At 36.5% G+C, this 66,894-nt stretch overlaps 1 protein-coding gene across 2 annotated transcripts; it reads right to left on the minus strand.

Moving 5' to 3' along the window:
- Positions 1–11,365: 11,365 nt before the first annotated feature.
- Positions 11,366–47,351, minus strand: NUP35 (nucleoporin 35). 2 transcript variants are annotated; one of them, XM_047869699.1, is made up of 9 exons: positions 47,255–47,351; positions 43,647–43,817; positions 40,008–40,135; positions 36,612–36,678; positions 18,059–18,200; positions 15,223–15,292; positions 14,296–14,424; positions 13,071–13,235; positions 11,366–12,015 (listed from the first exon to the last, which is right to left on the minus strand). In XM_047869699.1, the coding sequence occupies exons 1-9, from the start codon at positions 47,292–47,294 to the stop codon at positions 11,938–11,940; spliced, it is 990 nt and encodes a 329-aa protein (XP_047725655.1). In that variant the 5' UTR covers positions 47,295–47,351; the 3' UTR covers positions 11,366–11,937. The 2 variants fall into 2 exon arrangements, with proteins under 2 accessions (XP_047725655.1, XP_047725656.1); XM_047869700.1 differs by lacking the exon at positions 47,255–47,351 and adding an exon at positions 46,682–46,810.
- Positions 47,352–66,894: the final 19,543 nt, after the last annotated feature.

The following is a 66,894-nucleotide window of genomic DNA, read 5'->3' on the forward strand; positions in this document are numbered from 1 at the left end:
TGGGGGCTGGTCACGGAGAGTGAAAAAGCAGGGAGTGGAGGAAAGCTGAAGACAGAGGACGGGTGCTCTATTGCTGATCCGGGAGAACAGACTGGGTAGCTGGGTGGCGCCATTTTCACTGCTCCTGTGCATGCGCACAGGCCCCTATGAGCACGACAAAAAACCACCCCAGTAGGCTATCAGCACCATCTAGTGGAGAGTGGAGCTGTTACACTGAGTCCAGCCCAAGTGGGCCAACATCACTCTTCAAGAACACGAGTCTCACCGCCCACTTAGTTTATGGACTATTAAGCACTACATAGACTGACTTCTCGGAGAAAACAAAGTAATTTCAGTCCTACTTCAATCTGTTAGTAGGTTTATCTATTCAATTTCTTTTTTTTCCTCTCTTTTAAACTTCTTTTTCTTGAATACAGAAAGAGAAAAAATTCATTTTTATGTTCAATTTTTATTAAATATATTTTTCTTTAATTTTTTTACTATATTTTTGACTTTTGTGTAATTTTTTTCAAACTCTATTTTACTTCCATCATGTTATTTTAGTGTTCTTCAGTGTATTCACCTTTGCAAATTTTCAAACGATTTCTTTTTTTTCGTTTCTTTTCTTCTTCTTGAATGCAGAAAGAGAAAAACTCCATTTTTACTTTCAATTTCTATTAAAATATTTCTTTAATTTTTTTACTATATTTTTTGCTTTTATGTAAATTTTTTCAAATTCTATTTTACTTCCATCATTTTATTTTAATCTACTACAGTGTACTCACTTTCAAATTTTCAAATGATTTCCTTTTTTTCTTTTTTCTTTTTCTTGAATACAGAAAGAGAAAAAAATTAATTTGTATTTTAGTTTTTATTAAAAATATTTTCTTTAATTTTTTCCACTATATTCTTTACTTTTGTGTAAATTTTTTTAACTTCTATTTTACTCCCATCATCTCATTTTAGTCTACTTCAGCGTATTCATTTTTTCAAATTCTCAAATGATTTCCTTCCCCCCCTTTTTTTCTATAATCTGTCAAACCACAATCAACACTCAGACCAAAACACACTTAGGATCTACCAATCATTTATTCAATTTGTGTGTGTGTGTTTAATTTTTTAATTTTAATATTTTTTAAATTTTATCTTTTTAATTTCATTTTTTCTACATCATTAATTCCTTTTCTCCCTTCAAAATGACAAAACGAAGGAATTCACCCCAAAAGAAAGAGCAAAGAGAAACAACAGCCAGGGATTTAACCAACACAGATACAAGCGAGATGTCTGAACCAGAATTTAGAATCACGATAATAAGAATACTAGCTGGAATCGAAAATAGATTAGAGTCCCTTTCTGTAGAGATAAAAGAAGTAAAAAATGAAATGAAATTAAAAATGCTATAACTGAGCTGCAATCACAGATGGATGCAGTGGTGGCAAGGATGGATGAGGCAGAACAGACAATCAGCGATATGGAGGACAAACTTATAGAGAATAATGTAGAAGGAAAAAAGAGGGAGATTAAGGCAAAAGAGCACGATTTAAGAATTAGAGAAGTCAGTGACTCATTAAAAAGGAACAATATCAGAATAACAGGGGTCCCAGAAGATGAAGAGAGAGAAATAGGGGTAGAAGGGTTATGTGAGTAAATCATAGCAGAAAACTTTCCTAACCTGAGGAAAGACACAGACATCAAAATCCAGGAAGCACAGAGGACTCCCATGAGATTAAAAAAAAAAACGACCATAAACAAGGCATATCATAGCCAAATTCACAAAATACTTAAGCAAGGAGAGAATCATGAAAGCAGCAAGGGGAAAAAAAAAGTCCCTAACCTACAGGGGAAGACAGATCAGATTTGCAGCAGACCTATCCACAGAAACTTGGCAGGCCAGAAAGGAGTAGCAGGATATATCCAGTGTGCTGAATCAGATAAATATACAGCCAAGAATTCTTTATCCAGCAAGGCTATCGTTCAAAATAGGAGAAATAAAAAGTTTCCGAGAAAACAAAAATTAAGGGAGTTTGTGACCACTAAACCAGCCCTGCAAGAAATCTGTGAGGGAAGAAAAGATGAAAATATATATATATATATATTTTTTTTTTCATTACTTTATTTATATATATTCATTTACTTTATTTATATATATTTTCATTTACTTTATTTATATATAAATATATATATTTTCATATATATTTCATATATATGAATATATATTTATATATATTCATATATGTTTCATATATATGAATATATATTTCATATATATATTTCATATATATAAATATATATTATTTTCATATATATATGAAAATATATATAAATATATATATTTTCATATATATTTCATATATAAATATATATTTATATATATTCATATATATTTCATATATATGAATATATATTTCATATATATATTTCATATATATAAATATATATTATTTTCATTTACTTTATTTATATATATATATATATATAAATAAAGTAAATACCAACAGCAACAAAGATTAGAAAGGACCAGAGAACACCAAAAGAAACTCCACCTCTACAAACATCATAATAGCAATAAATTCATAGCTTTCAGTACTCACTCTAAACGTCAATGGACTCAATGCTCCAATCAAGACACAGGGTAACAGAATGGATAAGAAAACAAGATCCACCTATATGCTGTTTACAAGAGACCCACTTTAGACCTAAAGACACCTTCAGATTGAAAATAAGGGGGTGGAGAACCATCTATTATGTTAGTGGCCAACAAAAGAAAGCCAGGGTAGCCATACTTATATCAATCTAGACTTTAAAATAAAGACTGTATCAAGAGATGCAGAAGGGCATTATATCATAATCAAGGGGTCTATCCACCAAGGAGACCTAACAATTGTAACATTTATGCGCCAAATGTGAAGGCATCCAAATATATAAATCAATTAATCACAAACATAAAGAAACTCATCGATAGTAATACCATAAGAGTAGAAGACTTCAACACCCCACTCACAGCAACGGACAGATCATCTAATCAAAAACTCAACAAGGAAACAATGGCTTTGAATGACACACTGGAACAGATGGACTTAACAGATATATTCAGAACATTTCATCCTAAAGCAGCAGAATATACATTCTTCTCCAGTTCACATGGAATGTTCTCCAGAATAGACCACACACTGGGACACAAATCAGCCCTCAGCAAGTACAAAAAATTGAGATCATACCGTGCATATATTCAGACCACAACGCTATGAAACTCGAAATCAACCACAAGAAAATATTTGGAAAGGTAACAAATACTTGGAGACTGAAGAACATCCTACTAAAGAATGAATGTGCTAACCAAGAAGTTAAAAAGGAGATTGAAAAGTATATGGAAGCCAATGAAAATGATAACACCACAACCAAACCTCTCGGATGCAGCAAAGGTGCTCATAAGAGGAAAGTATATAGCAATCCAGGCCTTCCTAAAGAAGGAAGAAAGATTTCAGATATATAACCTAACCTTACACCTTAAAGAGCTGGAAAAAGAACAGCAAATAAAACCCAAAACCAGCAGAAGACAGGATAATAAAGATTAGAGCAGAAATTAATGCTATCGAAACCAAAAAAACAGTAGAACAGATCAATGAAACCAGAAGCTGATTCTTTGCAAGAACTAAAAAAATTGATAAACCACTAGCCAGTTTGATCAAAAAGAAAAAGGACCCAAGTAAATAAAATCAAGATTGAAAGGGGAGAGATCACACCATCACAGCAGATATAAAAACAATAAGAGATTATAAGTAATTACATGCCAATAAAATGGGCAATTTGGAATGGACAAATTCCTAGAAACATATACACTACCCAAACTGAATCAGGAAGAAATAGAAAATTTGAACAGACCCATAACCAGTAAGGAAATCGAATTAGTAATCAAAAATCTGCCAAAAACAAGAGTCCAGGACCAGATGGCTTTCCAGCGGAATTCTACCAAACATTTAAGGAAGAGTTAACACCTACTCTCTTGAAGGTGTTCCAAAAAATAGAAATGGAAGGAAAACTTCCAAACTCTTTCTATGAAGCCAGCATTACCTTGATTCCAAAACCAGACAGAGACCCCACTAAAAAGGAGAACTATAGACCAATTTCCCTGATGAACATGGATGCAAAAATACTCAACAAGATATTAGCCAACCAGCTCCAAGAATACATTAAAAAAATCATTCACCACAACCAAGTGGAATTTATACCTAGGATGCAGGGCTGGTTCAATATCTGCAAAACAATTAACGTGATTCATCACATCAATAAAAGAAAGGACAAGAACCATATGATCCTCTCAATAGGTGCCAAGAAAGCATTTGACAAAATACAGCATCTTTTCTTAATTAAAATCCTTAAGAAAGTAGGGATAGAAGGAGCATACCTCAAGAACATAAAAGCCATATATGAACAACACAACGCTGATATCATCCTCAATGGGGAAAAACTGAGAGGTTTCCCCTTAAGGGCAGGAACAAGACAGGGATGTCCACTCTTGCCAGTGTTATTCAACAAAGTATTGGAAGTCTTAGCCTCTGCAATCAGACAACACAAAGAAATAAAAGGCATCCAAATCGGCCTCCTAAGAGGAGGTCAAACTTTCACTCTTCGCAGATGACATGATACTGTATATGGAAAACCCAAAAGATTCCACCAAAAAACTGTTAGAATTGATTCATGAATCCAGGAAAGTTGCAGGACATAAAATCAACGCACAGAAATCAGTTGCATTTCTATACACCACCAATGAAGCAGCAGAAAGAGAAATCAATAAATCAATCCCATTTACAGTTGCACAAAAAACCATAAAATACCTAGGAATAAATCTAACCAAAGAGGTGAAAAATCTATACACTGAAAACTATAGAAAGCTTATGAAAGAAATTGAAGAAGACACAAAAAACTGGAAAAAGATTCCATGCTCCTGGATAGGAAGAACAAATATTGTTAAAACGTCAATACTACCCAACGCAATCTACATATTCAATGCAATCCCTATCAAAATAACACCAGTATTCTTCACAGAGCTAGAACAAACAATCCTAAAATTTGTATGGAACCAGAAAAGACCATGGATAGCCAAAGCAATCTTGAAAAAGAAAACCAAAGCAGGAGGCATCACAATCCCAGACTTCAAGCTGTATTACAAAGCTGTAATCATCAAGACAGTATCAACAGACACTCAGATCAATGGAACAGAATAGAGAACCCAGAAATGGACCCACAAACGTATGGCCAACTAATCTTTAACAAAGCAGCAAAGAATATCCAATGGAATAAAGACAGTCTCTTCACCAAGTGGTGCTGGGAAAACTGGACAGCGACATGCAGAAGAATGAACCTGGACCACTTTCTTACACCATACACAAAAATAAACTCAAAATGGATGAAAGACCTCAATGTAAGACAGGAAGCCATCAAAATCCTCGAGGAGAAAGTAGGCAAAAACCTCTTTGATCTTGGCTGCAGCAACTTCTTACTCAACACGTCTCTGGAGGCAAGGGAAGCCAAAGCAGAAATGAACTATTGGGACCTCATCAAAATAAAAAGCTTCTGCACAGCGAAGGAAACAATCAGCAAAACTAAAAGGCAACTGACAGAATGGGAGAAGATATTTGCAAATGACATATCAGATAAAGGGTTAGTATACAAAATCTATAAAGAACTTACCAAACTTAACACCCAAAAAACAAATCATTCAGTGAAGAAATGGGCAAAAGACATGAATAGACACTTCTCCAAAGACGACATCCAGATGGCCAACCAACACATGAAAAAATGCTCAACATCACTCATCAGGGAAATATAAACCAAACCTACAATGAGATACCACCTCACACCTGTCAGAATGGCTAACATTAACAACTCAGGCAACAACAGATGTTGGCGAGGATGCAGAGAAAGAGGATCTCTTTTGCATTGTTGTAGGGAATGCAAGCTGGTGCAGCCACTCTGGAAAACAGTATGGAGGTTCCTCAAAAAACTAAAAATAGAACTACCCTATGACCCAGCAATTGCACTACTGGGCATTTATCCATGGGATACAGGTGTGCTGTTTCAAAGGAACACATGCAACCCCATGTTTATAGCAGCACTATCAACAATAGCCAAAGTATGGAAAGAGCCCAAATGTCCATCGATGGATGAATGGATAAAGAAAATGTATATATATATACATACACACATACACATACACAATGGAGTATTACTCGGCAATCAAAAAGAATGAAATCTTGCCATTTGCAAGTACGAGGATGGAACTGGAGGGTATTATGCTAAGTGAAATTAGTCAGAGAAAGAGAAAAATCAGATGACTTCACTCATATGATGACTTTAAGAGACAAAACAGATTAACATAAGGGAAGGGAAACAAAAATAATATAAAAACAGGGAGGGGAACAAAACAGAAGAGACTCATAAACATGGAGAACTGAGGGTTACTAGAGGAGTTGTGGGAGGGGGGATGGGCTAAATGGGTAAGGGGCACTAAAAAATCTACTCCTGAAATTATTGTTGCATTACATGCTAATTTGGATGTAAGTTTTTAAAAAGTAAAAATAAAATGTAAAAAAATTGTAAGTTAAAATAATATTGATCCAACTTATTTACTAACCAGTTAATTTCCAAAACTGGATTTTGGAGTTACAACAGCTATACTTTTGCTTCATTAACATTCAAAAATCTTACCACCTCATTAAGAATTTTAACTTTCACCAGCTTTCTACATCAGGTAGAAATCCCAACTCTTTTAAAGCCTACTACCTGGACCTACAAAAAATACAATTATAGTAGTGTTTAATTTTGTGGGGGAAGAAGAGGATAGAAGTTGGAATGGGGCATATGGACATTGCTGGTTAAGATTCTATTTCTTGATGAGTGGTAGTTACAAGATTATTCACCTTATAATTCATTAAAGTGTATTTTAATGTTCTTTATTTATGTCTTATTGGGCAACTAAATGTTTCTTAAAAAGGAGAAAGGGAAAGGAAGCCAAAAGAGGTTTTGTTTTACATACAATCTAAAAAGATCAAGACCAGACATGCAGAAGACTGAGGTCAGCCACCCCACAGCCCAGTGTACAGATAGGATTCAACTGTTAGACCCAAATGAAATGGGAGGCAAGTTCCAACTGAGAAAGGAATTTTCAATGCCATAGCAAGTATATACAGTAGCAATTCTCCAGAGTCTTCATTTTTCAAAGTGCACCAAAGAGAAATATCCAGAGATTTTAGGGGCTGATACAAGGTCATAGGGTGACACTGATGAACCCAGATGTCCTCATGGTTCCTGTTATCATGAGGCCATAATGTCTGGTGATAAATGGAGCCCTGGCCCACCCCTGTCTAACAGTGGGCAAATCTGTCTTCCAGTCAGAGAACTCTTGATTATTCAAATAGTGTGCATTGATGGCATCATGTTCACTAAACCTGCAAGAAGGTAAGTGGCAAATACTCAAGATATCCTCTAAAGACAAATGTATGCCAATTGGTAGGAGGTAAAGCACAAAAACTCAGTTTTACTACATTGGTGAAGTTATGAAGTTCTACCACTGGGGCATGCTGAGACATCTCTCTCCAAAGAATAAATTATTGTATCTTGCTCCTACTACCACTAAAAAAGCTACAGCACTCAGCAGCCTTCTGGATTTTTGAGACAACACAAAATACATGGGGACAATGCTTTAACCTATTCCTAAGTTTTAGTGGGGCCACAGTGAGAGAGGGTACCACACCAAGTGACTTAGTAACTAATCAGTTACATAGTATATCAACCATGTCACCAAAGCTGCCCATCACAAAAGCTCAGTACTGTCAGATTCACCAAGCCATCAGCCTGGCCAGCATGGTAATAATCCATGGTACATTCAAGATGGCTCCCAAGCAGGTCCACAGGCTCCCAAGTTTCAAGAAAAAGTGGCCCAGAACTCTAAATCACTTACCTCCAAGGTACTAACACCTCTCCCTTTCACAATCTATGACTTAATTGGAGTTCACTACCATCAGCCAATAGGGGAAAGGAAATCCAGGCTTTATTCACAGAAGGATCAGCTTGCTGAAGGCCAACCACACTGACTGATGCCATATTAGACACGAGTGGACTTGAAAGTAATGAGGGAAAATCCACCCAGCGGATTAAGCTTCAAGCAATGAACCTGGTCAGCACTTTGGTCATGATGTGATGTCAAATTTAATGCTCACCAAAGACTTTGTGTCAACAGCTTTCCAGTTATTTAGCTCATCTGAGCACATTCTCTGGTCCATTTCCCAGGAAGCACTCAAGGAAAACATGTTTCCTGAATTCCTGCAAACTGATATGTAAGAAGTAATTTTTACACTTCAAAATCAGTTTTGTTAGAAATAAAATATTTTGTTCATATTTTTCCTCCCAAGTATCTTAAATGTAGTATTTGCTCCTGGCATAGTGCCATATAAGTTTTGCTCTTCTAAGTCACTTGCTGTTTGTCTAAAGCCAAACGAGAAGTTTTTACATAGGAGAACATTCTCTGGTAGGCAGGGTTTTCTTTCAATATGTAGCTCCAAGTATTTTTTTTAGCAAAGTATTCTTCATGTAATTTGTTATATATATACACATATATATACATATATATACATACATGTGTATATGTATTATATTTATTATATTATATATATTTCATTATAGAATTGTTATAATTAAAATAAATATTTAATTTGTCATTTTCCCACAAATCCTTTTTATATCTTTTCTGATTTCTAAGGCCATCCTACTTTTTGACATTCTAGTTCCCATAAGGCATTACCTGCTTTTGTGTTTAGTCTAGTTTAGTCTTCATTTCCAAATTATTCTTCCTTTTATTTCTAGTACTTTCCCAAATTTTAAAAATTCTGATTATTGGTATTCTTTCATACTTTGGATCACTTTCAAAAGATAGAAGTCATTTAAAAAATTTTTTTTACATTTATTCATTTTCGAGAGAGAGAGAAAGAGAGAGAGTGAGAAAGAGAGACAGCGTGAGCAGGGGAGGGCAGAGAGGGAGACACAGAATCTAAAGCAGGCTCCAGGCTCTGAGCTGTCAGCACAGAGCCCGACGCGGGGCTTGAATTCTCGGACCGTGAGATCATGAACTGAGCTGACATCAGACACTTAACCAACTGAGCCACTCAGGTACCCCAAAACATCTTAGAAGTCATTTTTAAATAACCAGGTCATAGTTTTGATCTATTATGGGCATGCCTTTCTGGTGTGCTTCCAATGTCTATATGATACTTTGTTCCTTATCCTCTTATTTTGTGTAACAACTTTGCATGACTATAGTTTTTTGTTACTTATTTTTGTGTGAAATCAGCTTTTCTGAACTTTTAGGAAGAGGCTTGGTTCAGGGTAACTTTTCTAGCTTTCTCAGTTTCCAATTCTGTTGTGTTTTGTAGCATTGAAAAATATGGGAGTTTGCTTTCTTAGATTTTCCTAGCTGTTTTCTGTTCAGTTTGTTTTTTGTTTTATTATTTTATATACTTTTTAAAATGAGATATAATTGGCATGTAACATTGTGTAAGTTTATGTCATAGATGTGTTGGTCTGATAGATTTATAGGTTTCCTGGCTCTTTTTAAGTAAATGATGTGATGGAGATAAAGACAAGTAAGATAAAACACTGGATAAAAACACAAACCCAAACATAGCAAACAAGTACTTTTAGTCAGAAAGCAAACTTCATGCTCCACGAAGGTCTACAGAAATAAAATGACCTCTCAAAAGAAACAAAGTATAATCCTTTTACAAAAATGTATAAAACTCAAATACAAATGCTAGGGTTTAATGGGATCTAGTAGCCACAGTTCTATTTTGAATAACTGAGTTCTGTATGTTAGAAGATATAAAATAAAATCCTATTTTAAGTTGGAATACAAAGACTTCAATATGTAAGTATCAGAATAAAAATGCTCTATAACGATAAATGGATTTTCACCAGGCCAGTACAGTCCTTAGTATCACACTTCACGTCAGAGAACTAAACAAATCTTTAATGGTAGTTTGCTGTGATTTAAAAGGCATATCAATACTTTCCATACAACGTGTTATTTTAGTTATTCTTTATCAAGAAGTATTGAAGATAAAGAGATGCTGATTACCTAGATACCTATACTACGGTGAAATATTATTTCAATTAAAGGCCTTTTCACTCAAGAGCCAGCTTAATGAGGTTCTCACTGGCCAAGGGTGATAATTTGAACAAAAGACTAATGACACCAAGTGACTAACACAGTGAATTTAAAAAAAACCAAAAAAACAAAAAAACGCTCTAAGTGCATAGTGATACTGCAGAGAAAAACATTTTTTTTTAACTCACTGGACACCAATTAGAGTTTCCAGTGCACCAACAGTTATTCTGAAAAATAACAAAGGAAAAGGATCAAATATTTATCCTGCCATTTTGGTATGAATATATTCCATGTAACAAAATAGCCCTAGTGGGTGGAGCAAAGTTTTTATATATAAAAGAATTCCAGGTAATAAATGCAACAGAAATAATAGATTTGGAAAGTCATTTTGCAAACCTTAATGAAATAACTTATTCAGGCAAATATCACTAATGTATGCTTTCAAAAACATAATGCAAGAACGTTATGAGGAATTTTCCAACAAGGTGCTGGGCTTCCACGCATGTGCCCAATGACCAATTTGAGCCTCAGTAAAAGTGGGACAACCAGATTAAATGTCTCTTGATTAAATATAAAGTGCACCATACTATCAAGTATTGTTGCTCAAAAAAGAAAAAAAAGAAATCAGAATCTAATTAATCTTCCCTAGATCCAACTTTTAGGATATGGGATAAATGACAGAACAAGTTAAACAAAAAAAGCAACTGACCACATTCAGTCTATGAGACACTGCAGGCAACTCTTACAATTCCTTCAAGAAGTCACGGTGTAAAGAGAGCAGGAGCTTATTTAGATTTCAAGATACTTAAAAGACAAAATAATCAAATATATCATGTACACCTACTCTAGATAGTGATTTGTACTAACCAACCATAAATATATTTTGGAGATAACTGGGAAATTTTTTAATGGGCTATATATTAGATATTAAGAAACTTACTAATTCTGTTAGGTATGATACTGATACTGTAATTACAAGTGGGAATGTTCTTTTTTTGATATATCCTCAAGTACTTAGATTAAAATGACATCACATCTGAGATATGCTTTAAACAAAAGGGAGAGAGAAGAAACCACTATGGCAAAATATTTATGGTTATATGGTTATTAAAGCTAGATTACAGTATGTGGAGATTCATGATGTATTTTCTCTATTTCAGCAGACACTTCAAATTTTTTTAAATAGTTAATAAAATAACAAATCACTTTCAAAAAATGTTTAATATATAGAATTGACAAAGTTTATTATCACGAAACTTTAGTAGGTTTTTAAAAAGACTTTTGACTTTAGAATACTGAAAGATGACAATCCATGACAGGACATATATAAACAAGGATAATTAAAATATTAAATACTATCTAAATTAAAAAACCATAATTCAAATTGGTTGATTATAATCTTTGTGTATTGTTAGGAGTTGTATAGTTTACCCTTCATGAAATTCACCCCACCAACTCATGAAGACTACAAAACCTCACCACAAATTCAATTATACAATTTACAGTAATCAATGCTGAGTTTTTTGTGCTTAAAGCATGCACTAACACAGAAAGCACAAAATCCTATTTACAGGGATTTTTTGTTTTCTTTAAAACGTATCTCAATCATCTTTTAAAGTGCAAGCTACAAATATGCTGTATCCTTAAAGAAAAAAGGCTTCTAAGAAAGTGAGAGAGAGCGATTCAGCACTGCCAAGAGTGGTTATATAACTAACCAAAGGCAAGCTGGCAGTACTGGGCTAACTCTGTTTTAGTGTAGCAGCCTCCTCCGTGGTAGGTGATTCTTAGCTCTTACTATACTACCAGCCGAACATGTACTCCATTGCTTTGGATACAAGACTTTCATCTTTTTTTGGCGTCTGTCTGTCAGAAATAACCTATTAAAAAAGCACACACAATTGTTAGGTTATAGTTTCTTAAGTATCTTGTCAATTCTAGAGTTAATGGCTAATTTAAAAGAGCCAAACAGTTAAATGCATTTGTGGTACTGAATTGTATATTTAAAGAAGACAGGGATTTAGTTAGAACAACTTTATGCTTTAAAGCACAAAATCCTATTCCTTTGGCAAAACAAATTATATCTTCTCCTTATATCAGAAAACTGAACAAACAATACAAAAGCTACAAGAGATGAGGGTTTTAAAATCCTTAGGGGTGCCTGGCTAGCTCAGTCGGCAGAGCATCTGACTCTTGATCTCAGGGACATGAGTTCAAGCCCCACACCAGGCATGGAGCCTACTATAAAAGAGACAGGACTGGTTTAAAAGAAAACCTTAATGAAAAATCCAGTCCTAGTCTCCAAATTTCAGGGGAAATCAAAAGACTAAATTGTTACTCTCTTACTAAATTAAAAATGTTTTATTTGCTGTTTCAGGACCTGTGTCTGTGACTAGGCAAGTTCAGAACCTGATTAATTAAGTAGAAGACAGTAACATACTGAATGAGAGTCATAATACTTCTATCATTCTTCAATGAATATAATGAACTTTCCCTTTAAACTTTTTTGAAACGAGAAACAGTGAAATGGGAGCTGGTCAATGGTCTCTTTGATAACCACAGCTACTCCAACATGAGTGAGGTTCTTCATTTGTGAGACCATCAGATTTAGTCATCAGTTCAACAAGTTTTTTAATATTCCCTCACACCAGAGATGTTCATAAGAGAAACTTTAATGTATGCAAGTATAACTTAGAAAAAACTAAAACTCTCAAAATGTTTTAAATAATGGCAAAATTTTTTTAAAATTCAAGGTAAGTTTTCAATTGGCCAAAACTATAATTTTTAAAATAAGGAATTTAAGAATGCAAATTTATAGGGATTTCATCAAGGCAATCACATAAGAAATATTTAATGGCACACAAATCAATCCAATGGTTAAACATGCGATGCATTTCACTTTTTCAAGTTTATCTTTATCTAATTCTTAAAATACCTGATAGTCACTAGTAGAAGCTTTGTATGCTGTAGCAAGAGGTCTCATGGTAGAAATCCTAGGAGCACTTCCAGGCTGGGTTGGTGTGCCTACAGTTTTGATTGGTGGTGTAAAGGCTAGAGGTGGAGATGACAAAGCACACCTGTCATGGTTTTCCATAACACTCTGGAGAAAGAAAGGTAAAGAACTTCTCTGTTTATAAACATAATATGCTATTATCCACTATTACACCCTACTTAAAAAAAAAAATTTATTGAAAGAGGCACACTTTATTTGATCTAATTAAACTTTCAAACAATTTTAGGCTTGATAAAGCAATACATGCTTCTTAGCTAGTATTTGAGATCTAATGCTCAACCTGAAAGCTCACTTCAGTGATCTCAAACATCCTCAAGATGACTAGAGACTCACAAGAGTAAAATCTCCTTAAAAATACTATGAAAAACCCTCAAGGGAGAAAAAAGAAGATTCTTGGGGAAATCCTGGGGGAAGTAGGCCATGAAATTCCAGTGCTACTTAGTAGCCAGGAACCCCAGATTCTCCTCTGGCCTCTACAAACATCTGTTACAGCATAATATAATAATTACAGAACTCTAAAGTAACCACAGATTGTAAGAACAGGAGCCAGAGCTGCTTTGCGCATTAATGTGTATATATGAGCACAGTGCCTGGTAGACAGAAGTTCATGTATAATTACTTAAGAACAATTATGATGATTTTACAAGCCATGAAGTATAAATTGTTCTCAGTATTATTTATAGGCATATAATAGTTTTTAAACATTTTAAAATAAAAATGACTAAAAAGTTTCAGCCATTAAATAGTTAACCCTGTTACCATTCATGTGAAGTATTTCATTTTGAAAGAGCAGCATTCCTTTGAAGTATTTAAAGATTTTTATGTTGCTTTTGCACAGGAGAATGAGCTAGAAGTTAGGAGACCTAAAATCTAGATCTTACCTTTAACAACTCTAGATAAGTTACCCAAGTCCCATTGGCCTCTTTATCTATAAAATGAAGGAGTCAGGATGGATTACCTCTAAATTCTAAAGTCCCATGACTAAAAATTTGGCTTCCCATGAAAACAATACTATAACATCATCATATTTTACGAAGTAAGAAAAAGGGGCACAGTGAAGCAAAGTGACATAACTGCCAATGTCTATACTTAGACTTGTACTCTTCATACAGATGAAGCCATTTTCCTTACATCAGCAATAACTTACTTTATCTATACATGGTTTTACACCAATCATGATGGACTCTCCAAAAATCCTCCCATCTTTGCTTAAGGCTTTCCGAGCCTGCAGTTTAGATTGATAACGAATATGCATCCAATTTCCTGTGTTAGACATCTGCAAAGAATGAAGTTGTCCCTTAAAACATAAAATATATAAAACCTAACCATGAATTTTATTAGAAAATACAAAGATAAGAAGATATATATATGCTTCTACTTTTTATTTGATGCCCCATAACAAACTGAATGCTAGGATTCAAAAAAAATCCTATTAAACAGTTTCAATAATTTCTACCTCTCAATTCTCCAATATAAAGAATATGTGGCAAAAATTCTCTGAAAGTAATTCTCAAAAGATAATTGTTTCTTATAAAAAGATCTTACTAACCCTTGCTATGAAATTGTTAAAAATTGTATTCATCAATATTATTTCTGTAGGAATTAAGTCAATCCCTGATAACAGAAAAAAGATTTGTTATTTATAACTTGTTATAGGTAAGACAAGGTAAGATACTTGTTTTTAAAAAGCTCTCTACAAGCTAAAAAAGCCCTATGAACTCTGTAAACAAGGAACTTCTCTTTTCTTTCATCTCCAATAAAACAAGTGGATACTGGAAGACAGTTATATAATATTTGGTGTAATTTTTGTTAAGAGACTATGAAGCATTTAAGGAAAGGGGGGGGAGCATGAAATTCTCGCTCTCTTATCTTCTCTCTTTATCCCTTTTATTAACTACTATGCAACCTCTAGCCTTCTAGACTCTAACAGACATATTCAATGAAAACTTAAAAAAAGAAAGAAAAACTTTTAAGTTTGGAAAAAAGCAGACAATATTCAGGAGCAAAGTCTCCCTCAATTCACAGCTTCTCTTTCTTCACACTAAATCTTGAACTGAAAAGAAGTAAGCCTTACCACATGTTTTAAGATATTCCCATACTGTGCAAATTGTAATAATATATAGGAAGCAGATGCTTGAGGAAACCTGAAAAAAGAGTTGTCCAAACAGTCAACTTCCATAATAAATACAAATGCAAATTACCCTACATATAAGTATTTCAAGGTAAGTTTCCCCCAATGGACTAGAATATTAATAGGAGATCCCTGATCATTCTGTTTTCCTCAGTATCAGCTAAATATATCATTGCCCATTACTCCAAAGCAAATATGTTAAAATTAGTTTTGACTCAGTCATTCTTCCCCATCCCCAGATTCCACATATGAAATCTCTAAAATTCCACTCTCACTGCCATTATCACACTCTTAGAAAAGAATTATCATGTCACAGCTATGTATATAATTTATTCTACGAGGGCATATATGCGTGTGTCTATGTGTGTGTGTGAAATACTTAGGTATACTACAGCTATTAAAAGGAAAAGAATTTTAAATTATATGGTCATATTATTTACACACTGAGTACCAAACTGAAAATTCAGAAGTTTAGTTCTAAATCAAAAATGAAAATCAATACCAGCATCATTAGTATAGAAACATTTAAAAGGGTGGTTACCAAGATTTTAATAGCCATATATCTCTGAAAATTTTTAAGTGATTTTTCTTTTCTTCTTTATAAAGTTCCTTATGGTTTAAAAATATTTTATGAGGTATTATTACTTTTATAGTCCAAACAATGAAGCTATTTTAAGTTGAAAATCTGGAGTTTCCTTAACCAGTAGCTTTAGTTATAGAGAGCTTCCATTCAGGACTGAAATTTTATTTTATGTTATGTATGTTTGGATATAAAATTTCTAACCTCAAAGAAAAGCAACAAATGAGGCAAAGTGCCTACAAAGAAGAGCTGAAGAAAATAAAAATGAAAGAGAAATAATGGTTCCAAGAGAGGGGAGGTACTTGAAAAATAAAACGTAATTCTAAGACTCTACGACCACTTTGAGTGGAAACATTTCAATACACTATAAAAGAACCACCCCAAAACAACGAATGATATATAATGATGACCTTGAGTCAGTAGGAAAAAGTTAAATTATCAAAGAACATATATATTTTAGATGTACTATCCTATAAACAGTCAAAATAAAATATTTTATCTCTTAGAAGAAAACATTTCAGTTCTCGCAATCAAACTCATACAGAGGGTTACTAAAACATAAAACCAACAGAAAGTTAATAGGTGGAAAAGTGTGTATCTTAAAAATGAAGAAAAAGACTAGCAGAAGATATTCAAGTAATTTATCCAATTACTACGGAATCTTAAAAGTGACACATTACTGAGCCTGACAGACTTGGGAGGGGACACCCAAATTCAAAAACATAGCCATGTTGTGAGAGAGTATGAAAATTTAAACACACACAAAAAAAGAAAAAAGTCAAGAAGCCATCCAATTGCTATGAGCTATGCATGGGCTTTCTGGGAATAAAGGAAAGCAATGATCTTGCTTTTTTACGTAAACAGAATCAATAACACATAGACTCTCTCTGGAAGGTTACACAAAAAACAGGTGGCAATTACTGCCTTAAAGGGGAGAAAAACTGTAGTTGGGGACACAAATGGGAAGGGAAACTTTTCATTGTATATTCTTATACATTTACTTTTGAATTTTTAAATTTTAAATAAACTGAATATAGTCTATTCAAATGCACTAACATTTACTGTGCATTGTTCTTTCTTCAAGAAGCTCAAGTGTTATTGTTATATTTTTTACCCCAAAACTAAATATAGTAAGGTCCAATATCAGTAGGACCTATCACACTTTCAGAAGCAAACCTTATGTAGCATGGCATGAACAGTAACAACTTAAAAATCAAAAGACCTAAGGTTTTTTGCTGACACTTTACTAATAACTATATGTAAATCCCTGAATAAATCACTTAGTCTAACACCTCAGTTTTCTCATATGGAAATGATGCAATATGATCTCCAAAATGCTTTAAAGTACTTTTTTGGATCTAAAAATCTATTCAAAATGTATCCAGGAATATCATGTATAATGTCTACTAATATCCAATATCCTGTGACTATAAAGTACCAACCTTGTGACATATATGCATACACACACACACACACACACACACACACACACACACATCTATACACAAATGAAATTCAATTTGTTAGTTCCAAACTGGTTAAGTCCAATTGAGGGAGAATAACCACTAGAAAGAAGGGAGCTTCGTAAGTCTAAAGAAGGATTTCTGGGGGCGCCTGGGTGGCGCAGTCGGTTAAGCGTCCGACTTCAGCCAGGTCACGATCTCGCGGTCCGTGAGTTCGAGCCCCGCGTCAGGCTCTGGGCTGATGGCTCAGAGCCTGGAGCCTGCTTCCAATTCTGTGTCTCCCTCTCTCTCTGCCCCTCCCCCGTTCATGCTCTGTCTCTCTCTGTCCCAAAAATAAATAAACGTTGAAAAAAAAAATTTAAAAAAAAAGAAGGATTTCTGTTCCGTTATCCAGCAAATACACTAAAGAAAATACATCTGAGAAGCAGATAATTTTTTTTAAAGTATCAACAAATACTGAACACTAATTAATAATAGCATGCTGAAGTGTCAGCATGATTTGTACTCATGTGTGCAACTTATTCTGAAATGTACCAACAAAGAAAGATGAATTAATGGAACATAAAACAAATGAAGTAAAATATTAACAACTGTAGAAGGTAGGTGGTGGGTACATGCGTGTTTGCTGTGCAATATTTTTGGGGGGAGGGGGACATTTGATAATATTTATTATGAAATGTTAAGGAGTGTTTGGTGTTTACTTTTTTTGGAAAGGTAAATGATTCAGAAACCTTACCCGAACACAGTTACCCAAGTGTCATCGAGGTGATCTTCAGAAGTCAGAGAATCTCCTTGAGTATAAAAAGGATCCAACTGTGCAGGAGATAATGTTGTCTTTCGTGGCTGACCAATGTTTGCTGGACTAAACATACTTTGCCCTATATTAGTATATTTAGTAAGTTAGTTACCAATATAAACATCTTGGTTTATTTTAAATCAAAGCTCTTGGTTGTAAATGAAAAGATATATTAAAAGTTGGCAATTGCATAAATAGTTCAAGATACGCAACTTGTAATCAAATGATTTTATACTACTGTACAATTTCAGGTCATTAATAATTGAGCATAATTTATGATTTTGTGAAAGTTTTATTTTTTATAAATTTGCTAATGTTTTAATTTCCAGTTAAGCTTATACCAAAAGGGTCTCCAATCAACCTCAAGGACTACTACTGGATTCATCTTCCAAATCTACCACTTTCATCACAGCACGTCTGCCTTAGAATTATGCAATAACTCATTACCTACAGAATAATCCAAGAAGCTCCACAATATAGTTCCAACCTATATTTTTCAATATGTCCCTAAACAGTATCTACCCTAGATCCTGAGATGCAAATGCAGTTTTCTTTTACTCAGGTAATTTCTAACTTAAATGTCTAATTCTGTTCTTTCTTTGCTTATCCTTCAATAACAGCTACCAACCAATGAGTACTTCTACGTGTCCAAAATGCCAAACTAACTGCTTTACATGTTCATTTTATTTCAGAGGCACTGTCCTATTGAAACCACACATTTCTGAGAAGTGGAAACCATTCTTTCCTCTTTGCAGTAATGATAATGATTCACTCAAAAAAAAATATTTTTTCAGTGCCTAAATACACACCTAGCATCATTATAGGTATTGAAGACACAGTAATGAAAAGTAAGACCAAAATAAAAAAAAAAATAAATAAATAAACAAAACCCCATCTATCTCTAGTGGAGCTTAAATTCTAGTAGAAAAGAGACAAATAAGTAATACCTAGTATATTAGAAAACAGAAACTCCTTGAGGCAGCTAGGCAGTTCAGTTGGTTGAGCGTCTAACTCTTGATTTTAGCTCAGGGTAGGATCCCAGAGTTGTGGGATCGAGCCCTGGGTCAGGCTCTGCTTGGGATTCATTCTCTCCCTTTCCTGCACTCACACTCTCTCTCAAATAAGGAAGGAAGGAAGGAAGGAAGGAAGGAAGGAAGGAAGGAAGGAAGGAAGGAAGGAAAATCCTACAGAAAAATAGATAAAGCAGTGTGTACCTACATACATACACGGAAGCATTAAATGAAACAAAGATTTTGCTGAGGTGACATTAAAATAAAAACCCAAAGAAGAGGGAGGGCAAAACATGCCAGTATCTTAAGAAATAAACGTTAAATGGAGAAAAAATCCCATACAAAGGACCTAAGAAAGGATATGATTGGTGTTTGATGAACAAGACAGTGAAGAGGGGATGTGAGGTCAAAACAAGTATATGAGCACAGCGAGAGGTAACAAAAAAATCAGATCCCCCGCAAAAAAACAACTTTGTAAGCCACAGTAAAGGCTTTGGCTTTTACCTCAAACGAGTTGGCAAGCCGATGGAAAATTGTGAACAAAAGTGCCATAACAGGACTAAAATTTTGAAATAATAATGAACAGCAACATTTCATTTATTTCATGGTACTTATACCATTTTACAGGTCTAAGTTTATTTAATTCTAACCATCTTACAAGGTAGGTTCTATTAGTAACTCCACTTAACGAATTAGGAAATGGGATGTTAAATAACGTCAAGAAGTGCAGCCAAAATTCCAATCTATGCAATCCAAATTCAAAGGACAAGCTCTTAGGAAGTAATCTAGTTAACATTTGTATTTACTACACCAGCAATTCTACAAGTATGGACTGGAGACTCTGAATAACTTACAACCTCTCTTGATGGGATCAGCCAAGTCAAAGATATTTTCATAGTGATTTAAGGTTTCATTTGCCTTTATACTCTTAATTCTCTCATGAGTACAATGGACCTTTCCAAAGGATGCTTGATGCAATTCAATCAAGCATTCAATCAAGCACCAAGATTGAATACAGAAGCAGATATAAGGGGGTGTCTAGGAGGTTAAGCATCCAAGTCTTGGTTTCGGTTCAGGTCATGATCTTATGGTTTGTAGGTTCGAGCCCTGCACCTGGCTCCTATGCTGACAGCGCAAGCATACTGGGATTCTTTTTCTGTCCCTCCCATCCTTGCGCGTGCTCTCTCTCTCAAAATAAATAAATGTTTAAAGAAAAAAAATGCAGATATAAGAATTTAACTCTATTTTAAACCAGACATTAAAATTTGAAAAACACAAAGCAATGTCATTCTCATCATAATCTTTTCTTGTAGAAAAGTTATTTTTAAAGTTCCTTATGTTTACATGAAACAAATTACATTAAAATGAATTAATACATACTGTAAAATATTTTTTTAATTTCTAATGCAGTAACTATCAATAGGTATAACCCCAAACCTCTCTGGCCTTTAATTTCTAAGAATGTATTAAGGATCCTACAACCAAGAAGCCTGAGGACAACTGTTTTACAGGGCCTTGTACATCATTCACAACCCATGTTTACTGATTTTCTGGAGGTTCTCTGCTCAATATATTCTAACTGTGTATCTGCTGCTTAGTCATGTCATTTGTCCTGAATTCCCAGTTGAGTTGAAAATCAACCTAACATTCCAAAGCGTCTGTAGTCAAATGGAGTTCTCAAAGTATATTCTTAAAAAAATAAGAGGGGGGTGGGGGAGAGCTAGTGTGTTAAGTTTTATAAAAGGCTATATATTATCCTGATGGGAGATTTATAATGCACATAAAAAAAAACTTGTGAAGATTAGTCAATAAAGAAATATTTAAAACTTTATTCAACCCAAAATTTCCTATACTATAATGACTACATTTTACCTTCATAAAACACATACTTTGGTAAATGCTGATCTTGGGTTGAGTACGTTGTATATACCTTAAAAATGCTTGATTAATGCGCATAGGAATTGCTATTAGGAAATGAGCAATAAAGCTAGTATTCAAATCCAAAGCTGAGATGCAAAAAGGGTAACTGAGTTTTCCTACTCATGAATACAGAATGATTTTCTTAGAACCACACAAAAAGAAGTTCTCTTAACAAAGAAACACATTCAACGACCAGTCACAGTGACAGGCTGTTAATCCATAACAAAGAAGGACTGGAGAATCAAGTTACTTTCCAGATACAACACTTAAACGGTCGGAGTAAATTTTAAAAAGGAAAAACCTAAACAGCCCCCCTGCAATCTATTTTGGAACATTCTTATTTTATTTTAGATCCTCATGTTCCAACTGCTAGTGAATTACAAAAAATAATGAAAATATCTTTAATGTATAGGGGGAGAAGGAAGTACAACACCTTGCTTTGAGGAAGGTAACACGTAATTGTGTCAGAAGCCCAGAAAGGATTGGACTGGATGGCAGAAGGCTAGTGTTGCTACCCCTGAACCAATCATTCACCTTGCTATAGAGCATCATGGGAAGATGAGTGGGAATAGAGTAAAAGGGTTTGTAGTTAGTTCACACTATAGTTCTATAACTTAATGTCACAATTAAAGAGAGTTACTGAGCCTTACTTCCCAAATATTACAACAAAAAATAAAAAAACAGTAACAATATTAATGATAATTGCTAACAAGGATTGAGCATTTATACTATGTTCAAGGTGGGATTACAGGTTATTTGCATGTATTCATATTTAATCCTAAAGGCAATTCTATGAGATAGAACCTAGCTTCTGCTTTTTACATATGAAGAACACAAAACACAAATGTGTATCTAACATCTATCCAACATAGAGAAGATTAACTGAAAGAGTATGTTTAATAGGTTCAATAAATGTTAGTTTCCATTTTACCAGGGCAGCATTATTCTGACACAAATGCCAGATTAAAATCAGATGATCATCAACAGATGCAGAAAAAGCTTTTGACAAAAACAAAACATTCTCTCATGATAAAAATGTTCAACAAACTGGATATAGGAGGATCATACTTCAACATAATAAAGGCTATATACGATAAGCCCACATCTGACATCATATTCAGTGATGAAAAGGCTGAAAGTTTTTCCTTTACAATCAGGAACAAGGGTACCCACTTACCACTCCTTTTGACATAGTATTGGAAGTCCTTATCAAAGCAATCAAGTAAGAAAAATATAAAAAATAACAGGCATCCAAATCGGAAAGAAAGATGCAAAATTGTTTTTGCACATAAAATAATCTTATACATAGAAAATCTTAAAGACTCCACTAAAAAACCTTTAGAACTAATTAATGAATTCAGTGAAGTTGCAGAATACAAAACCAACACACGGATCAGTTGCATTTCTACACGTTGACAACAATTTAATAACTAAAAAACAAATAAAATAATCCCCTTTAAAATACCATCAAGAAGGGGCGCCTGGGTGGCTCAGTCAGTTGAGCCTCCGACTTCAGCTCAGGTCATGGTCTTGCAGTTCGTGAGTTCGAGCCCCGTGTCTGGCTCTGTGCTAACAAACAGCTCAGAGCCTGGAGCCTGCTTGGGATCCTGTGTGTCTCTCTCTCTCTCCCCCTCCCCTGCTCATGCTCTGTCCCTCAAAAATAAATAAATGTTAAAATACCATCAATAATAAAATACATAGGAATAAATTTAACCAAGGAGATGAAAGATTTATATACTGAAAACCACAAGACTGATCAAAGAAACTGAAAAAACAAATGGAAAGATATACCACGTTCACAGATAGGAAGAATTAATATTGTTAAAGTCCATACTTACCCAAAGCATCTACAAAATCATTAGCAAGATGAAAAGGCAGCATATGGAATGGAAGAAAGTATATGCAAACCACATATATGATAGGGGTTACTCTTTAAAATATATAAGAAACTCACACAACTCTGCAGCAAAAAAAGTCAGCAGAGGAACTGAATAGACATTTTTCCAAAGACAACATACATAGAGCCAACAGGTACCAAAATGATGCTCAAAACCACTAATCATCAGGAAAATGCAAATCAAAGCCCCAATGAGATATCCCCTCACACCTTTTAGAAAGGCTATCATCAGAAAGACATGAGCTAAGTGTTGGCAAGGATTCGAAGTAAAGGAAATCCTTGTACACTGCTGGTGGGAATATAAATGGGTACAGCCACTATGGAAAACTCTATGGAGATTCTTCAAAAATTACAAATAGCACTACCACATGATCCAACAATCCCATTCTTGGATATAGATCCAAAGAAAATGGAAACAGGATCTCAAAATGGTATCTACACTTCCATGTTCCTTGCAGCATTATTCACATTAGCCAAGATATGAAAATAATCGAAGTGTCCCTCAGTGGATGAATGGATAAAGAAGAGATGGTACATATACACAATGGATGTTTTTCAGCCATGAGAAGGAAGGAAATCCTGCCATTTGGATGGCATCCTGCCATTAACATGACGTGCATGATAAGTGAAAGAAGTCAGCAAAGAAAAGACAAATACTAAATACTGTATGATCTCAGTTATATGTGAAATGTAAAAAAGCCCAACTCAGAGAAACAGAGAGTAGAGTAGTGGTTACTATGGCCTAGGAGCTGAAGGATATGGAGAGATATTGGTCAAAGGGTACAAACTTCCAGTCATAAGGTGAATAAGTACTGGGGATCTAAACAACACCATGGTGATATTTGTTAATAGTATCGTTTTATATACTTGAAAGTTAACACAATGGTCATTCTACAACATACACTTGTTGAATAAACATACTGTATACCTTAAACATATACATGTTTTATGTCAACTGTATCTTAAACCTGTAATAAATGTTAGTTTCCCTTAGTTATTATACCCACAAGACTTACCTGTTACTCCAATAATAAAATGGAATAGTTTTAGACAAAAACTCACAAAAGTTAACTATTTTAACAATACTAAACTTCAATATAAATGATGTACTTGGTACATACATTGGTACTTCTTTTACATTGAAGGCACAAATATATAAAGTCTGAAAGATTTCCAGGAATGATGTCCATCTCTTGCCTCCAAAAAGTAGTAAACCAAAACTATACCCTCAACAGTATCAAAAGTTAAAGCTAATCAATCAAGTAAAAACTATAATGCAACAATGTGATTCTAATTAAAGAGAAAAAATACGATCACCTAAAGATTTGAAAATTCTTAACTCTTGTAACTATGTCATACAACTTGCATCCATGTCCTTTAATTGGACTCAAATGTAGAAACCCACAATTAATCTAATTTAACCTAGTAATGCAGCCTTTCTTTCAGAAAAAAGTTTCAGATCACCTCAGCTCTATAAACGATTATTGAAGAATCTATTTAATTCAGAACAGAACATTCTTAGACATTACTAGGAAACAAGGAAAGATGCTCAAGATTGCTTACGTTCAGCCATCAAGTAACCAGGTTAACAAAAAATAGCTCAGTAGCCAGAAAGCTTGAAAAATGAATATTCAAATATTTTTATAAAAGCAATCAAGCAAATGATGATATGCAATCATTATTAACTCTAGAGAACACAAAAGGTATACAAGAAGGAAATGGAATCTCAGTGCATTACATGGCTGAGTCTTATAGATTTAAATTTTAAAACCAAGTTCATGCTTAATAAAAGAGATAATACAATTTATTGAAAAAAATCAAACTGCGGGGTGCCTGGGTGGCTCAGTTGTTTAAGCATCCATCTGACTTTGGCTCAGGTCATGATCTCACAGTTCATGAGTTCTAGCCCTGCGTCGGGCTCTGTGCTGACAGCTCAGACCTTGGAGCCTGCTTCAGATTCTGTGTCTCCCTCTGTCTCTGTCCCTTCCCTGTTGGTACTCGGTCTATCAACAATAAATAAACATTTAAAAAAAAGAATCAAACTACATACATGCTATAATACATTTATCTACCAATTAATCTTTTTCCTCATCATCACAGATGCATTTAATAAGTACAACACATTTTTTAAATGAGGATTTGGGGTGCCTGGGTGGCTCAATTGGTTAAGCATCCAACTCTTGATTTCAGTCCAGGTCATGACCTCCCAGTTTGTGGGGGTTCGAGCCCTGCATCTAACTGTCAGTGTGGAGCCTGCCTGAGATTAATTCTCTCTCTCTCTGCCCCTCCCTGATGGCGCAAACGTGCAAACACATGCTCTCTCACAATAAGTAAACTTTAAAAAAAATGAGGATGATTTAAAATGTAACTCGCTACTTTGACAAGTGTCTGCTTATCAACTAACTTATCAACTATCCCTTTAGGAAATAAGCAAAAGCACACAAAAGATATTTTTAAATGAATTTAGTTCTTACCACAAAGACATGCCTTTAACATACAAAAGATGGTAAAGAGCATTTTACTATAAAATCTAAAGCCAATTCCAATTTTTTATGTTGTGTATTACCATTAAGAAGGTTCAATTTAGTTATGCTACATCATGTAATAACCTTCAAGCAAGAAATTAAATGAAGGCTCAAAATGAGACAACCATTATGACCTTTAAAAATAAAACAAATCAAAATTAAGTCTCAAACGAATAAGCAATCTAATTTTTGCCCTGTCAACTACTCTGAAAAACATAATTACTTATACATAATCTAAAACTATTTACATAACTTTAGCATAATTGCCCCCCACCTTGTTAATGTTTAATTGCTCCACTGATTTTACTTCCTTTCAATCAGACTTCTTGTACCCACATGCTAAGCTTTATAAGATGAAAATAAAGTACACCTATCAAACCACATCAAATTGGACGGTAATGTGTCTCCCTTGGTAAATTACTATTCAAACACTCTTCATAAGATCAAATTAAAGTAGAGGGCAAAAGACCTTATTACCCTTTATGAAATGTCTTCAATTAAAGAATAGATTTAATTATTTCAAAATAGGCCACTAACATAAATGGAGATAAAAAGAGTGATAAATTTTAAACAGATATACGGCCCAAGAAACTTGGGAAAAAAGTGGTTCCTGACAGTGCTGTTCCTTCTTACCATGAAACCAAGTAGCTCTATGTGCAATAAAGAATCTGGCCTCGGGCGCCTGGGTGACTCAGCCGGTTAGGCGTCCGACTTCCGCTCAGGTCACAATCTCACTGTCCGTGAGTTCGAACCCCACGGGCTCTGTGCTGACTGCTCAGAGCCTGGAGCCTGTTTCAGATTCTGTGTCTCCCTCTCTCTCTGACCCTCCCCCGTTCATGCTCTGTCTCTCTCTGTCTCAAAAATAAATAAACGTTAAAAAAAAAAAGAATTTGGCCTCAGCCCAAAGAGAGGTCTGACCTTTGTCAGGTTCCTGGGAGGGAACCTCTAAACCCTAGGAACTTCCCCAGAGACAGGAGACTTTCCCCTGTTATTCATGGCAGGCCCCTCAAGTGCACCTGATAAGTTTATGCTAACAAGGTGATTCAGGATGGGGGGCAGGTCACACCATAAAAACCATGTGATTCTGGTTGGAGCTTTGAGCCACATGCTATCATCCCACCTTGGGGCAGAGGGGCCTGAAATTTGATTTGAGCCACTTGATCAATGACTCAATCAGTCATGTTTACTTAATGAAACTCTAATAAAAACTCTGGACATGAAGGCTTCAGTGAACTTCCCTAGCTGCCAGTATAAGCACCATATACCAATTCTGGAGGGTGTTGGAAATGAAATGCTTCACTTTCAGAAATACCAAATAAAGGCTGTGCTGTTTGGTTAACAATAGGTTTACAACCAATTGGAAATATGTACAACCCCCCCTTCCCCCCCCCCCGCCCCCATCTCCATTTTGCGGGCTTTGCAATGAGCATGCGCCAAAGAACTGAAGTCTCTGCATCACCTCAAGGAATGTACTTTTTGCCTTACATGGGCATAAGTGATTTCTGGGTAAGGCTGTAACCTCTGTAACTCAGCTAATGAGGAATCAGGGGAGGGACTTGCACACGAGAAGATACATTGTCTGCTGTAACTGTAGGGAGCATGCCTATCAGACACCCACTCTTGCAAGAATCTTGATTAAAGCCTCACTTCACTGTGCTCCAAGTCTCCACGTCCTTCCTTTGGGTTAGCGGGCTTATTTCTCATAGAGGGTAACATGCCATGGGAGCTTCATATTTGGAACTCTCCCAAACTTTGCCCTATACATCTTTCTTTCGCTCTAATTTATACTGTTTTGCTCTAATAAAACTGTAACTTTAAACATAGCACTTTCAGTGGGTTCTGAGTCTTTCCTGTAAATTATCAAATCTTAGAGTAGGGCTGGAAATCCCTGCATTTGTAGCCAGTTGGTCTGAAGTGAGGGTAGGCTTGGGGACCTCCAAATTTGTAACTGGCATCAGAAGTGAGGGCAATCTTGTAGGGAATGTGTCCTCAGACTTTTCAATTTAACAAACTCATTGTACCCAAGAACATAATGAACAATGTGTATAACAACACCCAATCAAACATGGTGAACTGAACACTTGTATTCACCTCTAATCCCTGTCAGACACCCAATGACAATCATTCTAGAAAGCCTCAGGTTTTGAGAACACAGGAACTATGGAAGGTATGAAAGAGGCTGCTGGCTGAAATCAAAGAAAACTAGTTGAAAGTGTATACAATAAGAAATGAGAGCATAGGTCCTACCTCATCTTAAGTAGCCAGATGACTATCATTCAGCCACTCAACCTGATGACACCAAGGACTTAATATCTGAGGAAAAGGAATCTAAATGGCTCAGGACCCAGTGAGTCTAATCACAGCAGAGAACAACTGTATGGAAACCGATTAAGTGAAAGTCTGCATATTGAAAAGGAGACTTCTCCCCTTTCTAAATTCAGACCACCTACACAGACATTAAGGCTCAATATAAAGAATTCTTCTTTGAGAAAATTTAAAAGAAAAAAAGACCTACATATGCTGAAATCAGAGATTTCCCCAACAAAAATTTAACTGACGGTCCATTCCTCTTACAGGAAAGTCCAGTAAGAGACAAAAAAGCCACCAATTTCCACTTTCCAGACAATGATGATCCATACACATGCACAGATTCCAAGGAGCTTTTTAGTGTCTCATTCAATTAAATATGCCTCTACCAAGAAAGCTTAAAAAACAAGACAATATGAGCAAGAATAAAAAAGACCAACATTATTCTCACTGGAATGACATTTTACCCATGAAACAAGAAAAGGAAACTATGTTTTTAAAGACATTCAGAGATCTACAACAACAAAAATGTTTTTGGTAATTAAAAATGACAAAATAAATTATTACAAGAGTTGGAAGCTGAGACTGAAGATATGTCTCAGAAAGTAGAATGCATATATAAAAGACAATGTAAGGGAGAAAAAGTATCTCTGCAGTGCTTACAAACCAAAGGAATTCCAGAAGTAGGAAACAAAGAAGAAGAGCAATTATTGAACAAATACAGGAAAATTTCCCCAAACTGTAGGTAAGTATCTTGACTTAAAGGATCAATTAATTCCCCAGAGAAACAAATGAAAAAGCCCCACGTGACAGCACAGTTGTGCAATTGAGAATACTAACCACAGATCTTAAATTTTTTGAAACCAGGCCATATACAAAGACTAAGAAATCATTACCACACATGACTTCCACAAAACACTAGAGGCTTAAAGAGAATGGAATGATGACTCCAAAGTTCTGACCTAAAATACAATACCCAGCCAAACTAGCAATCTGGTGTGAAGACAGGAGAGGGAGGGGAAAAAAAAGCATTTCAGTCAACATGAGGTCTAAAATTTCATTTCCCTCACAAGCTTAGAAAGCTACTCAAATATGTTCCCTACAAAAATGAGCAAATAGCTCAGAAACTTGCCAAGGCAAGTCCTAGGAAGATAGCTGTGTACCATGCTCAAACAGGAAACAGCCCAAACAGAGGCTAAAAGAGAGTTCTCAGTTTAAAGTGAAACAAAAAACTATTTGAAACTATCTTTGAGCATTTTTAAAATGCTCAGATATGTATCTTAGCAATGACATTTGCCTAAAATCAAAGGAGTAGATGGCACAGAGAAAATTAGACAAATGGGAAAAAATACAATTATTAACTTAGAAAAATTTTAGAGAAAAGATAAATTATACTACTTGGTTAAGCATAAAAAAGTATTTATATAGTCATAACAAACATTGACAAAGGAATAAAGTCTGATATAATTATATTCAGATAATGTGGAGGTAAGATAAACTCCAATTACCTTAAGATAATATACCAACATTGAAAACTGACAATCGATTAGCCACATAATGATATATGGTGGACTCCAACAATATATGGACCTCCAACATGACTATATCCTAATACCTAGAACCTGTGAATATTTTACCTATATGGCAAAAGGGACTCTGCAGATGTGCTTAACAATCTTGAAATGGGAAGATTATCCCAAGATTATTCAGGTGGGCTCCCAATATATCCACTAGTGCCCTTAAAAAAGGGAGAGGGAGGAAGATTTTTTAACTCCATAGAGATGATGTGATGATGAAAACAGAGATTGGAGAGATACACTTTGAAGATGAAAGGGGCCACAAACCAAAGAATACAGGTAACTGCTAGATGCTGAGAGAAAAAAAGAAAATGAATTCTCCTTAGAACCTCCAGAAGAAACTAGTCCTACCAATGCTTTGACTTTAGCCCAAGGAAACTGATTCTGGACCTCTGACTTCTACAAAACTGCAACAGAATAAATCTGAATTATTTTAGGCCACTAAATTTGTGGTAATTTGAAACTAACATAGCATCTCATTTAGATAAATGAAAGTAAATTCCAAAAGGAATAGCTCTAAGGTCTGGACTGGTTCTGAAGGAATAAGGCTAAAGAATGCTGCATTTCATTGTACATAGTTAAATACTGTTTGATTTTTTTTTTTTTTTAGTACTGTTTGATTTTTAAAAACTATCTGCTTTTATTATTTTGACTAAAATAGAAAATATTATCCCCACCAAAGCTAGACTCTATTCAATGGTACTATGGTTAGTCTGGCATGAGATTAAATAAATTTTGGTGACTAATTTTAAAAAATCAGTATGTTAGGCAGAAAATGGTCTCCCAAAGATGTCCAAATCCTAATATCCAGAAGCTGTGAGCATGTTACACTACATGGTAAAAAGAAATACAGGATGTACATGGAATTAAGACTGCTAATCACCTGATCTTAAATGAGAATATTATCCTGGATTAACCTAGTAGGTCCAACATAATCACAAGATTCCTTAAATGGAGAAAGAAAGAGTGGTAGAAGAAAGGCCCAACTGATTAGTGCAGACTTCGAAGATGGTAGGGAACCATGAGCCAAGAAATATGAACAGCTTCTAAAAGCTAAAAAGGAGACGACAAAAAAAAAAAAAAAAGATTAACCCCTAGAACCTCCAGAAAAGTACACAGATCTATTGATGCCTTGATTTCAGCCCATTGACAATATTAGACTTCTGACCTCCAGAATTTTAATGTAATAAATGAGTTTTTTATTTTAAATTTATTTTTTTTAACGTTTATTTATTTTTGAGACAGAGACAGAGCATGAACGGGGGAGGGGCAGAGAGAGAGGGAGACACAGAATCCGAAGCAGGCTCCAGGCTCTGAGCCGTCAGCACAGAGCCTGACGCGGGGCTCGAACTCACAGACCGTGAGATCGTGACCTGAGCTGAAGTCGGATGCGCAACCGACTGAGCCACCCAGGCGCCCGTATTTTAAATTTTTTTTAATGTTTATTTATCTTTGAGAGTGAGACAGAGAGTGAGCGGGGGAGGGGCAGAGAGAGAGGGAGAGAGAGAATCTGAAGCAGACTCCTGGCTCCAAGCTGTCAGCACAGGGCCCGATGTGGGGCTTGAACCCATGAACCGTGAGATCATGACCTGAGCCAAAGTCAGACACTTAACCAACTGAGCCACCCAGGCACCCCAAATTTGAGTTGTTTTAAGCCATAAATCTCCGATAATTTGTTTCAGCAGCATCCGAAACTAATGCAATCTGGAGTAAGGTTAGTGTTTACTACTTTAATTGTAATTTTTTTTAAAACTATGCCATGTCAAGTTGGACACAAATATTCCAATCCTCTTTTTGGTATTGGGATGTCATCACCTCAAAACATTATATACATATATACTGGTTTCCTGTGTCTGTTCTAACAAATTACCACAAACTGGGTGGCTGAAAACAAGAGAAATTTATTGTCTCACAGCTCTTGTCACAGCCAGAAGTCCAAGATCAAATTTTCATCAGGGCCAAATGTGTGCCAAAGGCACTCAGAGAGAATCCATCGCTTGCCTCTTCTAGCTTCTGGTTACTGCTGCCATATTTTGGTGTTCATTGGCTTGTGGTGACAACACTCCAATCTGTGCCTGTCTTCACATCACCTAACCCACTGCATGTTTTGGAGGTCTGTGTCAAATCTCTCTTTCCTGTTAAGGACACTAATGATTGAATTTAGGGACCATCTAGGTAATTATCAAGATTACCTTCTCCCGACTCTGCTCTCTCCTGAATTTTCAAGATTTCCTTGGGAGCTCCTCCTCTCAAGACCTTAACTATTTATTTGAACCACACAGTAAGAGTCATAGATTCTGGGGATTAAGACAAGGACATACCATTTCAGGGCCACTATTCAATTCACTACAGTTTATATCCATCAACCCATTCAGTCAACAAATGTTTACTGAGGTCCCTTTATAACCAGCTCTGTGATGGGTAAATAATGAAAAATACAGAAAGAATCTCTGTCCTGAAGGAGTTCATAGTCCAGTAGTGGAGAAAGATACGAGCTAAGCAGAGACAGCTGTACAGAAGCACATGCAAGAGCAGCTAACCCAGATCAGAAAAAGAAGTGTCAGGAAAAGGTCCCTCACAGATAAATTAGTCCTCTTCCTCCTCTCCTGGGAACACTATCAGAACTCTGAGCTCCTAGCATCAACAAAAACACTTGGAAAGTACTATAGTCTGAATAACACACTTAGTCCGTTAACAATATGCTAACATAAATAAGGATTCTAATTCAGTAGACAAAAGTGGTATACCATTTGAGAAGAAAACGGATAGATAAATGAAAGCAGTTCAAAAAAATTAAGAAAAAATTTAAAAGAGTGTGAAAAACAGAGGAATATTTAAATAGCAGCAGAAGAAAACAGAGGTGCGGACAGGGAAACAGGCCAAACATACTCAGGGCAATAATATGCCATGATTGAAAACAGTTTCTGAAATTCTCTAATCTAGATTTCTCACTTTATCATATGACCAAGGTTTCCCTGCACCAGAAATAAAATTTTTAAAAAGATTTTAACATCACTTACAAAATTAAAACAAACAAAAAACTCCTTATTGGACACAAAGACCTAAGCATAAACACACTAACATCACTAAACCCCATGATATCTCTTTATAAAAGTTGTCTATCTCAGAAAGTTAAAATTTACAAATTATACAAGAAATTTTCATTTGGTTAACACTATAGGAGCTAAAAAAAAAATAGCTCTAAGTTTTAAGTCTACATTTTCCTTTCAATTTTCTCAAGTCAACTTCTTTTCCCTTTTTTGCTTATTATTGATCACATGATAGATCCTCATGCCCATCATATCTTTTCAAAAATATTCTTTTTCACATATGCCACATGAAGACTTTCTAAACATAAATTCCTTAACCTCAAAGTAGAAGCAGCAGTGGCTCCCAGTGGCCAATTTACGATACATATTATTTTCCTACCATGGTTCTTGTACTTTTAGAATTTTTTATGAAAATACAAGAACCTCACAGAAGTTAACACTATTTGAGAAAAATAACAAAAGGATGTTTCAATAACTTTAATCATGTGCTCTTCTACTTGACAACAATAAGAATATTATAATGCATGCTTTTCAAACAACTAAGAGAACCTTTAAAGTACGAAGTACATTACTTAACATTGTGTTTTTGCATTTTCAATGTCCCTGGGATGACTTAACTGACTCAACTGAATAATGAAGAGTCACTATTGTAGCAACTAGTCAAGTAACAAAACATTGTCATCTACCTATTTGCATGATCAGATTAAGACTGTTAATACCTGAACTCCCCCAGAACATTCCACCTCACATATGTAACTAAGACTGAGGTAACACACCTAAATTGTTCACTATGGTATAGGTGGCAGACAGAAATCTAAAGATATACCCCCAAAGTTTCTGTCCCCTGGTTTAATTCATTGGTAATTCAAATGAATTACTAGTACACTAGTCCAGGTACTGCTGGATAAAATGAAGGTTATTAATTAGCTGGATCTTAAAATAAGGAATTACCCTGGATTATTCCAGTAGGCCCAATATCATCAAATGAGCCCTTAATAGCAGCAGATGGCAGGAAAGTCAAGTCAGAAATACAAGAGAAGAGGGAGGTCAGAGAGATTCAAAGGCAGACCTTGATCTGCCACTGCTGTCTTTGAATATGGAAAGGGAGTCACAAGCCAAAGAATAAGGGCAGACTCTACAAGCCGAGAAACACCACCAGGCAACAGCTAGGAAAGAAACAGGGACCTCAATCCTACAACCACATGGAAGTAAATTCAAATAACATGAATGAGCTTGAAAGTGGATTAATACCCAGAACCTCATGAAGAGAACACAGCCCTGCTGACACCCGAGCTCTAAAGCAAAGAAAAAAAGTGAGAAAATAAATCTGTTTTAAAATCTTTAAAAAGAAAAAACAGGGGTGGGTGCCTGGTTGGCTCAGTCGGTGGACCATGAAATTCCTGATCTCACAGTTACAAGTTCAAGCTCCACAACAGTTGTAGAGATTACTTACAATTGAAAAAAAAAAAAAAAAAAAAGTTTTGTATTGTTTTAAGCCACTAAATTTGTGATAATCTGTTAAGGCAGCAAATTTAAACTAACACAGATTATGAGGTACTTGAGAGGCTCAGTCGGTTAAGCATTAGACTCTTGATTTCAGCTCAGGTCATGATCTCATAGTTTGTGAGATCAAGCCCCAGAGTCAAGCTCTGAGCTGTTCTCTCTTCCTCTCTCTCTGTCCCTCCCATGCTCGTGTGTGCTCTCTCTCAAAATAAATAAACTTACAAAAACTAATACAGATTCTGACTATAAGCCAGGTGCTGCTGTGACAAATACCTAAAAATGTGGAAGTGGCTTTGGAACCAGGCAGTGGCTGGATAGTAGAAGAAATCTGAGGAACGTACAGAAAAAGCCTAAATAGCCTTGATCAAACTGGTAGCAGAAATCTACCTGTAAATGACTATTAAACCACTGCCACCAGTGAAGATTCAGACGCTTGAAAAACTCTGGACTCAGAAGATGAAAAAAAAAAAACAACTTGTCTTTGGATACTGCTTTTGTTAACAATTCTGATAACCTCTGTCTTTTATCTGCAGTGTTTAGTACATTTCATTTTATATAATGGTTGATCTGGTTCCTTTTAAATCTACTGTCTTGCTGGGCTTTTCTGTCCCATCTTTTTTGCTGTTGTTCCTCTTTCTCTTCCTTCCCACCCTGCTTTGTCCCTCAACTGGATTAATGCAGTAGTAGCCTCTTATTTTGGTTTTGCTTCTACCCCGCCCCTTAACCAAAAGTCTGTAATCACCACAGCAGCAGTCTCATCCTATTTGTTTTCCGCCTTTTCTGGGTAAAAACCAGTTGATTCCATGACATACAAGGCCCTGTACTATGGGTCCCCCGTTATCTTTCTGACCTCATTTCCTAGTATTCTACCCCTCACTCACTCCATTTCACACTAGCCCCCTTGAACACCCAAGACACACTGCCACCTCAGTGCCTCTACGTTTTTCTCTTTCTAGAACACTGTCCCCACCTCCCTTAATTTTTTTTAACATTTTTTTTAATTTTTTTTTTTTAACGTTTATTCATTTTTGAGACAGAGACAGAGAATGAACAGGAGAGGGGCAGAGAGAGAGGGAGACACAGAATCCAAAACAGGCTCCAGGCTCTGAGCGGTCAGCACAGAGCCCGACGCGGGGCTCGAACTCACGGACTGTGAGATCATGACCTGAGCCGAAGTCTGACGCTTAACCGACCAAGCCACCCAGGCGCCGCCCCTTTAACGTTTTATTTATTTTTGAGACAGAGAGAGACAGAGCATGAACAAGGGAGGGGCAGAGAGAGGGAGACACAGAATCCGAAGCAGGCTCCAGGCTCCGAGCTGTCAGCACAGAGCCCGACGCGGGGCTCAAACTCATGAACCGTGAGATCATGACCTGAGCGGAAGTCGGGCGCTTTAACCGACTGAGCCACCCAGGCGCCCCTCCCTTACTTAGTTTAGGTTTCTGAGTAAATGTCACTTTTCCTCTACCTTTCTGTAGGAAGCAGAATAATGGCCCCCAGAGATGCCCATGTCCTTATCCCTGGAACCTGGGAATAAGCTTTGTTACATGACAAAGGAGAATTAAGGTTGCAGATGGAATTAAGGCTGCTCACCAGCTCACCTTAAAATAGGGAGATGATCCTGGATTATCCAGACAGATCCACTGTACTCACAAGGGTATTTAAAAGAGAGAAGGGGGAGATGTGACTACAGAAAAATGATCAGAGAGATGCAAAGTTGCTAGCTTTGAAGATGGAGAAAGGAGATCACGAGCAAAGAAATGTGGGTAGAAGATGAAAAAGGCAAGAAAACAGATTATCCCCTAGAGCTTCCATAAACTAAACACAGCTTTACAAATGCATTGATTTTAGTCCATTGAGACCCATTTGAGATTTCTCACCTCCAGAACTGTTGTGTAAGCCACTTTTAAGTTTGTAGTAGTTTGTCGCCACTTTTAAGTTTGTAGTAGTTTGTCACAGCAGCAATAGAAAACTAATATACTACCCCCCATTTAAACCTATAAGCCCTCACCTGCTAACTCCCCCTCTTTGCTTCTTAATTTTCCTCCATAAAATATATCACCTTCTAACAAACTTTATAGTTTAATTATTTCATTTATAAATGTACATTCTGTAAATAAATGCAAACTCGATAAAGGTATGGATTACCTATTTTGTTCAGTTTCCCGGGGCCTGGCACATATGGTTATGTGTTCATATATTTACTGAGAGATCATTTGATAGATTATATGAATATGTAACAAGAATTGTGCTAATGATAATGCTGATGGTGATAAAAATACCATTAATCTTAAAGAAAAACTACATATAATCAGTGGCTGTTTGTAGTCAATGACATTTAGATTTCTAGCTATACATTAAAAGCTTTCAAAACATCTTTATTGCTCAGACTCTGTATTCCTTTTCTTCCCAAATGCAACACCTCTTTTTTAAATTACAGTTTTTAGTAACTGAGGAAACACTACTAAGTACATATTTTCTTTAAACTCTTACTATTTTGAGAATATCACATCCTACCTACTATAAGTTCAGGAAAAAAAAATCCAATATACAAAGTATTTCCCTTCTGAATGAAGTTATTAACATTTGACAAGGTCTCCAAGTTTGAAACATGAAAGAAAAAATTTTGGCCAATTATCAACAAAGTCTTATATTATCTCATTCAAAAAAGACAGAATAGTCTTTGACGTTAAAAGGCCTTTACCTGTTCCAGGAGTAGGAGTAGTCGTCATAACTCCAACAAGAGGACTCTGCATTACTGAAATGTTTGGCTACATGAAAATAGAATGAAGTGTTAGAGTAAAAACACAAAGTTCTAACCAGAACATAAACACAATAAGTGTTGAAAGGTTTCATTCAATAGACAACTGCATGTCTACCAGGTACTAAGGATGCCTCTAATTAGTTCACAATCTAAGAGTACTCCAACTTTTTTCTTTAAGTTGAGCAGTATTATTCTAAAATATGTTATACCCTTTAGCATATTCTTTGTTTAAAGTGAAGTTACATTAAATAAAAAGACACTGTTTTTAGTAGAAAATAACTTTGCTATTTGTTTTTAGTTCCCAAAGCACAATATTTGAAATAACACACAGAAAAACAGAAAGATGGCAGAATTCTATTTTTTTTTTTATATATTTTTTTTTCAACATTTATTTATTTTTGGGACAGAGAGAGACAGAGCATGAACAGGCGAGGGGCAGAGAGAGAGGGAGACACAGAAACGGAAACAGGCTCCAGGCTCTGAGCCATCAGCCCAGAGCCTGACGCGGGGCTCGAACTCACGGACCGCGAGATCGTGACCTGGCTGAAGTCGGACGCTTAACCGACTACGCCACCCAGGCGCCCCAGAATTCTATTTTTAAGCAGACATTTACAAACCATGAAATAATACAGATTCAAATCAGTCTATATAGGGGCACCTGGATGGCTCAGTTGGTTAAGCCTCTGACTTCAGCTCAGGTCATGATCTAACGGTTTGTGGGTTCGAGCCCTGCATCAGGCTCTGTGCTAACAGTTCAGAGCCTGGAGCCTGCTTCGGATTCTGTGTCTCCCTCTCTCTCTGCCCCCTTCCCTGCTCCTGCTCTGTCTCTCTCAGTCTCAAAAATAAATAAATGTTAAAAAAAAAAAATTTTTTTTTAAACAAATCAGTCTATATAATAAAAAAGACAGTATGCCTCTGTCTCTACTAGTAGAAAGTTACAAAGCAAGAAAATTATCAATACTAATTCCTTTAAATGTGAGAAAATTAAAGATTAAACAAAGGCAGTATCTAATCAAGAATGAGAACAGACTTTCTCTAGAAGTAAATATACAGAAATAGATTTTTTGGTAACAGATTCTGATTAAACTAAGGAAATCTAAAATCTAGCTATTATCTAGCAACCAGAACCAAATGTTGAAATAACTTTAAGAGAGATACAAAATGTACTGTTCAATTCTTAATGCCATTTTCTTTCACGATTAGAGAGAGGCTAAGCAAAGTCTTGGGGCAAAACTAATGAGGGCTTTTAACTAATAATAACATTCTTACCAACTTTTAAATCAAAAACATTCTCTACAAATTATAACACAAGACTTTTAAACATTTTGAACATAGTAATAACTGTAAACTACCTTTGTTTTCATTGGTTATCAGAGAAGTAATGAAAACTAGCATAAATTTATAAGCCAGTCATTCTCAAACCAAACATGAAATTTACTTATCAACCTTTCAGAAAAGTATCCCAGGCCAGAATATTCTGATTTGGCTAGAATACCATTGTCCAAATAGAACATAAGCAATATAAGTAGTTTTAAATTCTATAGGAGACACATTAAAAAAGTAAAAATAAGTAGTTTATTTAATCTAGCAGGTCCAAATTATCATCATTTTCAGTATGTAATCACCATAAAAAACTAAATGAGATAGCTCACATTCTTTCTAAGTCTTCAAAATCCAGTGTGTATTTTACACTTCAGCGTATCTCAATTATGTATAGGACTAGCCATATTTCAAGTGTCAACAGCCACATTTGGCCAATGGCTACTGTACTGGACAGTAGGGCAGTTCTAAAAGTGACGGAAAGGGGCGCCTGGGTGGCGCAGTCGGTTAAGCGTCCGACTTCAGCCAGGTCACGATCTCGCGGTCCGTGAGTTCGAGCCCCGCGTCAGGCTCTGGGCTGATGGCTCAGAGCCTGGAGCCTGTTTCCGATTCTGTGTCTCCCTCTCTCTCTGCCCCTCCCACGTTCATGCTCTGTCTCTCTCTGTCCCCAAAAAAATAAACGTTGAAAAAAAAAATTTTTTTTTTTTAAATAAATAAAAGTGACGGACAGAGAAGGTAATGTGTTTTACACAGTGAATTAATTCTGCTTTGCTTGACAAGTAGGCCTACTATGCTAGGCATACCAAGTCTAAAAATAGTCAAAATTTACCAGAAGATGCTTTCTACCATTCTTAAACTTTCTAGCAACTATGCTGTATTTGATTCAGGGAAAGGCAAACCAAACTGCAGAAATATCCTTATACAAACAACTTATCAGTTTAACTGACACACTGTATGTAACTGTATGTCCTGCTGAAGCACAATAGTGATAGAATATTTGTGACTATATAAGCTACTAACCTTCCTACTTAAAAGAAAAATCCATACTACCTTTAAACTGACCATCCAGAGTTACTATAGTAGTGTCAGGACAGCATGGCTGTTACAAACGTTGGCTCTAGATTGAAGACTGCCTGGGTTTAAAGTTTGGCTCCAATAGACTAGTTGCCTTACTCTTGACAAATTATTTAAGCTTTCTGTGCCCTAGTGTCCTCAATGATAAAATGAAGCTGATAACAACTAATTCACAAATTTGCCATGAGGAAGAAGTGAAAAAAATACATAAAACAGGAAGTTTTAAGATCAGACCTGTATACCAGAGGTACTTCAAAAGTATCATTTTCTTTTATAGCTCTCAGTCCCATCAAAACACAGGATCTCTACCTTGCATAATCTATGACTGAAAATAACTCCATCAGAACGCCTACACCCACACCAACCAAAATTAAACATCACCATCAGAACACCTGCACCTGGAACAAACTAAACCATCAGCTCATAAATATGGGAGGCTGCGTTTTCAGTAAAATAAGTAAACAGTGAACATAGCTCTAAAAGGATATTTGTCTTATATTAATAAAACCATTCCTAAAACAAAGATCTCAAATCATTACAAAGTACCCTACACCTGGATGAAACCCTAACTCTTCATTTGTTCCTTCACAAAATTATGCATACTGAATTTTTTAAACAATTGGAATCACTGAAACCATAATCATTTCTATGTGTATATTGCTAGGTTTAGGGCAGGGACAAGTAAATAAGACCTACCTATAATACACCACAGAATCATCAATATGCGAAAACAATCGGCTGTTCTATTATATTTTTTAAGAACATTTCATGATAAACACAATGTAAGTAGATTTTATGATAAATGTCCTTAATAGTTATTCTGTGCAACACAGTTACACTAAAGTAGACCTCAGAAAAACATTTCAAATTACTGATCCTCGCTGTGTGTCCACATAAAAATAAGAAATTACTGTGGATCATAAATGGGAGTGTGTACATTACCTGTCTTCTTGAAGTTAAAGGTGTTGATCCAAGTCCTGGACTGGAAATATCATCATACATACTTCTAACTGGTGGGGCTCCACTTTTATCTTTATGAGCTGGCACAACTGGTTGTGGTGGTGATCCACCTACAATGCACAAAAAACATTCAGGTGAGAAAACAAGTCTTCCACCTTTCTGATAAGATTTTTTTGTCATTTACACATTAAAAAAAAATGTTCATTTATACATTTTGAGAGAGCAAGAGAGAGTGCACAAGCAGGGGAGGGGCAGAGAGAGACAGAATCCCAAGCAGGCTCTGTGCTGTCAGCACAGGGCCCAATGCAGGGCTCGATCCCATGAACCACAAGATCAGAGCCTGAGCCACCCAGGTGCCCCTTTTTCATTTGTATCTTTAAAATATCAACTTAAACTCTTGTTTCCTAGGGCTTCTCAAACTTTAATACACTTAAGAGTCCATCTTGTTAAAATTCAGATTCTGATTCAGAACATGTGAGGTGGAGCCTGACACTAAATTTCTAACAAGCTTCCAGCTACGCCAAAGCTGGTGATTCATAGACTGTGTGTGAATAAAAAATTTCAGAATAAGAAAACAGAAATTTTAGTTTTTTGTAAACACATGTAGCTTTTGCTTTCTCTACAAATCCTTAAAATTTCAATACAAAATCTGATCGTATTTCTCACTTGAAAGTAGGTAAACAGCTCCAGTTTATATACACTTGAATATAATCGCCTAATGTGGAATTTGTCAAAATTAAAGAGATCCCATTCATGTTCCTCATAATAGAAATATATTGAAATACATAATATATATATATATAGGAAAAGAATCAACTTTGGGGACATAAGAAGGTCTTTAAAGGGGCACCTGGATGGCTCAGTCAGCTAACCATCTGACTATTGATTTCAGCTCAGGTCATGGTTCGTGAGTTCAAGCCCCAGGATGGGCTCTGCACTGATAGCAAGATGCATGCTTGGGATTCTTTCTCTCTCTCTCTCAAAAATTAATATTAAAAAAAAAAAAAGATGCCTTTATAAATCAGAGAATCATCAATGCCAAATAGTGAAACAGATCTGACCCTCTGTTATGACTTAATGTCTAAGCTTAGATAGTACATCATAAGCTGTTTAGAGCATAGACTATAAAACAGAACTAATCTGAGCTTTAACCTCCTGCTCTGTCACTTACTAACAAGTAGGCTTGGGGCACCTGGGTGGCTCAGTCGGTTACACATCCGACTTCGGCTCAGGTCATGATCTTGCGGTTCCTGAGTTCAACCCCGCATCGGGCTCTGTCCTGACAGCTCGGAGCCTGGAGCCTGCTTCAGATTGTGTCTCCCTCTCCCTCTCTACCCTTTGCCCGCTCACACTCTGTCTCTCTCTTTCTCTCTCAAAAACAAACATTTTAAAAAGTTAAGAAAAAAAAAGTAGGCTTAAGGAAGTTCTTTATTGCATTTAGCTTCAGTTTCTCCTTTTGAAAAACAGGGATACTACTACCTAACCTTTAAGACTGATGAAAAAATGAAAGTAATATATAATATGCTTAGGGTATTGTCTGGCTTATAAGTACTCAATATATAGTAACTACAATAAAAACACATTTGAAATACATATTTGACCCTTGACAAACACAAGTATGAACTGCACATGTAGGTCCACCTATACACAGATTTTTTACAGTGTAGTACTGTAAATGTATTTTCTTTTCCTTATGACTTTCTTAGTAACTTTTTCTAGCTTACTTTGCTGTAAGAACAGTTTATAATACATATACAAAATGTTTATGTTATCAGTATATCAACTATATCATATATAGTTATATGTCAGTGTATCAACTATATCATATATAGTTATCAACTATTTATGTTATTGGGAAGGCTACCTTCCAGTCAAAAACAGGCTATTAGTTAAGTTTTGGGGGAGTCAAAATCATACTAGAATTTCCAAGTGTCCAGGGGGTCAGTACACCAAACCCCTGTGTTGTTCAAGGGTCAAATGTATAAAAAACAAAAACCTATCCAGAATAACAATAAGTCAATTATGAATATAATTTATATTGTCCCTCATCAATCTTAAAATAATAAACCACTTTAAACCAAATAATACCTTAAGAACAAAGTGAGAAGTTTTCCATTTAAACATCTATTAAAAGGATATCAGCTCACATTTGGAATCCAACCATTTCTGTAGCTAATTCTCACTACTCATAGTGAAAACCTCAAAGTTATCTCTCTTTTTCTTAATGTTTATTTATTTTTGAGGAAGAGAGAGACAGAGTGGGGGTGGGACAGAGAGGGAGACAGAGAATCTGAAGCAGGCTCCAGGCCCTGAGCTGTCAGCAGAGTCCAACGTGGGTCGAACTCACGGACTGCAAGACCATGACCTGAGCTAAAGCTGGACGCTTAACTGATTGAGCCATCCAGGCGCCCCCAAAGTTATCTTTTAAAATATTTCTTTGCTAAAGGAGTCTTGTAAGATATGTGTTGCATTTAGATAATATTTTGTGCTGATAACTGCAAATTCTGTGTAAAAAACTTCCCTATAGTTTGTAGAATAAATCTTTCCACTAAACATGCTGAGAATCTTAATTCACTATGACTAGAAGTAGAATTTATATCTACACATTTCAAATTACATTTCTTATACCACAAATGGCAAGATCTCATTCTTTTTTATGGCTAACATTCCATCATTCCATTTTATTTATATTCATATATATGTGTGTATATATATATATATATATATATATATACACACACACACATATGTATATATGTGTGTGTGTGTATGTGTATATATATATACACATATATATATCACATTTTCTTTATCCATTCATCTATCAAGGTCCTAGAGGGTGGTAAGTGAAGTCAGACAAAAAACAAAACAAACCAGACTCTTGAATACAGAGGGCTGGTGGCTGCCACAGGGAGGTGAGTGGGAAGATGGGCAAAATAGACAAGGGGCATTAAGAGGTACAAACTTACAGTTATTTATTTATAAATAAGCCACAGAGATGAAAGTACAGCATAGGAAATACAGTCAACAATATTGTCATAACGTTGTATGGAGACAGATGGTGACTGACTATACTTGTCATGGTGAGCACTGGGTAATATACAGAACTGTCAAGTCAATATGCTGTACGCTGAAACTAATATAGCACTGTATGTTGATTACACTTCACTTAGTTTCTTTTGACTGAATATTTGCTATTATCACATTTAAGATGAACTATTTAAATGCATTAAGTTATTCAGTTGAAGTTAAATGATATTTCTTCCCCCACACTTTAACATCTCTGATATGGATAATTTATAAAAAACAGTATCTTGGCATTGTATCATATTTAGTGCTTTTCTTTCTTAGTACTACTTAAAATAATGGTGAGTTTTACAATCAAGGGCATCTTAGATCGGATGAAATACAGTATACATAGTCTTAATGAGTGGTTCTTAGAATTACAGTAGCTTATACTACTTATACCTTTATTCCAAGAGTCTAAAAATCAAAAATAGAGGCATTATTTGTTTTAATTAATAAATGTGTTGATAAGGGTGAATGTTGCATCATTACTCTTTTTAAAATTCTAATACATGGTTTAATAGTACTAAGAAACCATTTCAAGCATTTACCCACCTGCAAGTAAAGGTGATCTCATTTCCATTACTCCCACTGAAGGGCCACTGACAGATCGAGGTTGTGGAGTCACTGGAGCTGGCAAATCTCCCATTAAAAATCCAGGTAAGAACTGGGCATTAACCCCTGGTTTTGGAGATGTGGGTGAACCTAGCATCATTGGTTCAGATCCTAAATTAATCAAAAAATAAAGTAAAACAAAGGACTTTAATGTTACAATATCTAACAAAAAGATGTAAGAAGCTAGCATAAAAAATTTTGAGACTTTAATCAAAACTTACATATTACAGAAGCAAAGTTTAGATTTTAAAAACCAACAAAAATTATTTTTATAAAAATGTAAAAGTATTTTTATTAACAATACTAATCTTACAATTGTCCTAGTTCATTTTTTTTAAGTGTATTTATTTCTTTGAGAGAGAGAGCAGCGGGGGGGTGGGGGGGGTGCGCAGAAAGAGAGGAGAGAATCCTAGGCAAGCTCCGCACAGAGCCCAACACAGGGCTCGAATTCACAACTGTGAGATTATGACGCGAACTGCTCAATCAATTTAGCCATCCAGGCACCCCTGTTCCTGTTTATATTATTTCACAGATTTAAGAATCCACTTTTATTGGGATGCCTGGATGGCTCAGCTGGTTAAGCGGCCCACTCAATTTTGGCTCAAGTTCATGAGTTTGAGCCTCCCATCAGGCTCTGCGCTGACAGCAGGGAGTCAGCTTGGGTTTCTTTTCGTCTATCTGCCCCTCCCCTGCTCGTATTCGCACCCTCTCCCACTCTCTCTCAAAAATAAATAAATAAACATTTTTCAAAAAGAGAATTAACAATTAGTTTTAAATGGAAAATTTTTGTATTATCTTTAAAAAATTCTTAATGCATACAGAATAACTTCTTTCCACTTCTGGGTCAGCTTCTACCTATGCAACAACCAAAAACAAGGAAAGAGTGGGTGCGCTAGTTACACGAAGTTTTAGCAAATCAAACACAACGGGTGTAGCTTGCTATATGTTCCATTTTTTTCTTTTCCATAAACAAGAACTATAAACCATTATTGCGATAAAAGTGTAATCATGCATACATTAGAGCACATAGAGCACACATGAAATAATAGTGATGATTAGAAACGAAGAAACATTGAAAGATTTGGAAACTTTATTTTTGGATCATTTTCAAAAATCATTTTAAAGTTAGGAATAATTAATAAAAATCTCCCTAACAAAACCAATTTAAAGACAGTTGATACTTCACAATCATCAATTTAAAATTAATTTTCACAATTTACAGGATAGGTATTATTATTCCCATTATGAAGAAAAGGCAGCTATAACCTACTCTAATTTCAGAGCAAATTAGCACAGTATGAAAAAAAATGGGCCCTAGACTCAGAGACCTGGGTTCGTATCTCTTGGCAAAATGGGCATAATCACAGCATCCACTCACAGAGCTCTGATTAGAATTACAGCAAATTAAGCACTTGACCCAGTATCTAATATCAGTAGGTGCTCAACCCTTATTATTCTAAGGGTATCCTAGGATAGCAAAAACTGAGTGACTAAAGTGTAAATGTAGAATTTGCAATTTCTACTTATTAAAATTTAAGTTTTCAACTATGTAACAAAACTGAACGTGATTCACTGCACTCAGAAAGGCCAAACGTTTGATGTATTATTTACATGGTTAACTATTCCTTAAGTTCTAAGCAGTCTCAAGAATTTGTTTCTTGCTATCGAAATGGTGTCAATTATTTATCCTTCCTCATTATAGTAGACTTAGGTATTAACAATGCCAATGCAAGGGTATAAAAGAGGAAAAAGGCAAAGTCAGGGTAAAAAAATGAAGCAAATACTGAAATAAGGTATGAAGAACCATAACTATATTGTAATTGTTTTAAAGTGCTGTTACTACGTTGCTAGTACATATTTCCAAAGAATATACACACCAAAAGCCTAAACAAAAGCAAATTCTGAAAAGATATTTAGAAACTTATAGTAGTAAATACAAAGTTTTAGGTACCACCAACTACCTCATTCTCCCATCCCCCCAAAGAAAAAAAAACATATATGGCATTGTAAGAAGAATTAAGAAAAGTTCTGATATATCTGTATATATATTGTGGTAACACTAAACACCAGAGTGAGGAGAGCACAGAGAGGTCTTAATCCGCCTGTCACTTATCACCCCTTAGGCTAAATTTCACTTAGAGAGCTAGAACAATCATCATGCAAGTCTTAAATTCGACTTCAGTCTGCACACCTAAAATCTGTTAAATACTAGGTCTTAATTCAGCTAGCACTGTTTGCTGAAATAATCCTTGATTTTCATATAGCATTAGGTGCTGGGAAAATTATTTATTCTTCACCTGCAATATATGAACTTGAACAATTAATATCAGCAAATGTCAGATTTCTGATGAGGCAATAAACAGAGACGGGTTTATTCACATTTACAACCCCAAGAAATATGCACTCCAAAATGTTTTTGTTGAATAGAAAACTTTGGGACTGGAAATGATTTCCTGATCTCTAAAATAATACAAAACATAAATACCTATACAAACATCTGTACTTAAGTTTAAATAGCAGAATATCTGCACTGACGTTAATCATTTAGTTTTTTATGACTAATTCTAAAACAGTCCAAGTTAACTCCATTCCCAAAAGAAACATTTTGCACAAAGCATAGCAAGCACTATTACACCCTTCAAATGTAAAAAAACAAAAAACAAAAAACCTCGTTCTACAAATATCGCGCTTGCTTTCTTTTCCAAACTCAAAGTTGTAACCTAATTTTCAAATGCGTCTCTATGATAGCAATTTTCTGCTAAAAATTTTGACGGTTCTCACAAGTGCCGAAACTCGGCAAACAAAAAGGAAATCTACATCCTATTAACTTGATAGATTTTTTTTTTTGAACACTTTCAGCAAGGCTCTCCGTTAAACAATGGGAATGAATTTTTAAAAAACTCATTACGTAACTGATTAGAGAAAAAGACCTCCTACAAAGTCACTTCCCCAAGATAAAGGCGGGAAAATCGTACCAACTCCCGGCTTCCTATTAACGCCAGTATCTCCATGGCTACCATCAAGGGGTTAAACGTCGCACAACCGTAGTTTCTACTAATAAGACTCCTTTTGCTAAGCCCAGGGCAGGTAGGAATCCAACAGAAACTAAAAGTCCAAGTGACCAAAGAACTGTGAGCTGTAACCACACTCCAGGTCACCGCCCACCCACGTGTACGCGGATCCGTTCCTTTACACCGACGCCTGCCCGGATCCAGGAACTCAGCACCGCGTCCTCGGCGCTCGGAGAGTTTCAGGTATGGGCAGAACGAATGCGGCCCGCGTGTTGCGGGGCAAAACGGCTTAGTCACCACTGGACAGCCATTCCCACGCCCGACCCAGGCCCGCAGCTTCCCGGAGCCGCCTTGCTGGCGGCAGGGTGATGACGCCCTGAGCAGGGGGACAACTGAAAACTTGTGGGTGAACCAGGGGCTCGTACCCGCGACTGAAACTAGCAAAGAGCCTGATGACTACTGGCTTTCAGTCTTGCTTGCTCCTAGTCCTACGGCGTGGATCGCAGCGCCAGCGAGGAAACGCAGTTTTTCACTCACCCAACGAGGGCGCCTGGGGTTCCACGGCAAAGGTTGCCATCGCAGCTGCAACCACACTTGGCCCCGTACCTTCCCGATTTTCAAAAATGGCGGAAACTCTCTCACGGGTAAGGGCGCGCTGCTTATGAGGTTGCGTAACTTCCGGTCTTGCGCTATACTTTTATTGTGGGCGCCGCAGCAGTCATTTTGGAATCGGGCAAACGTCTTTTCGCAGAGTCTGCGTTTTTGAGAAGAATTTCGCAGGAAATGGGATGAACTATGGTGAAAACGATGGTTCCGGCAATGGTTTTTGCTAACGCTGTGCGCCTCCTGAACTGTTGGTGCTTAAGTTTCATGGAAGCACATGTTCTTTTACTCACGGTTTCATAATTAGAGTGAGTTTACCCAGCACTCTGTCATCTGTCAGCTTTTCCAAGTAACACCTGAAAAAATTACCTTAACGAAGTAACGGTGCCGCTTTCCAGTGTTGATTTCAGGCTTGGTATATGCGTATATGAGTTGCGTTCTCAAAGTATATTTCCTACCATCTCTATGCCATTTTTTAAAAATGTTGTTATAAAGGCACAATTTTACATTAAGCGTAACGCATACATTGTTTTATATACTTACAAAAGATAATGAACAGTGTAGGCTAATAACACTGGAGAATCCTGTGTGCTCCTCACTGTCCCATCTCTTCTGTCCTCCTCCTACTTTGCTGCTTTTTTTTAGAGTCTTCAAATATAGGTTACGCATATTCACATTCTATACGTTGTTTTGTTCACTAACTATAAAAATGATATGCAGCATGTATATATTCTGAGATGCTCTCTGGTCCATAACAAACTCGTTATCCTCTAAATCCCCACCCATCTTCTCTCCCTCTTTCCTCTGGGATTTCCTGAAATCCCAAATCCAGCAAGAATGTTGTAATTTGAATGAGGCAATAACAATTCCAGCATTACTTAGTTTCTGGCAAGTTCCCAGAAATCAAACTTAAAACCAATTGACTTTTTTTTTCTTTTAACAGGTGTGTGGGTTGAATTGCATCCCTCAAAAAGGTATGTTCAAGGTCTAACCTCCAATACATATGTTACCTTATTTGGAAATAAGGTCCATAGATGCAACCAAGTTCAGATGAGGTCATACTACATTACAACAAATTTGGCAATTTAAACCAACACAAATTTGTATAGTCCTGAGGGCAGAAACTTGAAATGAGTCTTAAAGGGGCCAAAATCAAGGTGTCAGTAAGACTGTTTTCTTCTGGAGGCTTCAGGGGAAAATCCATTTCCTCAGGCTTGTAGCTTCTTCCCCCTTCAAAGCTAGTGGTACAGCATCTTTTCTTTGTCTGGCACTGTTTCTCTCTGTTTCTGTCATCACATGAACTTCTGTAGTAAACTTTCCCTGTCCCTTCCTCTTATAAGGACATTTGTGATTATATTTAGGGCCCACTGAGATAATCCAGGATAATCTTCTCATTTCAATAGCCAACTGTGCTGAGTAAATCAATAGTCCTATCTGCAAAGCACCTTTTACTATGTAAGGTAACATTCATAGATTCCAGAGATTAGAGTGAAAACATCTTCAGGGGCTGTCATTCAGCCCAACATGCTCACAAAACCCCTTTTTAGAATGAAGATTCCAAGAAGGGTTTATAAATGAAGGATTTCTGAGTAATATAAATATTATATTATAATATGTATTATATTTATAAATATAAATTATGATCTGTCCAAACAAAAGAACATTATGCACCTGTTAAAAAGCATGAGCTATATTTGGTGTGTGTGTGTGTGTTGATCTAGAAAAGTCTTCATGATCGACATACTGAAAGTAGCAATTTGAAAAAATATATATGGCATCATTTTATTTTTTTAAAGTATATTTGTTTTTTTAACGTTTATTCATTTATTTTGAGAGAGAGAGTGCACATGTACCCCCTAGGTGCCACTAAAAAGCATATTTGAATACATATGCAAAGGGGTGGGGAGGAATGCTTATTAAATAAAAGAAGTGGGGCACCTGTGTGGTTCTGTCAATTGAGCATCTGACTCTTGGTTCCGGCTCAGGTCATGATCTCATGGTATGTGGGATCGAGCCCAGAGTTGGGCTCTGCACTGAGTGTGGGGCCTACTTGGGATTCTCTCTCTCCCACTCTCTCTGCCCCTCCCCCACTCACACTCTTTCTCAAAATAAGTAATAAACTTTAAAAAAAAAAAAAGAGAGAGAGAGAGAAGCCAGGAAGGAAGGAAGGAAGGAAAGGAGGAAGGAAGGAAGCTGGAAAACATTTGTGCCAAACTATTAACAGGGAAGATGGAGGAGGAAAGGCGTTTGTAGTTGGAGGGCTTAAGAAGGGCCTTTAGCTTATTCTATTTAACTAATGGTTGACTATAGATATTATTTACTGTTGTTATTGTTCTTCAAATTAAAAACTTCGTTTCTTTAAGAAAGAAAAATCATTTTCCTTTCTTCATTTGCATTTCAATATTCTACCTTTAAACTGGCTCTTTCCTTATCAATTTATAAAAATACCCAGTTTGCCCTATCAAAAAACCTTCTCTAGACCTTGCTCCTTCTTCTGGATACCATGCACTAATTGCATTCACATTCTTCTCTTTTTTTTAAGATCTCAAAATAAGGGTCTACAGACTTCAGTAGACGATCTCTTTCCCTAAGTTCACCATCTTGTCTTTTAATTCATTACACACTTGCTCCTGGGTAAATCCTCTTCTGAAACCACTGACTGCAACTCCTTTTCTCCTAATTGCCAAGTGAAGGTCTGTCTCTATGACATCTGCAATATTCAACAGCTTTGACAATCTTTTCCTCAATTCAAGTGTTTTTCTTGTTTTGGTGATGCTACACTTCCTATTTCTCCTTATAACTTTTTACTCTTTCCCTAACTTTTCCATACCTGGTCCCATTTCATTCTAACCTGGACATGTTATTGTTAGTTAAAACTTGATCCTCTCTTCTCATCTATGCAAACAATTAATGCCCCACCACTCTCTAAAGCCAAATGCTACTTTTCTAGATGCTTGCTGAACAACCTACCAGTACATCAAACCTCAAAAACTCATCGTATCCCTAAAACCATTCCGTTTGTCCCTCTTTCTTTTAGAGTCTTAGAAACCCCAAATTAAAACCATTGCACATTAAAGCAGAATTTAAGGTCAAACAGACTTAAATTCAGAGCCCAACTTTTCCACTTAAATCCTATATTGCTTGGATTTCTATTAAATATCTCCAGATTTTATTGTCTGTAAAATAATTTTTAAAAATACATTTAAAAGGGAGGTTATGCTTAATATAGGTCCCTGGTCCACTTTTCTTTTTCTGGCTTCCATCTTCCCTGCTATCAAACATTCAGATACCAAGTGTTATTTATTTATTTATTTATTTTGCCTCCTCAATTCTTAAATTGTAGTCAGCACTTAACATTTCCTTGCCTTCCATCTCTCCCACCAAATCTAACATACCAATAGCCAATACTCTCTTCTTTGTACATATTACCCAGATGTTCAAAAGCTCTCACTGATTTCCTATTCCCTACAGCAAACCTCCTTATCCTCAACTCCATAAGATTCACGTGTGCAGCACATACCAAACAATGATGTCCCTCATTACATAACATACATTCTCACCTGGGCAGAAAGGGAAAGGGGGAAAACCAGAATCACAGGGTGGAAGCCACTACAGATTGAATGTATGTGTCCCCCAAAATTCATATGTTGAAGTTTTAACACCCAATATGATGCTTTTTGGAAGTGAGTCTTTGGAGTCTTATAAGAAACCTAACAAAGCTCTCTACCCCATCCTATCTCAGCCTTGTGAGGATACAGTGACAAGACTGCCATCTGTGAACCATGACGCAGCCTCTCACCAGAAACCAAATCTGCTAATGCCTTGATCTCAGACTTCCCAGCCTCCAGAACTATGAGAAAGAAATGTCTGTTGTCTATAAGTCTTCCCATCTATGGTATTCTGTTATAACAGACCAAACAGACTGAGAGAGGAGAGTAGGAGTATCTCTTTTAGAGACTGCAATAGGCACTCTAAAGGGAATACACATTGTCACCCTAACTTCACCTTAAAGTGTTGAAAACTATGGCTTCAAAAATCAGGTCCTGGGGCGCCTGGGTGGCGCAGTCGGTTGAGCGTCCGACTTCAGCCAGGTCACGATCTCACGGTCCGTGAGTTCGAGCCCCGCGTCGGGCTCTGGGCTGATGGCTCAGAGCCTGGAGCCTGTTTCCGATTCTGTGTCTCCCTCTCTCTCTGCCCCTCCCCCGTTCATGCTCTGTCTCTCTCTGTCCCAAAAATAAATAAACGTTGAAAAAAATCAGGTCCCTTTATCCTCTTACCCTAAACTTCTCTAATCAATTCTCCCATTATTTCCCTTGGCAAACCTTCAACCTCTTGGGAAAGATAGTCACACTGTGTTCCTTGATCATAGCAATCCCTCTGCCTACCAACTCTTTCTCTTCACCCCAATTTACAAAGTCCTGTCCTTCCTACAAGTAGCAGCTCAAGCCTCTCTTCCATCATGAAGCCTGCCCCAGCTGTGCCAGCCCTCAGCCATCATTCAATTTCAGAATGTCTGATGCATTGTTTCTGGAACTCATTTGCTATAAACTACTTATTTTTTAAGTTTGTTTTTTTTTATTTATTTATTTATTTTATTTTTTTAATTTATTTTTTTTTCTCGTTTTTATTTATTTTTGGGACAGAGAGAGACAGAGCATGAACAGGGGAGGGGGAGAGAGAGGGAGACACAGAATCGGAAACAGGCTCCAGGCTCTGAGCCATCAGCCCAGAGCCTGACGCGGGGCTCGAACTCCCGGACCGCGAGATCGTGACCTGGCTGAAGTCGGACGCTTAACCGACTGCGCCACCCAGGCGCCCCAAGTTTGTTGTTTTTTTAATTTATGTTGAGAGAGAGTCTGCGCATGCTAGGAGGGGTAAGAGCGGAGAGAGAGAAGAGAGAGAATCCCAAGCAGGCGATGTGGTGCTCGGTCTCATAAACCATGAGATCATGAACTGAGCCAAAATCGAGACTCGGACACTTAACCGACTGAGCCACCCAGGCGCCCCTTAAGTTTTTGTTCTCAGCCCTAGTAGATGGATTTTCTTGGGGGTAGGGACCATAAGTTTACTTTCTTTATTGTATTTCCATCAATTTTCAGTAAATATATATTGGAAAAGTAAATGAGTGATAAATGAAAAAGTAAATGAATGAATGAGCTCTAAATAAATAAACTTAGAATAAAGATTATCTGACATTTTGATATAATTTTATATGTTTTCAGATTTTTTAAATTATAATTTTGGACATTAAGTCTATTATAAGTACTTCTATTTATATTATACAATGAAGTTTATAGTTCTAACTATTTATCCTTTTTGATAAAATGAAATGATCATAACTTGCATTAACTTGAATGGAAAACTTGTGTGGCATGATTTACTTTAATTTAATTTAATTTTATTTTATTTTTATTTATTGTTTATATATTATTTTATTATTTATATATTATTTTATTTTTATTTTATCTTTATTTTTATTATCTTTAACAATATTCCATGTTCACCATATTCTGTACATGAATATTATTATCTTAATTGCAATACTTGTTTTCCTACTTTCCTTTCTGAACATATTAAATAAGATTTCACATAACATGGAACACCTACAGGGCACCTGGATGTCTCAGTCAGTTAAATGTCCAATTTTGGCTCAGGTCACGATCTCACAGTTCATGAGTTCAATCCCCATGTCAGGCTCTGTGCTGACAGCTCAGAACCTGGAGCCTGCTTCAGATTCTGTGTCTCCCTCTCTCTCTGCCTCTCCCCTGCTCATACTCTCTCATTCTCTCTCTCTCTCTTTCTCTCTCTCTCTCTCTCAAAAATAAATAAACATTAAAAAATTCTTTTTAAGGGGCGCCTGGGTGGCTCAGTCGCTTAACCTTCTGACTTCTACTTAGGTCATGATCTCATGGTTCGTGAGATCAAGCTCTGCATCAGGCTGTGTGCTGACAGCTTAGAGCCTGGAGCCTGCTTTGGATTCTGTGTCTCCCTCTCTCTCTCTGCCCTTCCCCTCACTCATGCTGTGTGTCTCTTTCTCAAAAATAAACATTAAAAAATAAATAAAAATAAAATTCTTTTTAAAAATAAAGTGGAACATCTATTCCCTGTTTCTATTCTGGACTCATGGTTCCCTGAAGTCTGCCCTCTGATGACATAAGATTTCATCAAAGTGCTATTTTTGTAGAAAGTGGATATTCAAACTTAGATGAGAAACCCTTTCTTTGAACAATGTATTGTGCAGATACTTATTACATACAACAGAACTGCTCTGGTTGGAAAAAAGGGAAGAATACAAGCCCCACTAACTCAGGGTTCTTGTGCCCTAAAGTGTCTATTGACTATCACACCTCCAAAAGGCCTGAAACACTTGGATGGAGTACCTTGGGCTACAGAGAGCCCACTTGAAAATTAGCTCTGGGCTTTATATATATTTCAATTTTTTTCTAAAGCCAAAACAAATTTTTTAAGAGTCAGAAATATGTGAAATCTCAAAATTTATTTATGTTCAATATATTTGATATATTCACAGCCAAACTGCTTGTGTATATCATATATATAACTCAATACTCAGTAGCTATTTATAAACATTTATTAATTTGCAACATTTGTATATAAGTGTAAATTCGTTCTCCTAAAAGCCCACTCTCCATCTATTCTAAAAATAAACACAAATAATTTTTTTAAATTAAAGTGAAGAAACAGATATCCACCTCTAGTCAAACTTTAAGAAAAGGACAGAGTTTGTCACCTTCGGAAAGAAAGCAAGGAGAGGGAGCATCTTATCACTCACATCTCATTATCTCAGACTTTGGCATTTGGTATAGCATGAGCTGCAAGTCACTTAGACTGTGATGTCATGTAAAGCACACAGAGGAACCATGACTTCATAGGGCCAAAGATAAATTATCTCCTAGAGTCTTATAATGTTTAGGACATAGGGAACATGTTCAGAAAAATATAAATCCATTAATAACTATTTGCATTATCTGATTTCTACAAATATAATTACCAAAGCCATGTCTTTATAAATTAAAAATAAACTCTTACATTTGGAAGTGTATGAATTTTTGTAAACAACTGGCAGAAAGGGGGCAGCCAAATATCAAAGGAAACATCAGTTTAGCTGGTTCACCTGTTGCCTTTAAATCAATTAAAAACATTTTTTTAATGTTTATTTATTTTTGACAGAGAGACAGCGCATGAGTGGGGGAGGGACAGAGAGAGAGGGAGACACAGAATCCGAGGCAGGCTCCAGGCTCTGAGCTGTCAGCACAGATCCTGACGTGGGGCTTGAACTCACGGAGTGTGAGATCATGACCTGAGCTGAAGTCGGATGCTCAACCGACTGAGCCACCCTGGGTACCCCAGCCTTTAAATCAATTAAATAGTTCCTTTCATCTGTTGGAAGTGAAAAAGTAACCTCAAAATTTACATAAATTTGAGAGGAGGGATGAGTAGGTGCAATAGGACTTTTAGGGCAGTGAAACTACCCTGTATATAATACATAAATACACTACCATAATAGTGGATACATGCTATTACAAATGTATTCAAACCCAGAGAATGTACAACACAAAGAGGAACCCTAGAACCCTAATATAAATGATGGATTTTGGATGATAATGATGTGTCAATGTAGTATCACCCATCATCACAAGTGTACCATTCTGGTGGGAGATGTTGATAATGGGGGAGGCGATATGTGGGGAGGGGGCAGGGGGCATATGGGAAACTTGTTGTAAAGTTAAAACTGCTCTAAAAAATAAGGTGTATTTTTTTTTTAATTTTTTTTTTCAACGTTTATTTATTTTTGGGACAGAGAGAGACAGAGCATGAACAGGGGAGGGGCAGAGAGAGAGGGAGACACAGAATCGGAAACAGGCTCCAGGCTCTGAGCCATCAGCCCAGAGCCCGACGTGGGGCTCGAACTCACGGACCGCGAGATCGTGACCTGGCTGAAGTCGGACGCTTAACCGACTGCGCCACCCAGGCGCCCCGGTGTATATTTTTTTTAATGTGTATAACTTTCAGGTGTAATTTTATTTCCTGCTTTTATATTTGAACTGTCATATAGGTTTCATCAGATATTTGAAAGCCCTGTGGAAGTTTATAACAGGCAAAGTAGACAACTTTGAAAAAAAATAGGATTGATTTTAGAAAGGGCTTTGTCTAGGATTTGCCTTGAAATAATCTGTTGGGATGGGTGAGGGCAGGAGCAGGGAAGGAAAATAATGGCTAAGGGAATGCTTTAGACAAGAAAAGCCACGGGGTGATAATTACTGATGGGTAATTGATTATGCTATTCTTTATAATTTTGTGTATGTTTGACATTTTCCCTAATTAAATTCTTTTTTTTTAATTCAATAAGCCTAAATTCTAGGGTGTTCAAAGGTCATACATTTTACCCAGTTTATGTAAAAAAAAGAGCAAAATAATGGAAAAGTAAGTCTTTTCTTACTTGACAATGTCTTCATTTAGAGAAGCGGCAGCATTTTGTTTAAGACAGGAGCAAGCCTGATTTTAAATACTCCATAGTTATGTGACATTAAAATCTCCGAAAGTTAGCTTTTTAATCTGAATAGTTTAAATAATAGTAACTAATTCATATGTCATACATTGACTTATTCACCTAGTGAATAGATACATAAAATATATACTCAATAACTGAAATTTACACTAATGTTATCTGTCATTCAGTATATTACATAGCTTTTAATAAACTAATTTGGCTTCTTTCCCCATTAATTCACCAAAGAGCTCTTGCCAGGGTCACCAAAGATCTCTATGAAGCTAAATCCAGACATTTTCAGTGCTCATCTTAAATAAATCTCAACAGCATCAGTTCACATTAAACACTCTTTGAAATTCTCCTTAGTTTCACTAACATTATACTCTCTTGGTTTTCCTTCTACCTCTGTGATCATATGGCTAAGTTTCGTTTCTTGATTCATCCTTCCCTAGCCAGCCTTTAAATGTTGTTCCCCAAGGCTCAATCTTACTCAAAACTCTTTCCTATGTGATGTCATCTGTGTCCATTACCCTCAGTGACTCTCAATTCATACCACCAAACCAGATCATTCTCTGAGGTCCAAATTTATATATTCAATTGCTTCTACAACATCTGCTCTTAGATATTTCAAAGGCACCCCAAAATCAAATATAAAAGCCCAAACTTAAAGTCTTTTCTGTAAAACATGAATATATTTATCTCAGAGAAAGATACCACCAGCTATCTAGCTGGTAAAGCTGAAAACCTTGGAATGGTCTTGAAAACCTCTTTCCAACACCAATCCGGTGCCAGGTCCTGTGAATTGTGCTTTTAAATACCTTGCAGATATATCCACTCCCTAATGTTTTTATTGCTATAGCCAAATCCCAGCTCTATCATCTGATACCTGGACTTAGCTTCCTGATTGCTCTTCCTTCTCCTTCTTAATCCATTCTCCACAATGCAGTGAGAGTGGCCTTTTGTTTGTTTGTTTTTTTTAACGTTTATTTATTTTTGAGACAGAGAGAGACAGAGCATGAACGGGGGAGGGTCAGAGAGAGGGAGACACAGAATCGGAAACAGGATCCAGGCTCTGAGCTGTCAGCACAGAGCCTGACGCGGGGCTCAAACTCACGGACCGCGAGCTCATGACCTGAGCCGAAGTCGGCCGCTTAACCGACTGAGCCACCCAGGCACCCCAAGAGAGTGACGTTCTGAAAAATAACTTTCTGAGCAAGTTGCTCTCCTGCTTAAAACCTTTCCATTGTTTCCACTGCTCTAAAAGAGCAGAATCCTAAAGCTGCCTGCAAGCCTTTACTTGACTGGCCTAACACCTCAGCCGCTTCTGACACCATCTCATCTCCTCTTGTTCACTGCTCCAGCCACTCAGCCTTCTTTCCATTACTCTAATGTCCCATGCTTCTTCCCACTCCTGGGTCTTTACACATGTTCTTCCCTCAGTTCTGTAAGATCTCTGACACCCCACTCCCCTTAGTTGGTTAACATTTATTTCTCTTTTAGAACTGATCTCAAATGTCACTCAAAAGTTTGGAAAGCTTTCCTGTGTAACTAGACAAGATCACACTTTGAATTATACACTTCTATAAATTTTAGAATAATATCTATCCCCAACTAGATTGTAGACTCTATGAGGCCAGGTACTTGGGTTTTGTTGTTGTTGTTAACACTTTTTTAAATGTTTATTTTTTTTATTAAAAAACTTTTTTAATGTTTATTTATTTTTGAGACAATGCGAGAGACAGAGTACAAGTAGGGGAGGGGCAGAGAGAGAAGGAGACACAGAATCTGAAGCAGGCTCCAGGCTCTGAGCTGTCAGCCCAGAGTCGGACGTGGGGTTCGAACTCATGAACTGTGAGATCATGACCTGAGCTGAAGTCGGATGCTTAACCAACTGAGCCACTCAAGTGCCCCAATGTTTATTTTTGAGAGAGAGAGAGAGAGAGAGATTGAGAGACACAGTGGGAGCAGGGGAGGGACAGAGAGAGAGGGAGACCCAGAATCCAAAGCAGGCTCCAGGCTCTGAGCTGTCAGCACAGAGCCCGACGTGGAGCTCGAACTCATTAACTGTGAAATCATGACCTGAGCTGAAGGTGGACGCTTAACTGACTGAGCCACCCAGACGCCCCTTGTTAACTTTTTTTTTTTAATGAAACTGTTTTTATTTTGAAATATTTGTAGATTCACAGAAAGTTGTAAAAAATAATGCAGAGAGATCCTATATCTACTTTACCCAGTTTACCCCAATGGTCACATCTTACCAAACTATAGTACAATGTCACAAGCAGGATATTGAACATTGATACATCAAGACAGAAGATGTATCCAGTCCTACAAGGATCTGTCGTGTGGCCCTTTTAGAACCACAGCCACTTTGGGGCGCCTGGGTGGCGCAGTCGGTTAAGCGTCCGACTTCAGCCAGGTCACGATCTCGCGGTCTGTGAGTTCGAGCCCCGCGTCGGGCTCTGGGCTGACAGCTCGGAGCCTGGAGCCTGTTTCCGATTCTGTGTCTCCCTCTCTCTCTGCCCCTCCCCCGTTCATGCTCTGTCTCTCTCTGTCCCAAAAATAAATAAACGTTGGAAAAAAAAAAAATTAAAAAAAAAGAACCACAGCCACTTCCCTCTGCTGCCACCAATTTCTTAATCTCTGGCAACCACTAATCTGTTCCCTGTTTCTATAATTTTGTCATTTCAAGAATGTTATATTAAAGAAATAACACAGTGTATAACATTGAGGGTTGGCTTTTCACCCAGCATAATTCTCTGGAGGTTCATCCAGGTCGTTGCAGGTATCAGTAGTTCATTCGGTTTTATTGCTTAGTAGTGTTCCGTGGTATGGATGCACTACCACCATGATATCATTAACCATTTACTCATTAAAGAACATCTAGGTTGTTTCCAGTTTGGGCTATTATAAGTAAAGCCGCTCTAAACATTCATGTACAGGTTTTTGTATTAATATACATCTTCATTTCTCTGAGGAAAATGACCAGGATTACCATTGCTAGGTCTTGTGGTAGTTGTATATGTAGCTTTTTAAGAAACTGCCAAACTTTTTTCCGGAGTGGCTGTGCCATTTTACAGTCCCACCAGCAATATGTAAAGTGATCCAGTTTCTTCACATCCTGCCAAAATTTATGGTGTCACTATTTTTTGTTTTAACCATTTTGATAGGTCTGTAATGATACCTCATTGTGGTTCTAATTTGCACTTCCCTGATGGCTAATGATGTTGAACATCTTATCATGTGCTTATCTATCGTATGTATATCCTTTCAGTAAAATGTCTCCTCATGTCTTTTGTCCATTTTCTAATTTGACGGAGTTTTTACTATTGAGTTTTGAGAGTTCTTTAATATATTCTATATAACAAGTCTTTTGTTGGATATACGGTTTGCAAGTATTTTCTTCTACTCTGTAGCTTATCTTTTCATCCTTTTAATAAGGTCTTTCACAGAGTAAAAATTTAAATCTTGATTAAGTCCAGTTTATAAATTTTTCCATTTATGGATCATGAGTTTGGTGTCAAGTCTAAGAACTTTTTGCCTAGTGCTAGATCCCAAAGAGTCTCTCCTATCTATTCTAGAATTTTTATAACTTAACATTTAAAGTTAAAATTTGTGCTCCATTTAAAAAAAAATTTTGATGTTTATTTATTTTTGAGAGAGAGAAAGAGCATTAACAGGGGAGAGGCAGATAGAGAGATAGAGAGAGAGAGAGAGGGACAGAATCCGAAGCAGACTCCAGGCTCTGAGCTGTAGGCACAGAGCCCAATGCAGGGCTCTAACTCACGAACTGTGAGATCATGACCTGAGCCGAAGACGGACGCTTAACCAACTGAACCACCCAGGCACCTGTGTCCATATTTTAATTATTTTTTGTTGAAGGTATTAGACTACAACAAAGTTCATTTTTTAAACTGTGAAAATCCAGATATCCAGTTACTCCAACACCATTTGTTGAAAAGGCTATCTTTCTTTGCTTTTATACTTTTGTCAAAAGTCAATTGAATTTGTTTATGTGGGTCTATTTCCAGGCTTCTCTCTTCTTTTTCCATTGATTAATGTGCCTGTCTCTCTGCCAACCACACAATCTTGATTACTGTAGCTATATAGTAAATCTTACAGCTGTGATAAGTACTGCTATATAATAAGCACACGTTTTTCTTCCTTTTCAAAATTCCTATAGCTATTCTTGTTCCTTGCCTTTCTGTATACATTGTAGAATAATCTTATCTATATCTATAAACATTCTTGCTGAGATTTTGATAATAATTGCATTAAACCTATATATCAACCTGGGAAAAATTGACATCTTCACTATGGTGAATCTTCCAATCCATGAACACAGTATATTTCTCCATTTATTTAGATCTTTGATTTCTTTTATCAGCATTCTGAGATTTGGGGCATATAAGTCCTATACATGTTTTGTTAGATTTATATCTCAGTATTTGTCCATCTTTCTTTCTCTCTCTCTCTCTCTGTTTTTTTGAATGATTATAAATGGTATTGCCTTTTACTTTTTTAAAGTTTGTTTATTTTTTTATTTTATTTTTTTGAGAGAGAGTGAGAGTGAGAGATAGCAGGGGAGGGAAAGGGGCTGAGAAAGAGGGAGACAGAAGATCCGAAACTGGTTCTGTGCTGACAGCAGACAGCCCAATGTGGGGCTTGAACTCAAAACCATGAGATCCCCAACTGAGCCACCAGGCGTCCCTGGTATTGCCTTTTAAATTTTGGTGACCAAGTGTTCATTGCAAGTATGTAGAAATTAAATTAATTTTAGATATTTATCTGGTACACTACAACCTTGCTGAACTCACTTATTCCAGTTTTTTTTTTTTATAGATTCTTTGGGATTTTTATGTAGACAACAGTGCTGTCTACAAAACAGACACTTTTATTTCTTCCTCTCTGACCCGTATACCTTTTAATTCCTTTTCTTGACTTATTGCACTGGCTAGAAATTGAACCAATATGATGAAGAAAAGCAGTGAGCATGCACATCCTTGCCTTGTTCCCAATTTAAAAAAAAAAAAAAAAAAACATGCAGTCTTTCACCATGAATTATAATGTTAGCTATAGGTTTTTTGTATTTCCTCTTTATCAAGCTGAGAAAGTTCTTCCTTTTTCTTATTTTTCTGGGAGGATGCTGAATGGGTGTTGAAGTCTGTCAAATGCCTTTTTTACACTGATTGCTGTGATCATGGGACCTTTCTTCTTTGCCTGATAATGTGGTGGATTATACTGGTTGACTTTCAAATGTTGAACCAGCTTTGCATATCTGAAATAAACCCCTCTCTGTCATGGTATACACTTCATTTTTTATATAGCTAAATTCTATTTGCTAATATTTTGTCAAGGAATTTCACATTTATATTTTAAGTGTGATATTGACTGTAGTTTTCTTTTTATTTGATTCACTCCTCTTCTGTTTTCTGGACAAAATTGTGTAGAAGTAGTGTTAATCCCTTTTAAACACTTGGTAGAATTCTCCAATGAAGTTTTATAAGAAAATCTGATCTTGGAGATTTATCTTTTTAGCAGCTCTTAAATTGCTAATTTAATTTACCTAATAGTTTATAGAGCTATTCAAATTATTTAATCCTGTTGGGTGAGTTGTAGTAGTGTGTACTTTTCAAGGAAATTGTCGTTGTCTAAGTTGCCAAGTTTATATGTATAGAGTTGTTCATAGTACCTCTTTACTGTCCTTTTGATGTCCACAGTCTGATATATTGTTTAATTGCTGATATTGGTAATTTGTGTCTTCTCTCTTTTTTCTTTGTCAATCTTATAAAAGGTTTGTTAATTGTATTGGTCTTTTCAAAGAATTAACTCTTTGTCTCATTGATTGTCTCTATTATTTTTCTGTTTTCAATTTCATTGATTTCTTTCATCCTTCTGTTTTCTTTGTATTTCTTTTGCTTTTCCTTTTCTAGGTTCTTTTTTATTTTTTTTATTTTTCTAGGTTCTTGAAGTAAAGGCTTAGATTATTAATTTGAGACCTGTCCTTTTTTCTAATGTATATATTTCACGTCTATAAATTTCCCTTTCAGCACTGTTTTAGCTATGCCCCCCACATTTTTCTATGATTATTTTTATTTTCATTCAGTTCAATGTTTGTTTTGTTTCTCTGAAATATTTGCCTTATTTACCCTATGGATTATTTTGAAGTATGCTGCTTAATTTCCAAGTGTTGGGAGATTTTCCTGGTGTCGCTCTATTAATGATTTGTAATATCATTCCAGTGTGGTCAAGAAATACATTCCAGGGGCACCTGGGTGGCTCAGTCAGTTAAGCATCTGACTCTTGATTTGGGCTCAGGTCATGATCTCTGTTAGTGGGATCACTGTTAGTGGGATCAAGCCCCATTTTGGGCTCTGCACTGGCGGCATGGGGCCTGCTTGGGATTCTCTTTCCCTCTCTCTCTGCCCCTCTCCAACTCACATGCATGCTCAGTCTCTTTCAAAATAAATATATTAACTTAAAAAAATACATTCTATATGATTTTACATTTGTTGAGGTTTGATTTATAGCCCAGGATATGGTCTATCTTGGCATATGTTGCATGGGCACCTGAAAAAAATGAATATTCTGCTGCAGTTGGGTGGAAAATTCTATAAATGTCAACTGGATCATTTTGGTTGATGATATTGAGTTCTTCTTTTTTTTTTTTTTTTTAAATTTTTTTTTTTCAATGTTTATTTATTTTTCGGACAGAGAGAGACAGAGCATGAACGGGGGAGGGGCAGAGAGAGAGGGAGACACAGAATCGGAAACAGGCTCCAGGCTCTGAGCCATCAGCCCAGAGCCCGACGCGGGGCTCGAACTCACGGACCGCGAGATCGTGACCTGGCTGAAGTCGGACGCCTAACCGACTGCGCCACCCAGGCGCCCCGATATTGAGTTCTTCTATATCCTTATTTATTTTTTGTACATTTGTCCTATCACTTGGTAAGAAAGGAATGAAGTTTCCAAGTATGATTGTAGAATTGTCTGTTTATTCTTTCAGTTCTATAAGTTTTTGCTTTGCATATTTTGCATCTGTATTGTACATACACAATTATGAATGCTAGGTCTTGTCAATCTGATTAATCAATAAAACTAAAAGGCAGCCTTTGGAACGGGAGAAGATATTTTCAAACAATATATCCATAAAATGGTTAGTATCCAAATTATAAATAACTTATGAAACTCAACACCCAAAACAACAAATAATCCAGTTAAGAAATGGGCAGAAGACATGAATAGACATCTTTCCAAAAAAGACATCCAGATGGCCAACAGACACATGAACAGATGCTCAACATCACTCATCATCAGGGAAATACAAATCAAAACTGCAATGAGATATCACACCTTTCAGAATGGCTAAAATTAACAGCACAGAAAACAACAGATGTTGGTGAGGATGTGGAGAAAGAGGAACCCTCTTACACTGTTGGTGGGAATGCAAAGTGGTGCAGACACTTTGGAAAACTGTATGGAAGTTCCTCAAAAAGTTAAAAATAAAACTACCTAGGACCCAGCAATTGCACTACTAGGTATTTACCCAAAGGATATCAAAATACTGATCCAAAGGGACACATGCACCCCTATGTTTAGGGTAGCATTATCAACAATAGCCAACTATGGAGAGAGCCCAAATGTCCTTCGACTAATGAATGGATAAAGAAGTTGTGGTACATATACAATGGAATATTACTCAGCCATAAAAAAGAGTGAAATCTTGCCATTTGCAACCATGTGGATAGAGCTAGAGTGTATTATGCTAAGCAAAATAAGTCAGAGAAAGACAAATATTGTTTGATTTCACTCATATGTGGAATTTAATAAACCAAACAGATGGACATGGGAAAAAAAAAAGAAGGAAAGGCAGACATAAAATAGACTCTTAACTATAGAGAACAAACTGAAGGTTATTGGAGGGGAGATAGGCAAGGAGTTGGCCTAAATGGGTGGTGGGCACTTGTTGGGAGAGCACTGGGTGTTATACGTTAATGATTAATCACTAAAGTCTATGCCTGAAACCAAGATTCCACTGTCTGTTAACTACAATTTAAATTAAAACCTGAAAAAAACCTGTAATTTTTACGGATGTTCTCTTACAATGAAAAGAATACATAATTGGTATCTGTAGACAAATGTTTTTCCTGGTGATACTAAAACCAGGAATTTGCTTTCTTTAAGCTTTTTGGTTTTAATTGACATTACCTTTGTAGGAAGTTACTGGTGAGGAGGAGTTTTTATATTTCTTCTTGAGGCTTCTGTTCCCTTCAATAGGACAGGAGTAATTGTGTTTGGAGATCCTTAGAAAATACTGCCCCTGCAGGCCAAGACTCTTCGCAATTCGTCTACTTCTCCTAAGAAAAAGGGCTCCATGGTTCAGACATTTTAAAATTGGAGAAAATCAATGTAGATGATGTCTGATTATTACTAAACAGTATTACTTTAAACACAAGCTCCACAGAGTGGGAATTTTTGTGTTTTGCTCACCCTTGTATCCCCAGTGCCTAAAACACAGTGTCTGACATGTGGTCAGACCAATTATTGGTCATCACCAATAAATATTTGTTCCATGAGAAAGTAGAGCCTACAGGGGAGCCCCTAATATGAAACTAGTTCTATGTGTTGAAGAAGTACTGAGAAAAACTGCTAATAATGTCCTCAAAGCCAGATCATGTTGGAGACATGTTGTAAGAGTTCCATACAGCTGAAGATAGGCAATGATTATATGAGTTCTTTTCAAAAATGGGAAAGGAGAACACTATAAATTAAATATAAAAAGTATCATTATGGGAAATTATACATTTCCCAATCCTGGGAAAAATTTATAAATCTTTTTGTTTCTGAAAAAAAGGATACACCAGAGATAGCTTTGGTTAATGAAGTCATGTCAGATAAAGAACCACTTCTTTCAGTGATGGAATTACTAGGTTGCTGGACGGAGAAAGGTTAGGTGTATGAAAACACACACACACACACACACACACACACACACACACACACACACACACTAGCCTTGTTAACCATACGAAAGAGTTTACTTAGGGGATGAATTATACTTGTTTAAATGGTTGATTAACTTACCATATGAAAAGGAAAATTCAGCTAAGAGAGCTGTTGTCTAATTATATGTACTAATATGTAGAATTGCTCTGTCCAAGGCAATCCAACCCTTTTGTCAGTAACTTGTAGACATGGCATTCTTACAGAGTTCACAGATTTTATGAAACCGAAAATAATAATAAATATGGTGGGTGACAATCAGGATCCCAAATGATTTTCAGTGTTAAGTATCCTAGATGTTCTCTCTTGGATCCTACAGATTTACTCTTTTTTCTGTCCTGCCATGCCCCTGTGAGGAGATCTATGTATAAAGGTTGTGTCATCTGGCTTCCACTGACTTCCTGCTTCTGGCAGAGTCTGGCCAACTAAAGTCACAGGGAAGAGATTGGAGGAAGAGAAGAAAGAGAAGTCCAGGTATTTATCTCCAGGGCTCCCTCCCTGTCAAGCCACACTTTGGCAATGGCTCTGTGCCTCTACCTACGGCCACTGCCCCCGTCTATGTAGCAGTACCTCTCCATGGCTACAACTTTTCCAACATTCAGGTAACTTCTCTTACCCTTTGCACTTTCTGTCCAAGAGGTTGCAATGGCTGTCCACTATTGTTAGATTCAAGGTGCTTCTCCATCTGCTGAGTGTTCCCCCTACACCTTTGTAAATAAACCCTTTATAACATTCTCTTTAAGTCCTTTTTGAGTATGGCATCTTCCCCCCTGTTTTTATTTTTTTATGTTTTGTTATTCTAGAGAGAAAAAGAGAGAGAGCGGGTGGGGGGGGGGAGCGGTGCAGAGAGATAAGGAGACACAGAATCCATAGCAGGCTCCAGGTTCTGAGCTGTCAGCACAGAGCCCAATGCGGGCTTAAACTCAGGAACCACGAGATCATGACCTGAGCCGAAGTCAGACGCTTAACCGACTGAGCCACCCAGGTACCCCTTCCCCGCTATTTTTAAATTCTATTTAAACTGGAGGTGGGGGCAAAAAAAAAAAAAAAATACAATATGGAGATGTGAAAAAAAAGCAGGATCAAAAAAATTGTAATTACAATACGAGACTATAATGTGATGAGGCTCCCGAGAAAGCGTATAACTTTGAGTTGCCCTAGTGCATCTATCAGTGACCACAATAAGAGAAGTCATCCTCACATATACCTAGGTATGTTGTTCTGTACTCTAATCTGTGTCACTGATCTATTTGTCTCTTTTTGTGTGAAAATCACACTATTTGAGTGATGCTAATTGCCATTAGGGACATTAGTGGTCTTTTTAATGGTGGGGGTAGGGGAAATGCTCCTGTATTCTCAGTAGCTATCTGCCTCACTAGGCAAAGCACCTACATCCCTGTTTTAACAACTAGTGGCTAAAGGCCTCCACTGCTAATTCTTCAGCAAAAGTGTGGAGGAGCTGGCCAAATGTCCATGTAACTCCTCAACCCTTATACACAGCCCACATCAACATACTCTTTCCCCAGACAATATCCATCCATAGTCTCTACGCTTAGAGCAATTCTGGAATGACTCCATCTTCAAAGGAGTCCTAAGTACATATGATTTCAGATGTGGTTCCTTTTATCCTTAATACTACATATTTTTAGAAATTGTTCACAATTTCTATTCCACTGATGACATTATTTCTTGCTTTCTTGTGCTCTTAAAGATTTATGTATTTATCTTTCTAAGGGAATAGGTTTATCAGATGAGGCTGCCAACTGGATCCAACCCCGATAACTATTATACTTTTACTACTATAATAATAGTAACTAACACTTATTAATAACAATGTGTCAGGTGCTGTGCTAAAAGATTAGTTTATATTATCTCAATCTTTAAAACAACTCAGTGAAGAGGCCTAGAGATGTTAACTTACCCCTGTAAGCACTGGAGTAGAAATTTAAATTAAGACAATCTGACTTCAGAGCTCAGACTCTTATTTCAGGAAAACACACACACACACACACACACACACACACACACACACACACATTTGCTTTTATAAAAGGTACATACA

This window comes from Prionailurus viverrinus, chromosome C1 (assembly GCF_022837055.1).
Source record: "Prionailurus viverrinus isolate Anna chromosome C1, UM_Priviv_1.0, whole genome shotgun sequence".
NCBI classification, from domain to species: domain Eukaryota; kingdom Metazoa; phylum Chordata; class Mammalia; order Carnivora; family Felidae; genus Prionailurus; species Prionailurus viverrinus.

What these genes read in the sequence shown, in the direction of transcription:
- NUP35 (XM_047869699.1), bottom strand. Translation starts at nt 47,294, where the DNA reads ATGGCAACCTTTGCCGTGGAACCCCAGGCGCCCTCGTTGG. An exon ending in ACCCCAGGCGCCCTCGTTGG is followed by an intron (nt 43,818 to 47,254) that starts GTGAGTGAAAAA and finishes TGATTAATTTAG; the next exon opens with GATCTGAACCAATGATGCTA. An exon ending in ACTTGGGTAACTGTGTTCGG is followed by an intron (nt 15,293 to 18,058) that starts GTAAGGTTTCTG and finishes CTCTTTTTTCAG; the next exon opens with GTTTCCTCAAGCATCTGCTT.